The 72,089-nt window shown below is 37.8% G+C and overlaps 3 protein-coding genes and 1 non-coding gene across 4 annotated transcripts; 2 read left to right on the forward strand and 2 right to left on the reverse strand.

The window, feature by feature from the left end:
- Positions 1-6,102: 6,102 nt before the first annotated feature.
- LOC137729143 (thaumatin-like protein 1) lies at positions 6,103-8,590 on the forward strand. The gene is made up of 3 exons (XM_068467987.1): positions 6,103-6,380; positions 6,531-7,200; positions 7,598-8,590. The coding sequence occupies exons 1-3, from the start codon at positions 6,308-6,310 to the stop codon at positions 7,920-7,922; spliced, it is 1,068 nt and encodes a 355-aa protein (XP_068324088.1). The 5' UTR covers positions 6,103-6,307; the 3' UTR covers positions 7,923-8,590.
- Positions 8,591-15,682: 7,092 nt separating this feature from the next.
- Positions 15,683-19,507, reverse strand: LOC137727578 (endo-1,4-beta-xylanase 5-like). The gene is made up of 8 exons (XM_068466418.1): positions 19,426-19,507; positions 19,276-19,310; positions 19,054-19,192; positions 18,266-18,438; positions 18,069-18,170; positions 17,741-17,887; positions 16,368-17,006; positions 15,683-16,018 (listed from the first exon to the last, which is right to left on the reverse strand). Exons 1-8 carry the CDS (start codon positions 19,505-19,507, stop codon positions 15,683-15,685), a joined length of 1,653 nt encoding a protein of 550 aa, XP_068322519.1.
- Positions 18,846-18,918, forward strand: TRNAE-CUC (transfer RNA glutamic acid (anticodon CUC)). The gene has a single exon. It is a non-coding gene; the product is annotated as a tRNA-Glu (tRNA).
- Positions 19,508-37,461: 17,954 nt separating the features above from the next.
- Positions 37,462-43,003, reverse strand: LOC137729739 (protein NUCLEAR FUSION DEFECTIVE 4-like). The gene is made up of 3 exons (XM_068468758.1): positions 42,510-43,003; positions 41,576-42,426; positions 37,462-38,449 (listed from the first exon to the last, which is right to left on the reverse strand). The coding sequence occupies exons 1-3, from the start codon at positions 42,843-42,845 to the stop codon at positions 37,978-37,980; spliced, it is 1,659 nt and encodes a 552-aa protein (XP_068324859.1). The 5' UTR covers positions 42,846-43,003; the 3' UTR covers positions 37,462-37,977.
- Positions 43,004-72,089: the final 29,086 nt, after the last annotated feature.

The raw sequence follows: 72,089 nt of genomic DNA on the forward strand, positions 1-72,089 counted from the left end.
AACCCTCTGCCAACCCCTCAGCCTCTGTTTTTCACCCTTCATTCCTTCCCCCTTCCATGCCCCACCCTCACCCCCACATTTTCCCATTTCCCCTCATTTTCCTCTACCTTCTCTTAGTTTTGATTGCACCTCTTCTCCCTCATTTGTAGTTTTTTCCCACTATTTTGTGCCTCTACCGAAATCTACGGTTGTCTGTTTCAAGGTTCTTTCCTTGATTTGGGGCTTGATTGGTGGTTAGGGTAGACTTTATGGCTGTTGAAGGTTAGGTTCCACTTCCATCAGCTTGTTTCCATAGCTATGATGCTATCCTCTAAAATTTGGTGGTTGCATCATTACCCGCTCAGATCTTGCGGATTCGCCGCCTCGGGGTATTTAATGATGGCGCCCCTGTCTTGTGCAACCATAACAAATGACTCCGCCTTGTGCGACCTAATCTTCTCAGGGATGTTGTGGAGCTCACTAATATGCTAAGGGTGTGGTCCTAGTTTGGGTCTTGGTCGATGCGATGAACTGACCGGTGGTTCCTTTCTTTCTCAGAGTAGTTGTAGTTGGTTTTGTTGCCTTGCCTTGTAAATTGTGGTTGTGTGTTTTGTAGTGGCTGGATTTATCTTCGTTTTATGAGATTGGTATGTGGTTTCGTCTTTCAACAATGACTTATTGTGGTCCGCTTGCGATGACACTATGTGTCCTAGCACTTGTGTAATAACCTATGTGTTTACCAGTGTTAATTTGTTGTGTCTATCGTGTTTTTGTGACAAATTTGTATTGAAGACATCTTGTAGGGTAGGGCAGTGCTTGTGGTAGCAGTTTAGGGGTTTATCGTTGTTTGTTTACTTGTGCAAATTTACTCCAGATCAATTTCTTGATCGCTGGAGCTTATGTACCCGACTGGCAACCTTTGTAATTGTTTGTGAAGTTCAATGAAATACCACTATCATTTCTTGTCAAAAAAAGAAAAGAAAAAAAAAACTCGTGTGTGTAAATCATGCACTGTTTTACCCATCAAACTGTAAGGAGTTGCGTACCAGAATAGCGTAGCTGGCACACCCCAACCAGGAATGTCCACTTGGACTTCGAATCGAGTTGTGCTGGGCGACACCTGAATGGTGACAAAGCCATAAAGTATAGTGTAGTGGAAAAATACGAATAAATTTAAAATTTACAAGTGCTTAATTAAAAGAGTATGTGGGTGAGTGGGATTGAACCCATTTCATACGTGATGGCAGAGCATAAGAACAGTACAGTAATTAAGGTGAAGGTTATACCACTAAAGATAACCATCTATTGAGGCCTTGCCATAATCCTCGTTTACATGTAATCACAGCTACTAAACCTGGAGGGGCGAAAAACAAAGTTGAGTTGGTCAGAAAATAACGTCTATAAAAATCTTTTCAAAAACATTATAACCCATCGTCGTAAAATCAAGTATAGTTTCCAAAATATATACGTACTACATATAGTAAGAAAATACTTACCGTAGCTTGCAAAGTCTCAAGAAATCAATAAGGCACATCTATAACAAATAAGCACAAGGTGACCAATATCACATAACCTCATAATATCTAAACATAACATAACAAATGATCATTGACACATGTTGATACACAAGTCAGAGTTGCCTAATGCAACCTGTACGACAGGATTAGGTGTAATAAATGAGCTCTAGTACTACAATCACGTGAAGGCTAGCATTGAAGCGCGGTCACATACGAGTCAGAATTTCCTAATGCAATCTGTACAATAAGACTGGCACCTCACTTAGATCCACCGCGAGCGAACAGTGCGGATGTGAACATACACGTGCAAAACTGGCCCTAACCCTGGGCGGAGTACCAACACGAGGGTGCAGCAATGATGAGCAGATAACATAAATAAAATTGTGCCACAAAGATTTGATAACTCTAATCAACGTAGTAATAATCACAGCTGTAACTATAATATCATGGTATCTTGTGTATACTTGTGAACCTATAGGGCGCAGAATAATTCCCTAGGTTCAGTCATTTCACTACTTCATGTAATTTTAGACTAAGCAAGACATACGTAGTAAATTTTTTTCAAAGTATAACTGGAAACTAGCAAGTATGCGTATACTTATAAAAAGAAATGATCCACTCACCATTACGCAATCGAAATGAAGCCTCCAAGCCTTACTTGACCCTGTACGTCCTCAAGATATGTTTCCCCTATATGTGAAATTACTAATTAACTTAGTTTAATAACACATAAACAGAAACTTAAAAAAAACCTTCGTAGATTGCTCAAACATAGGGTTTGAATATACGAAATAGATCTACTCGACGTCAGGAATATTCCGTCAGTTTGATGGAATATTCCGTTAAATAATTCACAGAGTTTAACGGCATTACCTGATGACATTAGAATATTTCGTCAACTTTGAAGGAATATTCCGTTGTCTTCTCCGGGCGTCCTCGTCGGTCGCCGTCGTATGAATTCATCGGAATCTGGAAATTTTCGTCGATTTCTAGGTAAAATTTCAAACCTTCATATCTTCTTCATTTCTCAACCATTTTTCACAAAATTTATATGGAAATGAAGCTTATGAAGTGTAGAATCAATTTATACCTTTTGGAAGTCCAAAAATGGACGGGAAAAGGCTTGAAATTAGCTCGATAGTCTTGGCTTAAACTCGGCCCCTCAAAACTCGTCTGTTTCAATGTTAACTCTTCCTTAAACCTTCACTAAAGACCTCAAGGAGTAGAGTGGAGGCCTTTAGACTTCCTATAAACCTGTAACTCAGTCACAACTCATCGAGGAAAGGTTGAGCCGAGTCGGACCTTCTGAGTTCGACATCCAAAACTCAGTCAAACCACGATCCAAGGGCACGGTTGTGTTTGTGGTGGTGATACGAGTCCGATGGTGTGGTTTTCAAGCCATGTTTGAGTGTTGTAAGGATCGTTTGAAGGAGTTGCAGAGATAAGAAGAGTTCGGGGAGAGAGAGCTCTAGTGAGTTCTAATTGGGTGATAGGTTTGAGGGTGATAGCTGATTGGGTAGATGAAAAAGGAAGGAAAGGGGCTAGATTGGTGGAGAAGATTTTGTGGAAAGTTGATTGGTGGTTTGTGTGAAGAAAGGGGGATCGAATCCACCAATTAGGGAATGGATTGGTGGATTTTGTACAATTTTTAATGTACAAAATCTGCTTCCCTACACTAATAATTTGTATGTGCGTGTAAAAAAAAACCTGTGGTTAACGTACAGATCTAATTCGAGTCTAACATGCGCTCACGCGTTCATAGCGACGAGTACTAATTTAGTACGAAACCAGGAAAATGAAACTGAAAGTCGAAAACCACGTCCACGTTAGATTCCACTTTTGTCCAAAAAGGGCAAAATCGTTAACTCACACCAACAAAAAAGAAATTACAGTGAAAAGTAGGAACGGGTCGCCATAGTAGCTCCCGTGTTAATTTGGTGTGTGAATAAGAATGATTTTGCATAAACATGTTGAATTCTTTATCTGAGAAAAGACATGGGTTTGTTAATTGCAGGGATTTCATTTCATGTACAAATTTGGAGCACTAGTTCATAACGTATTTCTTATCCAACTTGTCTAAACGCTTATATTAGTTTATTTGTGATTGTTTTAGACCAAACCAATCTATTTAAGTGAAGCCAATCAAGCGATATGTTTGGTAATTTCGACTTAAACTCAATCAAATTATACATAGTTCATTATTATGTTACCAAATGAAGCGAGCGCTCTGGTAACATATGAGATCTTCACGATGAACTATACACTAATTTAATATATATGAATAACTAAATGACCTCCATTATACACAATCTTTGAATGATCATTATGAAAATGTGTAGATTATATTATGACATGTGTACAATAAAGTACGTTAATCATAATTAGGTGGACAATAGAGAATGAAATAAGTGAAACAAGTTCACCATTATTGTGGCATCCTGAATCACTAATATTTGCCCTTATGTAAAAGTTTTTTTCTCGATAGCCATATATTAATGGTTTGAAACGTCACAATGAAAATACACTTGTCACATGAAAGTCTCTCTTGCACCTCTGCAATGGACACATATTTTGTATAAGTTTATATTTTCTTCGGATAGACTTATGCGGTATAGTGTACAAATAACAAGATGTTCTGTACACATGATGCAAACATATGTATAAATTTATTTCTAATCGACATTGTATTTTGATACAAAGCCCGAGTACCGTATAGTGTATCTATAACATATAAGACCAACTCTAATGGTGGACTAAATGCCAAATTTTCCCCCAAATTTCCCCCCCAAACACTCTCCAACCCAAGCTAAAACATTGGGCTAAAAGCCAAATGCTAAAGTTGGGCCAAATACCCCCCAAATTCCCCCATGTGCGAGTGGACTTGCTGGCCATTAGGCCAGTCTCGGCCTATCCACGCTCCAACGCGCCTGACGCATGGTGCTGCAAGGGTTTCCCGACAGGGTGGGCCCCTTTGTCAGGCTGTGTGTCGGCCACCCACTTGGGCTCCCAACGACTATAATTACATCCAAGGGCTGTGATTTAAGGACCGTTGGTCAACGGTTGATCCAACGATCCAGATTCAAATTTCATTTTTTTATAATATGTTATTTTAAAATACATTGAATCCAACGGCTGAAATCGAATATAATCAAATCTAACGGTAAAAAAAAAAAAATCTAATGGCTAAAATAATTAAAAAAATTTATTTAACTCAAAATTCATCCAAAAACTCTATAAATACCTATGTGTTTGTTCAAACATCCACGCAAAACTCAATTTTCTCCTACAATTCTTCCAATTTATCTTTCTACCATTTCTTTCAATTTCGAAATTGTTCAACATGGCAAGATAGCATATTAGAGGTCGTAATTGGACCTGTGAGGAAGATGTTGCTTTATGCTTGGCGTGAGTTTCTGTTAGCGAAGATGGTGCAGTTGGCACAAATCAAAATAAAAAAATTTTGTGGGATAATATCATTGCAAAGTTTCAAGAAAACTGCAACAACGGCGAGCGTGACGGTGGTGGTGTTTATGATCAGTGGAAGACTATCAACAAAGCATGCACTTTATGGAAGGGAAGTTTGGAGAGAACCGTGATTGGCATGCCTAGTGGAAGAAGCGCCATAGAAATTATGAGTTTTGTTATTGATATTTTATTTGTCATGTACATAATATTAATTTGCAACTAATTATTTTTATGTATTTTTTGTATAGGGTGACAAAACAATGGAAATTTACAAGACAAGAGTAAAACCAAAAAATCAAGTTTTTAAGTTGCAACATGCTTGGGACATCCTCAAGGATTGTCCGAGGTGGGTAACCGATGTGGACCAACAATGGGAAAGATTATTTCAACGTGAAGCTGCACAGACAAATGCCAGAGATGATAGTGTCGATGAAATGACCCCGTCTCCTTCTTTTGCAAGGCCTCCAGGAAGAGAAAAATAAAAGGAAGTAAAGAGAAAAGGCAAGTCTAGATATTTATCGAAATTTAAATATTTTTAGATTAAAATGTTCATAAAATTAATTTACGATAGTTTACATATTTATTTATTCTTTTCAAATTTAATTTAAAAAAAAAATAGCCTAAGTTCATTCTTTAATAATCCCAGACTAAAATTTTAGGCCAGAAGGGTTAGAGTAGAAAAACTATTTCTGATTTAAAAATTGAATTTTTCAAATTAAAAAATTTAGCTTTTAACCCAAAAATTGGAGTTGGTTTAATTGGATTTGGATCCTCTCTGGATCCCCTCCCTGGGGATCCCGAGGATCAAGGCACAAAGACCTTTCATCAAAGATCGTGCGGCCACAACTAAATGTTTTTTTTTGTAAAACAAAAACAAGATTGCTTTACTTTTAAAAATATAAAAAATATTTAATTGTGACCGCACGATCTTTGATGAACGGTCCTTGTGACTTGATTCCCGAATCCCCACGAAGGGGATCCGGAGAGGATCCAAATCCGGTTTAATTAGTATAATATTGTTTTCATATTCTTGAGGAAAAAAACAGAGACTGACATAGCTACTATTTTCGATTTGTATCTCTCATGCTCAGTCTCCAAGTCCCCTCAGTCCCCACTCCCCATACCAAAATTGTCGTTTTTAGCTGTATTGGACCCCATTCGCCCTCCCTCTCAAGTGCTTCCCTCCCTCCCTCTCTCTGTCTCTCTCCCATAAACCCCCTGCATTGTCCTCACTTCCGAAGCCTCCAACATCACCGCCATCCTCCTCCCTCATAGGCCGCCGCCGGCCTCCAACTTTGTTTTAGAATAAAGTCCCAACACAGAGAAAAAATCATAACAAGCTCCACATGGATCCCTTCTTTACATCCTCCCCTTGTCTCACTGTCATCCTTCTTCTCTTACTAGCCATGGCTTCCACAGGTAAAGCTCCAAACTTTCACTCTCTCAGCCTCTCCGCTTTCATGGGTTTTCCGTAATTTCATCTGGGTCACTCTCCAAACTCACATTTTCACTAACACCTTCACAACTCTCTCTCTCTCTCTCTCTCTCTCTCTGTGTTTTGTTTTTCAGGTGTATTAGCGACGACATTCACATTCGTCAACAGATGCGACTACACAGTGTGGCCCGGCATTCTCGCTAACGCCAACAGTCCTAGTCTCGACTCCACCGGATTCGAGCTTCCCAAGCAAACCGCCCGCACTTTCCAAGCCCCAACCGGCTGGTCCGGTCGTTTCTGGGCCCGAACCGGCTGCAGTTTCGACGGATCCGGTTCCGGGTCCTGCACCACCGGCGACTGTGGCTCTGGCCAAGTCGAATGCAACGGCGCCGGAGCCTCCCCGCCTGCGACGCTTGCCGAGTTTACTCTCGGCACCGGGGGACAGGACTTCTATGACGTTAGCCTTGTAGACGGGTACAACTTGCCCGTTTTCGTCGAGGGGACCGGCGGGTCGGGTCAGTGCGCCTCGACCGGGTGCTCCTCCGACCTGAACAGGATGTGCCCGACCGAGTTGAGAGTCGGCGATGGCGACGCTTGTAAGAGCGCGTGCGAGGCGTTTGGGACTCCCGAGTACTGTTGCAGCGGCGCGTATGCTACACCCAACACTTGTAGCCCGTCGGTTTACTCGCAGATGTTTAAGGCGGCGTGCCCCAAGTCGTATAGCTACGCCTACGATGATGCTACGAGTACGTTTACGTGCACTGGCGCTGATTATACGGTGACGTTTTGTCCCTCTTCCCCAAGGTAAATAAATTAAAGCTATATGCTTTTGCTTTATTGTCTCACAAGCTTTTGTAGAACTCATCAGTCGGGGATTTTCATTTTAAAATTTTTTCGGGATTATTCTCTAAAAAATATAAATAAGATCTAATATTCTCTCATTTTGTGATTTTCACTTTGGTGTGGATGATTTAGCGGCTAATTTCCGATGATATGTTCTCTTTTTAATGTTTGATTATGTTTTGGAGTATTTTGTTTATAATATTTGGGTTTTTATTTAATTAATTTAGGTTGGTGGGGTTGCTTTTGCATGTGAATATGTATTATTTTCATCACTTTGGACTGTCACACTATTTGGTTTGTGATAAATTAGTTGTTTTACATGCTTTTTTTCCCAACATTTGATCATGTGGGCATGCAGTCAGAAATCTTCTAGAGATTCAACCACACCAATGACAGCAACACCATCACAAGGGGCTGCTACTGCCGGGTCGGATCCCGGGTTCACTTATTCAGATTCAGGTGCCGGCTCAGGCGTTGCAGTGTCAGGTTCTGGTACAGGTGTGGCTACGGGTACTGGGGCAGGTTCTGGCACCGGGGCTGGCGAAGCAATGCTGGCTGATGGATCATGGTTAGCTGGTTTGGCCATGGGAGACTCACCTAAGACAGTGCCTCTCCCCACTCTACACTCAACACTCACTATCTCAGCAGTTTTATGTATCGTCTTGTCCTATCTTTACTTGTAGGCCATAACTTTCTTGCACCCGTTGCATGTGACACAGTGTCGAACATTTGTTAGATCATGTGAGTAGCACATGACGATAAATGTTAAAACAACGGGCGCGGGTAAGTTTGCTTCCAACTCTATGATCCCTTGTCTTTTTGGTCTGCAATGTGAATTCTTCAGAGGTTTTGAGTGTTTTAGTGTCGCCGGGGTTTTGCCTTTGGTAGGAAAAGCTTACAGATTCATCAAGATGGTAAAATCCATTAAGATTCCCTCATCATTGTAACATACGCATAAGAAAGTTGTTCGTTTTCTCTCTTTGACCTTTTATTTTTTGGGTAGCGAGGGCTTCTGTCAAACAAAGATGCTAAGGTGACGGTTTTTCAAATTAATTATGCAACATTACATGGAAAACCTATCACACTAGTGTCGTGTAATTAGTCCGGGATTTCAAACAGGCATTCCGAGTTGTAGTCAAGCCCTTTATGTGGTACTAGATGCCCTTTTACTTCCCACTCAAGGCTCTTGTCTGAAAGTTCTGCCGGTATGTACTTATTAAAGCAACAAATGAGGATTGAGAACCGTTCTTTTAATCTTTAGATGGCTTTAGAACGGGGAATTAGCTTGAATGAATGGGTTTGGACATTTGTTGTGGATATACTCAGTGTTTAATAATGAAGATGTATTTGATTATATATCGACGACCCAACGATGACGTATTGATCAGTTTTTTTTTACTTCAACTGGATATTTGTTTTTGGGTTTTGTTTTCTGCTTCGATTTTTTATCAAAAGAAATAGAATTTATTCGTGGCTGCGAAGGTTTCTTGAAAAGGAAGTGTATACTATAATGTGAATGGGTGAGTACAATTGTAGGCTGATTTCCGTTTGACAGAGAGGCACCACCTTGCAGGCATTTCAAGTTTATGTTTACTATCTGTCTACCTTTTTTTCTTACGACTTGTGAGAGTTCAAACCTTCGAGGTTCATATCTTTTTGGGATAACTTCTTGGAGTAAATTCTGAATACGTGCAATCACAGATCAAAAAACATGTTGTGTTCATGAGAGTTGCGTTCTTTGCTCACCCATTCTTACCAAATATTGAGCTAAACTTATCTACAATAAAATCTCTATAAACGAATATTACTGGGACTAAGAAAAACTAGGCTTATTATATTAACACCCAACAAATTGTTGAATAAACCTCACATACTTAATACACCGAAAAATTAGCTTAATATACCCCTACATACTTCCTCATAATACCCTAACAACTCACATTTTCAATATACACCTTACATTTTCTACTTTCACCCCATATTTTCTATACACCCCACATTTCTCAAATGTTATAAAGCTTTTAATTTGGACAAAAATACTGATTGGAATTTTGACAAAAGATGATGTCTGGGATTTAAAGCATATGTGGGTTGTTTTCAATTCTACCATTAAAACCCATGTCGTTTGTTTTTAATATTTGGTGGTAATTTTAGGTGTTTAATTCTTCATGTAATCCATGTGATCCCTAAAAGATGAATACGAACATAGAAGCTTGAATAACGAAGCAAAAACAAGATTAAATAATTATCGGTGTCGTCAAAATCGCTAAAACAATAAAGAATATGAAGTCTTACCTCATGTGAAGCTTCTGAAACATCGATTTCGTGTTTCATTCGTCAAAAATATTTTTTCTCAATCAACATGTTTGTAGTTTCATTGGTTTGAGTTTTGTTCAACAATGAAGGGTCGGATGAATTTTGATAGTTGAAGAAGGAAAATAATACATTAAAAGTGATTTGAGGTGTATTTAGAATTTTTTTTTTTTGTTTTAAACCTAATAAGGCCAAAATTTTAATTGCATAGCAGGGTAAATAAATCATTTAATATTAAATTTTAACGTTGGTGCATTCAACATTTTGTGGGATGATGATATAAAAAGCCAAAAACTATTATTATTTTAGAGAGGTTATTATATCAATAAATGAACACTTATTAATATAAGAAGTTTCTTCTTTTTTTATTTTTTATTTTTTTATTATTATTTTTTATAACAATGGTGCATGATATCTTATAAAAGCAACAACTGTACATATATGACTTTAAATTTGTAAGATAATTTAAGAACTAAATCAAGTTTTTATTTTTTTATTTTTTTATTTTTTTTATTTTTTTTCCCCAAACTTAATGCCCTCAAAGATAAAATATACTTTGAAGGCATATTTTGAGAAGTTGAATTGAGAAAATGTAAGTTGTTTTTAATTTTTTAATTTTTTTTAATATATACGATATCTACACTATGAGAGTATAAGAGTGGACTCACAATGGGTTAGTCATAATATTTTGGTTCGAATTCTCCTTTAACGTGAAATGAACTTAAAGACTACCACTTACAAATAAGTTTTTTAAGTAAAAAAAAATCCTAAATATGTATTATGAATATTTACGTGTTTTTTCTTTTATCTCGTCATTTATTAATTTATATATTCGTTAGGCCTTAAATGATTTTAAGAAAAATTATTATCTTATGCGTTTAGCAAGGTTATAATTTTAGTACACCGGCTCGCGTGGAGACTAGAATATTTTATTATAAGTAATGCTAAAGAAACTAAATTTGTAAACAAAATTATGTAAATTAAATGACATAAAAATTGATGATTGGATTATGACTTAGTCGTTGATAAACATGCTCATTCCTATTGGTGACATATCATTTAGTTTGAAATTTTATCTAAATTTTGCCTCTCTAACATTATCTTCTTATTATTTAACTGATGTTATGATTTTATTGAATATTCATTTATCGAGATTTATTGCATGGATTGTTATACAACGTTGAATATACAATAAACATTGGGAATTATTATTGGAGGAGGATTCTCTACGCTCATATTCTCATCTTCTTTCATCCCCTTCTCTCACACATTGCTTTTTGTCTTATTATCTTTATAAAAAAAATCAATATAAGATGTTGACGTGGCTTAACCGTGACTGTTCAAATAGAAGAGCATGGAAGTGTAGAGAGATTAGGAGAGTAGAGAATCCTCCTCCATTATTATTGGCACTCTACAAATTTCATTTTGTACTCCAAACTTTCTATAATTAAAAAGAAAAATATGCTTGTGAGGAGTGTATAATGAGATTATTGGAGTGATAATAACAATTTCCTAAATATTATAGACACAAGATGGAGCGAAACCCCAAGTTATTTCCATGTTATAATTTGGGAGATTATATTCACACATCTCAAATTACTTCTTCTCCCACATCCTTTTTATTTTTTAATATTTTTCTATCAAATGATAGTGGTGTGTAAAAAATATTAACAAATTAAAAATGTATGAGATAAGTAATTTAGAATGTGTGAATATAGTCTCTCTATAATTTTGGTTTGATGAGATAGTGCATTGGGGTTGAAGTCGTTAGTTGAATTTTAAAGGGAAATAACTTAATCGTGAGTGGGTGTTAGGGACCCAAGAACAAATACAAATCAAATCTTTACAAATCCTTAAAATAAAGGGGGATTTGGACCAAAAGTGGCATATTTGTGCAAATAACGATATTATCTACATTAAAGAGGAGGCAGTACGCTTAATCTCACAATAAACTAGTAATAATATAATTTAAATTTGCATTTGACGAGAATTGAACCTAAGATATCTTACTTACAAGTGAAGAGGAGTATCACTAGACTTTGGATGGTACTAAGTGGATATGTAAGGATAATATTAGCGAGACTAAATTTTTTTAATTAAATTTGAGGATCAAATAATATAGTTGTTAATGATTAAATTATTAATTAAATGCTGATTAACTTGCTTATTTTTTATTGATAACAAATTATTTAGTTTGTAAATTTGATTTATTTAATATTACTAATCATAAGCCCTCAGCTTTTCTTCCCATGAAAGGAACATGATGTTGACACTGTTGAGATGAGAATTTAGGTTTTCCTTGGCCCACCTTTGAAAATTTTCGTATAACTTCAGACCCACTTTTTGGACCAATCATGCACAATTTGCGTTGTGATTATGTCGATGTGGGCGGATAGCTTATCGTTTGGCAGAAGTTTTTTAAACTTTTTGATAAAATATTTTTAAAAACAAATTTTAGTAAGAATACAAATTAATTTTTGAAAAGCATTTGATGTGTTCCTAACAAGAAGTATATAACTAATCATTTTAGTAAGAAATACTTCAAATACTTTTAAATTCAAAACCATTATATCTAAAAGTGATTTCAATTATTTTAAAACACTTGCCAAACCAGTCCTTAGTCCTAACAGAAGTTTTTCTTCTTCTCTTTTGCGAAAATTTAACGAGAAATTTTTCATTATGCCTGGAACACAAGTGGTATATTATGTGTTATTATATAAGTGGTAAAAAGTTTTATTTTTCAAAGATAATTTTTTAACACAAGTATCTTGCCACTTGTATAGTGACTCGTGAAGTACCATTCCGTGTTCTAGGCACATTGAAAATCTCTCAAATTCTATAATACACTGTTGTACAAGATATGCCGAACCTAGTATCATGGACTTACAACTAGGCATGACATTAGAGTGTTTGATCATACGATGAATGATTTGAGTGGTTGAGTGACTCATTGTTACCTCTGTGGAGATCAAATTAAGCATAATGCCCCAAGCCCTAGACTTAGTAGGATAGAGTCGATAGACCCCATCTTCAATAGGTGAGTAGCAAATCACCTTAACGTGAATGACACTGGTGTATGGGATATATGGTGTATTAAAAAAATTGGATTTCAACCGTTTCAATATAGCTATTTAAACACCGATGCAATTCCAGACACCAAACATCATGCAACTCCATACACCATTGATGCATTGTAAAATAAAACCATTTTGTGATAAGTGTGATATCAGGTAAAGAAAACTAAACGTATAATCTCAAATACAGAGAAATATTTTCAATCACTCAAAGTTACAGATTTGCGTTTTGAAGGGAGTTTTGTTTGGTTAATATTCTTCATTCACTCTGTGAATAATGATGATCGGTTTTGTTGATATGACGTAGTGATGCAGATTGCAGCCATCAGATTTCAATGAACATAGGGACTCATAATGTTATAGTATTAAGCGGTTACTCCATTAATTAAAACGTGGGTCCTTCCCTTCCCACCGAATCAAATCCTACCAATTTATTGCATTCTAATGACCCCTCTTGATGCCTGGACAAGTTTTCCTCAAAACAATCAAGACCCTTTCAATTATATCCTAACCATTGCTTGTGTAGGATGCACTAACATCATTATATTTTCTTTCCATGCGCGTAGATACAAGTTCAAATATAATTTTGGACAACTCGTTTGGGTGAAGTTCTAATTTGATACCTGTAGTTTCGACATCAACATTTTTTGTGATTTTTTCAAAGAAATAAATACGTTTGGGTCACAAGTAAGGTATTTCCACACTTACAAAAAGTTCATGTTCCTGTCACATTTGTTACTCGTGTGGTAATTTTGTCGAAAGGTTTGACCAACCTACCGAACAAAGAACCACCAAGTTAGCCTAATTGCAATTGTTAACTAGGTATTAAAAGTGTCTGCTGGGAATCATGGCATCTTAGAAAAGTACCATTGAAGTTGGTGCGGAGTAAATGTGAGATACAAGCAACGTAGGGGGACAAGATTCTGCATATGATTCTGCACAAGTAACCTCAGGAGTTAAGTGTCCTTTTACACACTTGAATCATAAGGCTATCTCTAACCGAGAGCTAGCTAGATGACTTGTTTTAGCTCTTTGACCCTTCAAGATTCTCTATGATATTAATATTTTAATTAACAGTACAAGGCCATATTTGTCTTCATCTCCAACCGAGGGCCAGAGAGCTCGTTTTAACTCTGTCACAAAAAACCGTCTCCAACTGAGGGCCAAACATAATTTATTATTTAAAAACTACAACTTAAATATTGTTTAAGTTTCATGTTGTTAAATGTTTTTTTTTTTTATGTTGTATAATTTTTATGTTGGTTAATGTTATTAATATTGTTTCATGTTACTTAATTTAATTTAATGTTGTATAATGGCTTAGGAGGTTATAGAAAAAAATAGAATTAAAAAAAATATGAAACAAATTTTGTGAAATAGAAGTTATAGGAAAAAAAAAATAGAATTTAAAATAAAATGAAACAAATTTTGTGAAATAGAAGTTATAGGAAAAAAATGAAATTTAAAAAAAATATATGAAACAAATTTGTAAAATAAAAGTTATAGGAAAAAAAAATATATATGAAAAATAAAAGTTATAGGAAAATTTTTGTAAATAAAAAAATAAATAAAATTGTTAAAAAAAAATAATGAAATAATATAACCGACAGGAAATCCAACATAAGCAAAACAAAAAAAAAGGCCAGCCCAGGCTGGTTGGTTGCATGTAGCCAGCCCTCTAGCATTCTTCGATTTCGTGGGGCCCTCTCAGATTCTAGAGCCCTCTGGCCTAGCCCTCGGTTGGAGACGGTTTTCGGGCTATTTTCGGCCCTCTGGCCCTATCTCCAACCGAGGGTTGGCCAGAGGGCTCGTTTTAGCTCTCTGGCCCTCCAAGATTTTCCAAGATATTGATATTTTAATGAACAGTACAATGCCATATTTGCCTTCGTCTCCAACCGAGGGCCAAAGGGCCAGAGGGCTCATTTTAGCCCTGCCACAAAAAACCGTCTCCAACTGAGGGCCAAAAGGCTAAACATAATTTATTATTTAAATTTAAAAACTACAACAACTTAAATTTAAAAACAACAACTTAAATTTAAAAACTACAACTTATATTTACAAATTACAACTAAAATTTAGAAACGACAAATTAAATTTAAAAACTACAAATTAAATTCGAAAACAACATTAACTTAAATTTAAAAACTAAAACGACTTAAATTTAATATCCATAATCAACATCATCTTCATCATCCGCCATCGTAGGAGTATAGTCAGAGGTAAACAACTGCCGTCGGCTCATAATTTCTTTTTTTTTTTCCTATCAAAATAGGCCTTACTCATTTGTTTGACAATTCCCCCTCATACTATCTTCCGACACCCATCTATAAGCCTTGCAAAGAGCTTCATCTTCTTTTCGGGTCCAAGCCCTATCTTTCATTGCAGAAGAGGCCATTTCAAAATTATTAAAAAAATTGAAGGATAGATTTTTGAAAGAGGAAGGAAAATATGAGAATTGAAATGGTAGGAATGGTTTAGGTATTTATAGGAAAAAAAAATAGAATTTTTTTTTTTTAAAAAAAAAAAGGCCCAAAAACCCTAATTTTTTTTTTTTGGAATCCAACGGTAACTAGCGCCAGCTAGCTTTTGGATGCAAAATTATTTTTAAAAATTCCTATCGGTTATAACCGACAGGAATACATTTGTATTAAATAATATAAACGTATTCCTGTCGATTATAACCGACAGGATTTCCAGTTTTTCAGGCCAGCCACGGGCTAGCTAGCTGGCTACTTGCAGCTAGCCCTCTAGCCCTCTAGCCCTCTCCGATTCCGTGGGGCCCTCTGAGATTCCACAACCCTTTGACCTAGCCCTCGGTTGGAGACGGTTTTCAGGCTATTTTCGGCCTTCTGGACCTTTCGGTTGGAGATGGCCTAAATCATTTGCATCCAAGCATAAATTTTCCCCATTAAGTCGTAAATTCTTTGTTGAAACAAAATCAAAATATAGATGGTTAGGACGTTACTAAATTCGTTAACATATGATGTTTCTCTCTTTGCACTCAAATTCGAATCTTGATCCCCTAATTTGGTTACACAAAACATGTCGAAATTGTGTTACATCTGAATGCTAACATGTCTAGTTTCTTTACCTTGACACAATGAGAATGTTGAACGTGAAGATCTATTGCCATATTTGACACTTACTCTATATTCACCCAAGAAACCATAGAAGCTGTAAGATCCATGCTCATCTGTCTGCCCCTCAATCTCCCCAGTTTGCCATTCTTTCAAGAGCTTGTCCACCACATCACCAGCAGGTAGGTTTTGGAGATTATTGTCTGTGAGGCACATTTGGTAGCACCCATTAGGATGCATTGCAGTCCAAAGCATTATCCCATTCACAGATGGATGCGAAAAGCCTTCTCTTAAAACTTGTTCAAGATAAATTGCCTATACATAACAACAAGTAATGTAGTAGGTTAGTCCGGGGTAAAAATTTACATGGGATTGTTCCTATCACATGGCAAGTGTTTCGCTTAAATCCCAAACATTAAAGTTGAACACATGTCATTTTGTAACTTAGACAGTGGTCGGAACAACTCCACATAAGGCTTTTGTGCCCTATATGTGGAGTCAAACTTGAGTAAGTGTGTCCAACCATGTAATCTGTAGAGCACTATTACAATTGTACTTTAGTCACACTCAACCCCACACAGATCTCGCATGGTATGAGAGTTGTCCTAAATCAGACAGTGTTACCCTAGTTTCCCTAGTTTCTATATGTAACATCTTATTTTACCTGTGTTTCTTTGTCTAGGGTGCTGCTGATATCAACCTCCGTGAGCCAAATGGGAAGGCCTAATGTGGCCAACTTGTCAAGGATTGCTCTCATTAGAGGGAGGTTTGGTACTGTAAAATGACCCTCCAGTCCAATCCCATCCATCAATGCTCCACCATGCCTAAGCTCTCTCAACCTTGAAATGTAGGAATCAACGGTCGAATTCACATCACTGCAAGTCTCCACCACATTAAAATCATTCATGAAAAGGGTTGCCAAGGGGTCAGATTTGTGTGCCGTCTCAAAGAAATGCAATGCGGCGTTGGGGCCAAGCTTCTGCTCGTAGAAATCAAAGTGAAGCATTTCGTTGCTGACGTCCCAATGGATGAACTCTTCTCTGTACTTGCTCATTAGGCTTTGGATTCTGGAGTTTACGGCAGATTGCAGGTCGCTGCCGGTGAGGTTTCGAACCCATTGCGGCGTGTATTTGGGGTCTTCCCAAAATATGTTGTGACCTCTAGCAATGACTTGGTTAGCACGCACAAATTGCAGCATTTGATCTGCAATGGTGTAGTTGGTTTTGCCCTGTTCGGGTTCCGTCGCGTACCACTTGAGTTCGTTCTCAAACACCGCTGCATTGAATCGTTTTGTGAACCAATCCTGGATTGAAAATTGTTCTCTTAGCTAGCATTTTCAATGTGAAGATGATGCATGTAAAATTTGTTATTGCATATAACGCACAATTTAAGTAGAAGATTCGATTTACGAGAAAAATTTATGTTCTTGTCATGTGATAATGTTGGGTGACAAAATAGTCTAGTTAAATGACTGACATTAGTTTTTGCATATACAAGGGACCATTCTTTCAAGTGTATAGGTCAATTGTAAGTTAAAAACTTATGTGGAGTTGTTCTTATCATGTGATAGTGTGTTGAGTGTCAGACTGATCCATTTAAAAGATAAAATTGTTTAAATTTGAAGATCTATATTATTTCTTAAACACTTATCATCTTTTAAGTGTTCAGTCGCTCAATAATATCACACAATAACATATCCACATCATGTGTCAATGTTGAGTGTAAGAACAATCCATTTAAAATATAAAAGTGTTTAAATTTTACAATCAATGTTATTTCTTAAACACATGTTATCTTTTAACTGAACTGTTCAGTCGCTCAATAATATCACACAATAACATGTCAACATCATTTGCCAGGTTGAGGGTAAGAACAATCCATTCAAAAGATAAAATTGTTTAAATTTGACAATCAATATTATTTCTTAAATACATGTCATCTTTTAAATAAATTGTTTAGTTACTCAATAGTATGACACAAGAACACGTCCACATAAGTTTTATACGAGTACATACGGTCTATGAACTGCGTGCTAACCTGATAGGGCAAATTACCTAGAATGGTCTTTGCAATTGCAGATCCAAATGGGAAATCCTTGGAGACTTGCTCTATGTCAATTTCCAATCCTTGCAGCCTCTTTCCTTGCTTATCTGAGACATGAACCGTCACGGAACGCTTCCGTTTCTATTGATAAACAAAGAAAATAATTACACAAAATGAAATTTCTGAGGAGTTATACATTTGTGCGTTGATAAGACCATTCACTATTTTTTGAAGCTTGATCTCTTCCCAGGTGAACCAAATTAACATCTTCCATAGTTAACTTAATGAAAGATCCTACTCAAATGAAAATATATATACTTACAGTGTTGATCATATATTGCTGATACGTGCTCCATTGTTGAACACTAAATGGCATCAAAGAAGAGCTGGTAATTTCAATATTAACATCTCTGTCATCTGCATTCTGTATACAAATATACAATCAAAACAAAAGTATGAAAAATTGAAATTTGAAACTTTTTGGGGGCAGTAAAAGATTAGTGAAAATATGAAAATTACCTGAAAGAATAAGGTGGATAATTGGGATGGTGAGTTTAGTACAAAGCCACCCTTGAGAAATGACCAGCATCCATGCTTAGCCAAAACAGTTCCTACACAGTTATGTGTTTCATTTTCTGTCTTTAGGCTTGCCCTTATGAGAGCTGAGCCTGCACCCTCTATCTTGACCCAACCTATTAGAGTAAGCCCAAATCTTATGAGTCTAATGTCGTATCCATAAGTGACTAAAGTTCTAAGTTTCTAATTATTGCAGTGCAGTCACGCGTGTGTAAGTGATTTTGTTTTCTTTATACAAGGAATATTAGGGAAAATGGTATTTAAATACAACTTTAGAGTGCAAAATTCTAACTAAGTGAGCTATAAGTGACCTCAGACTTTCAGCTCTAATTTATGCAAGTTCAAGAATTAGGGCTACTTAAGAAATGACGTTGATCATCAAATTTATGCAAGGTTATGTTTTAATGAATTGTTCTCATATTCAACGCTATCACCGGACAAGAACAACCCTGCATAAGTTTTTAACGTACGTGACCTAGCTAAGCTTATAGAATATTACTAAATATATTGGACAAGATAAGAATCCGTTGTAGTCTAGTTGGTCAGGATACTCGGCTCTCACCCGAGAGACCCGGGTTCAAGTCCCGGCAACGGAATTCTTTTTGGTTTTGCAACGCCAAATTTTTTTACCTTAAACACTATACCAAAATTACCACACCATAATTCCCAACCCAGCACCCAACAACAGAAAAATTAATTAACTAAAAGGGTAAAAAGTTGAGCAACCCAACTGGAGAAACAGTAAATGGTGCCCTGTGTGAGATTGTGCAGTATGAACGATGTTGAATGAACTCCACTACTTGCAGAGTTTCCCAACCGATCAACGATGATCCCACCGCCGTACAGAGGCTCCTCCGGCTGCAATTTACACTGCCAAAACAAACAAATTGGTCTCATCTGGGTGAAACAAAGAGAAAAACTCCCAATATATTTTGTTCACATTTAGTTTTTACCTCCGTGTAAGCAGTAGAATCATAAAGTGGGCCCTCTGCAATGTATGAAAACAGTAAAAAGGAAGGATTAGTAACGTAAAAATTAGACATGTCTGCATTGTAGAAAAAAACCAGAAGAAATGAGAGGAGAAATGGGGAAGAAGAGAGGACCAAATGAAACAAAAAAGGAGGAGGAGCCCATGAGGAGAAACAAGAACAATAGGAAGCTTGAAGTAATATTTGTGCCTTCCATTTTTTGCTCGGAGGTCGGGAGGCTTGGAGCTGTGTGATGCTCTACTACTTAAAATCTGAGAATGGTTTTTATAACGACACTGCTACACTCCTTTCCCAGCTTTTCTTGCTAATTACAGTTTGACGTTTATATGAAAAATAACTCACCAAAACAAAAAAGCTCATTTAAACACCAATTAAATTGTAATTAGTAGGAATGCAACAATGTCTACTTCCCAAAGAAGCAGCCAAATATATAAAATGCAATATATGAAAGTTGAGGTTATGGGTTATAAGTTATATGAAAGAAAGTGTATATATTGGACCATTACCTAAGAAATAGACCCAATATAATGGAAGGGGAGGAGGTAGAGATCACAAGGGTTACAGTGGAAGCAGGGATACCGAGTGGTCCGTGGCCTGGCTACATGTTTGTGTGAGCGTGGAGCTTCATGTCATGCCCATTCATTCATGGACACATCAAACACTCCAACTGTGAATTCATTCTTTTTTGTGTGGGGCTAAGAACATGGTTTTGTTGCCGTAACACTAACACGTAATGTTAGTGACCGATTCACGAGTTTTTCGGTACCAGAACCAAATATATAAAACCTTCGTGACACTTTGGCTACTCACTCTACATTAGTGTCCTTAAGGTATTTTTATTTCAAGCATCTCATTTGCATCCTCATTGAGAATTGGTATGGCTACAATTCTCTAAAGGTCTCATGAAATCAGGATATGTTCAGGACCAAAATGAACTCAACCGTATGAATTGACGTGTGTTCAGATGTGATATGTGTGATACTTATTGTTTCGATTTTACTACTAGAATGATCAGTTCAAGATAGTAAATTCACTGCTTCATTAGGTAAAACCGATAAGTACTCACTAGAGAAGGTTCAAGTCCAAAAGACACCTATCCCGATGCGTATCATATCTAAGTTCTCTGGAAGTACATTACTAATGTAGCTAGTATCTTATTTTCAATTCAAATGTGGGGTATTGCTAGAGTTTGAATAGAAAATGTGGGGTATTGTTGGAAACCTGTGTTACCTGTGTTATGTGGGACTGCCAGTCCCACATTGCCCATACACCATCTACAACAACTCTTTATAAGTGAGTGAACTCACTTATAGTTTGAATTGAATTAGGCCAAAGCCATGGACCTTGGGCCTTAGACTTGGAGAGTTTGGGTGTATATATTAAATGTCAAAGATGGGCCTTGGGCCTTGGGGCTCGGATGGACGAAAAACACAAGTTACGTTTTTGATTTTTTGGATTCAGTTTTCCCGAAACAGTTTCATTCAGTTTTTAAATTGAATGAACAGTTGCATTCGGTTTTCTTTTTAACAAAAACTGATAAGCATGAACGGTTGGGGGAAGTTCAAATGATGCCATTATATATATGGTTTGCATTACAGAAACAGATATCAATTCACATAATCATTCCTCAATTTTTTCGCTGAGAACAACACAACCAATTCGCCAAGAATCCGAGTTCTAGTGCAAGAACTTGGATTAGATAGTTGTATCCTGCAAGATAGACGTCCAAGGACTGCTGCACTGGTGTAGGGACGAATTTCTGTCTTAGGAGATTGCTTCTACAAGCCTCTATCTGCAAGAAACAAGTCAGTGATTTGTTTGTTTATATATAATCTCATTAAGTGTTTATGTTTTAATATATTATGTTTTTCGTTGAGCTTTTACATTTGAAATAAAACTGTGCAAATTGTTATATAATATACACTTGACGTTTGATTGGTTCTAACAATCTAAGACAGAAATTATGGATCAATCAAATGTTGGTGTCGTCAAGCAACACGTTGAGAAACCTGAGAAGTTCAAGGGAGTTGATTTCAAACGTTGGCAACAGAAGATGTTGTTTTACTTAACAACTCTGAACTTGAGTCATGTGATTACTTCTGATTCCCCCAAAGCACCAGAAGAGGGAGACATTCCTGCCGAAATTCTGCAGGCTATAGAAGCCTGGACTCATAGTGAATTTCTATGCAAGAACTACATTCTGAATGCGCTAGATGACTCTCTGTATGATGTTTATTCATCATATAAGACAGCGAAAGAACTGTGGGAGTCTCTGGATAAGAAGTACAAGTCTGAAGTGGCAAGTTCCAAGAAGTTTGTAATTGGAAAGTTTCTGAATTACAAGATGAGTGACTCCAAGTCTGTTGTCAAGCAAGTTGAAGAACTCCAAGTGATTGTTCATGAGTTAGATGAAGAAAACCTTGGTCTAAAAGAAGGTTTTGTGGTTGGCTCTATTGATGCGAGAATTATACGCGCACAAATTAAAGGGTGTTGAAAGGTTTTGCATGGCTTTGAAGTGATTGTGGATTGGGCTAGGGTTTAAGTACATGAAATGGACCCAAATTGCTCCCCTTTGCATGGCAAGGAATGGTGTTTGTGTTAAGCCCAAGGCAAGGTGAATGTAATTGGGTTAGGGCCATTATTTTGTGTCCTCAAGTGCTTACAAGGCCTTCAATTTCATCCAACACTTGGGCTCCAAGCATAAGCTATCCATCCCTAGCCCAATAGTGCTCCAAAACACTCCACAATGCATCCTTTCGTCAAACACGTCTATTATCCTGAAAACACACAAAAGAAGCATAAAGGACTAAACTAACTAAAGAAACATAACGTAAATGTACGAGAACAAGCCATTTAAGTCGCATGAATATGCTCCTATCAAATACCCCCACACTTAGCTTTTGCTAGTCCTCGAGCAAAACAGAAAAACAAAATAAAACGAAACGAAACAAACCAAACACAATCTTAAACCTTCCAACGTTGCCTCAGGGATTTCTAATGCACATGACATGTTAAAAATCATTATTCCCACAGATTTTGGTTATCTTTACACTTAAGTACATACTTAATCATAGTCACCACATACTAATTCACAATTAAGCATTTAAAACTATATTTTGAATGTAGTAACATGCCTTAGAGAATTCGCTCAATTCCTTACTAGATGTACTCTCGTTTTTCACACAGATTTTCTGACTACACTCCCTACACTAGGTATATGTGAGAAGATTGATGTAAACATGTAGACGAACACTCACATATGTTATAACAAGGAAAGCATTTTCTGGAATTATTGACATGTATATATATGATCTCATGAATGGAATGCCACTACTTAGACGCAAGAACCAGGGATACCATAAGCTCATACCAAGTTCAAACTCCACAAATTGAAACACATAACACTCAAGATTGAAGTCACGGGTTGTAATGGGGCTTGGGGTAATTGGCTAAAAATGAAAGGTAAGGATAACAAACGTTCTTTAAGCAATAGTGAGCAAAGTATTGAATTAGGCACTTAGAATTCCCTTTAGAATGCAGAAGTCAACTTTGATCACCCAAGGGGGAATTACACAAAACTTAGGGCCATATTCAACTTTTTTGGACCCTATCTTCAACCATCAACGCTCGTGAGTTCATTCTTACTTATTTTCACTCCTTTTTTTCTTTTTCTTTTCTTCTTCTTTTTCTTTTGAATCTCAAAACATACATATAAACGTAAGAACAAACTTTTACTCCCCCACACTCGTTTTCTTGCATAATGTAACTCAAAAGGAATTCATTTAAGTCATGCTCACTATACTTTAAGAACAAGGGTATAGGAAAGTCCTACTCTAGGCTAGGTAAGGGGTGATGTGGTTAGCAAAGAAAATAGGCTAAACGAGGCTCAACGGGGTTAAAACTAATATATACAAAATATGGGAAGTAAGGCTATTTGGCTATGGTGGCAACTACACAACTTCATCTTGATATATGTTATGCAATTCAATGTCATGCTTTGAATGAAACGGATATAAGTTCTAGCATTTAGTTCTATCATGATACAATTGCATTCTAAGTAGCAACCAAGCAAGGAATAATGAGATCATGCAACAACTTTAGAAAACAAAGAATCACAGAAAATAACTCTCCAAAGAAGGTAATGGCTCGAGTCTCACAGGGATGTAGCGTTATTATGAGTTCCTTCCTTCAAGCATGTTACAAAAACGAATTTTTCTTTTATGATTGCATGTGAAGTCATACATTATAACCATAACTAAGCATATACCAAGAGTAAATCAAACTTTCATCCATGTTTATAACTCTTTTTAACAGTCATGCAATTACAAACCAAATCCTCATCATAACGTTGGAAGGTTCCCTAAGACACAAAAACAACTCAAAACACTCTTTTTAGGCTTTTCAAAACATGTTTTTCAAATTTTTATGTGATTTTCGGAGTTATAAAACAAAACATACTAAAACACTCTAAAACAACTTAAAAACACCTTAAAACAGCAAGGAACAACATTTGAAGTTATGGGTGATAAAATCCCACGAATTTGCATCAAAATACTTAGTTACCCCCCCCACACTTAAATCAAACATTGTCCTCAATGTTTTAAGTATAGATTCACACAAAACATAAGTAAACACACAAAAAGCAACTAAACATACTAAACATGGCAGAATATAATTAACAAAGAGAAGAGTTTAGGGACGCAAATCTGGTTATGGAGTGTAAATTCCATCTTCTCTTTGTTCATTGCATTGAGGCTTGATCTTGATGATTCCACAAGCTTACTCTCGAACTGGTTGCCGCCCATCGTTGATTTTCCTTTGTGCTACTCTTGATCTGGGCAGCAGGATTCCCTTTAGGGTCTCCCCTGAAGGTCTAAGCTTCCTCCTGTTATCTGTTTCTTTGTTCAATCTTAGCAGGAGTGGTCCCTTCTCTGGAAGTGTATCAACCGTTGAAGATGACTACTCGAGAGCAACGCTAGGTAAGCAATCAGGAATAGATTCCAGGCAGTTGGCTCCAGATCGGAAGACTGACTCCAAGTGCCGGCTGATTGCTTCTTTCACTTTGCCATGCGAGTAAGAACAAGGACAAAGAAAAGGACAGGGAAAGAGCATGATATGAGATACTTTTGCTTTAGACCTTGATGATATGAGATACCTTTGCTTTTGAAGAAACGGCGAATGAAGCAGCACATGTATTTGTTGTGGTTGTCTCCACATGCTTCGATCGACCGTTTCCTTCTGCCTCATTTGTACTCCAGGTTTCTGGTATCTTCTTTGGGGGAGAAAAAATTGAGTATTTCAAGAGGCTTTGCTAGGAGTGCGCCCTCAGAGGTGAGAAAGAGTTGGGCATTTTTCTTCAGGTTTGCCTTGCCATAAAAGACGAAGGTCGACATATATAGAGATAATATCAAGTGATGGTATTGTTCTTTTACCCTTGTCGACAAACGTCTCTTCGATATCAGAACGACGCTTCTTCGATTTCTGAACGGACGCCCCTTCGATTTCTGCACAGGCGCCCCTTCGCTTTCTGAACGACACGTGGTAGTGCGGATGCGGCTCTTTTGACAAAGTCGCACGCGTTTTCTGAAAAGCAGAGAAAGCGTCGCCGAAATTTACGCTTGTCGGCAAAAGTGTAGCTGCGATGATGACCTCCACGTGAACTTTTGACAAAGTTGAACGCGTTTTCTGAAAAGCAGAGAAAGCGTCGCCGAACTTCCGCCGGAAATTCCAGCGTTTTGAATCGGTGGACGCGTCGCCTTGGCTTCTTATAGAGCTATCGATCACCACAACAAACACACTCTGAAGAATTCCCATTCTTGAACATCGTCTCCGGCCCTTTGAAATTTAACTCCATCCACCCCTTCTCTTTGAACACTTTTGAAAAATGGCAAACCCATCGAACCTTAGCTTGGAATTGAGCCTTAGCAGTGATACGGGCGCGCCGCGTCAAGGTAACGTATGGCGCCCTTCTTTCTTATCTTCTAACGGTCCTCTTACAGGTGAAGACTCTGTGATGCAGGACGCCACAACAGCTACAATAGTAGCTAGGAACCTCCTCACTCCAAAAGATAGTAGGCTGCTGTCAGGACGGTCCGATGAGTTGGCCGTTCAAGAGTCCCTCGCACTTAGTGTTCAGTGTGCGAGTTCTGTTTCCAACATGGGCCAACGCCTGCTTGCCCGCTCCCGTCAGGTGGAATCATTGATGGCGGAGGTGGAAAGTCTTAAGCAAGAGATCAAACTGCTTAAGTACGAGAATAGAAGTTTGCATGTGCTTGCAAACAACTATTCGACGGGCATGAAGAGGAAGCTTGATGAGCTGCAAGAATCCAATGGTCGGATGCAAAGTGACCGTCAAAGGCTTGCGGCTTACTTCCAGAGGCACATTTTTCCTGGCTCGTCCAGCGTTTGGCCAAGTATTGAGGCCTGGAATGCTCTAGCTCCGATGCCTCCTGCTCCGATGCCTTCCGCTCCGATGCCTCCCGCTTCTATGCCTCCCGCATCTATGCCTTCCGCTTCTAGAGTTTTGCCCAGTAGTGGGGCTTCAAGCAAACAACCTCTGTGAAGGCTCCATCTTTCTCCATGTTTAGTACCTATTTTTTTTTTTTTTTTTTTTTTAATGAACAAGCTTTGTTTTATTCAGTGCATTGGGTTGCCTCCCAAGTAGCGCTTTCTTTTACGTCTTGCAGCCGGACGAAGAACCCAATCACTCCAGGATGTGTTCACGAATCGGATGAGAACTCCGAGTCATAAACTAGTACCTAGAACAACAAACAAAACAAGATTAAGAAACTGGAATAAAATAAAAACAAACGAAAATAAAACAATCCAAGGAATTAGCAAATTTTCTAATCCCCGGCAACGGCGCCAAAATTTGATGTGAGAATTATACGCGCACAACTTAAACCCTCTTTTCGTCAATTGTAGTATATGTATAAGTAGGGATCGTTCTGGACCGGGGATTAGGAGGGATTGTTAATCACTTGGATTTGACTCAAAAACGTAAAATAACAATATGAATGTATTTCTAACTAATCTAACACTTTAAAATAAATGGGGGATTGGTTTTGGATGAATTTAAACTAAAACAGAAACTTGGAATTAAAACAGATTCTAAAAACGAAATTAATGAAATAGAATGATGAACAACTAGTTAGAGGGTTCCTTATCCACACATGAACATAAGCATATAAATTGACTCCCAGTTATGACTTCAACAAACGATGAATGACAATGCTCTAAGTTAATTAGGTTCGCCTAAACTAACTTTCAGATTTCCCTAGATTCACTGGATTGAATGGGATACGCATTACAACCAAATTATTCCTGATCAAAGTCCCTAACCATGGAATACGCATGATAGAGACATTCAACAAAGATCATTAAGTTCAACGGAAATCATAAACATCGACTAGGCATTCATAACTATGGAATACGCATGTTAATCCAGCCTAGGGTTTACTAAACACAATCGTGACTAGCGATCTTTACTACTCATGAATATAAGTTCATAACGATTAGGTGAAATTCCCTTATATCCTAGCATCAAGTTTAGGCATGCAAATTAAGTGTCGACCCTCAACCCACATACATAAACAAGTTCTTAATCAAAACAGAAAAGTAACCCACATCTAAAGTTCATGAGTTCATAACTGGAGTAAATCAAATCATAACCAACATTTGTCCATGGCTTCAAATTCGCCTCTAACTAAAAAGAAATTAGTTTCACATGTTTAACATAATTGAATAACAAGTTAAATTAAACATGAAAACAGAAACAAGAAAAGAAAGAACAAATGGATGGAAAGTTAGCTACGGGGTTCATCTCCACATATGTTATACTTGCATAATAAAACGATTTCCAATTGCATTTCAATAAATCATTAATTCTCAACGCCCCGGGTCAATTAGGTCCGCTTAAATTAACCGTCAAGTTTTCCTTAAGTTAATGAATTGGATGGGTTAGCGCAACGCAATTCACAACATTCTCCAAAAGTCCTTTACATGAAAAGCACAATAAAGATACAATCGAAGATCATTAAGCATCATGAAAACTATAAGTGTTGACGAGGCATTCGTTACTATGGAATACGCATGAAACTTATGCCAAGAATTCGTTTAACGCGACTGTTTATAAGCAACCTCCAGTACTTGTGAATATAAGTTCGTAACTATTAGGTGAAACTCACTTATATTCTAGCGTCATATTCATGCATGAAAATTAAGCGCGCATTCTCAATAAACATACATAAATAAGTTATCAATCAAACGGTTAAACAAATTGAATCCACAACTTATGAAACGCAATTAGAAGTAATCAAATCAAAATGCAAGCATAAACATATATTTCGAATCCCCCCCTAGCCAAGGGGGGGGGTTTAGTTCCTCATACAAAACAAAGAGAATTAAAATTAAACATTGAAATCAAAGAAACACCTAAACATTCCAACAACTCAAACTTGAATTGTATGAACGTTTAGGCCATCTTCTCTTCCTCTTTATTGTAGCATAAGGTCTAAGGGATGTTGTTGGTGTGTTGAATGGATTGGGGAATGATTGAAATGGAAGAGGAATGGTGCTTGGATTATAAGGGGAGAGATGGGAAGCTCACGGCTAGGGAAGGGAGAATGTATTTGTAATGTGTTGTGTATGAAATGAGATGATCTTGAATGAATGAATGCAAGGGTTTTTATAGGGAGAGAAAGGGGTGAATGTGCATGTGAGTGAGATGTGTAGGTGCTGAAAATGCATGTGAATGCATGCTGGAAATGGGAATGAAGGCCACGGCAAAGGAGGAATGTTGTGGTGCAATGATGATGTTTTGTGGCTGAATTGGTGGTGGAATTATGATGGGAATGCTAGATTGGAAAGCATGTGTTTGCTGAAATTGGATTAAAGAATGGGAATGCTAGGTTGGAGAAATGATTATGGATGCATTTGTTGAATGATTTGTGGTGCAATGATGAAGAGAAGTTGCTGAAAATCTAAGGGGAAGGCACTGCAAAAAGGATTTCAGGATGCATGTGTGTGTAGGCCACGGCATGGTTGAATGATTATATGTGTTAAATGAATTAAAGGGTGCATGTGTTGATTTGTGGTGCAATGATGAAGTGGGAAGGTGGAAATGCAAAGGGGAAATGCTGAAATGAAAGGGAAGTGCTCGGCAAAGGAAAGTGAATGTAGATGGGTGCATGTGTTGGTGGTTTTTGCATGTGAATTAGAGGGGGAAGGTATGTGCAATGAGTGGTGTTTTGTGATGCATGGTTGAATGATTAAATGGCTGAATTGGATTAAAGAATAAAGGGTGCATGAGTGAATGATTGAATGTGCATGTGGGTGAATGTGAAGGGAATGCATGTGTTGAATGAGATTGTGGAAATGCACAGTATTGAATTGTTTGTTTGTGTGAAGTGTGTGTGAATGCATGTGAAGATGCTAATAAATAATACATGTAGGGTTAGGAAATAAAATCATAACTTAAAGGGGAATGATTAAAGGGTGTTGAAAGGTTTTGCATGGCTTTGAAGTGATTGTGGATTGGGCTAGGGTTTAAGTACATGAAATGGACCCAAATTGCTCCCCCTTGCATAGCAAGGAATGGTGTTTGTGTTAAGCCCAAGGCAAGGTGAATGTAATTGGGTTAGGGCCATTGTTTTGTGTCCTCAAGTGCTTACAAGGCCTTCAATTTCATCCAACACTTGGGCTCCAAGCATAAGCTATCCATCCCTAGCCCAATAGTGCTCCAAAACACTCCACAATGCATCCTTTCGTCAAACACGTCTATTATCCTGAAAACACACAAAAGAAGCATAAAGGACTAAACTAACTAAAGAAACATAACGTAAATGTACGAGAACAAGCCATTTAAGTCGCATGAATATGCTCCTATCATCTATCATAGAGAAACTGCCTTCGAATTGGAAGGACTTCAAGATTTATCTGAAGCATCTAACTGAAGACATGAGCATGGATCAGTTGATTCTCAAACTGCGTGTGGAGGAGGATCATCGCAAGAATGAGAAGTATGATATCTCATCGCTGGAGGCAAATGCCAATGTTGTGGAAGGAGGTGACTCACACAAGGCAAGGCACCATCAGAAAAACAAAGGCAAGGATGCTGCAAAGAAAGCAATGACTGCTGTGAAAGGGAAAACCTTCAATAAAATCAAAGGAGGTTGCTGGGTTTGTGGAAAGACAGGTCATAGGGCAAAGGACTGCCGCCATAAAAAGGATCAGAATTCTGGAAGTTCCAATCAAGCACATGTTGCAGAAGACACGTTTGTTGCTGTTGTCTCTGAAGTCAATTTACTGACTAATTCCAATGACTGGTTTGTTGATACAGGAGCAACAAGGCATGTGTGTGCTGATCAAAATTTATTTGTTACTTACCAATCTGTTGATGGTGGAGAAAATCTGTACATGGGAAATGCAACTGCGTCTGCTGTTGCAGGGAAGGGAAAAGTGACGCTCAAACTCACTTCCGGAAAAGAGCTTTCACTTACCAATGTTCTGCATGTTCCAGATATTCGTAAGAACCTGATTTCTGGATCACTTCTGAGTAACAAGGGTTTCAAAATTGTGTTTGAATCTGACAAGTTTGTAATCACCAAAGGTGGGATGTATGTGGGAAAGGGCTACCTGGCTGAGGGGCTCTTCAAAATGAATGTACTTTCTGTTAATGCTATGAATAATAACAAGCCGAGTGCTTCTTCTGCTTACTTGATTGAGTCCTCTACATTATGGCATGCAAGATTAGGTCATGTTAATTTTCGTTCTCTTCAAAGAATGGTTAACTTAGGCCTATTGCCAAAATGTTCCATGAACAAAGTATCTAAATGTGAGATATGCACAGAATCTAAATATGCAAGACACTCATATAAATCAGTGGAAAAATCCAACGAAATACTTGGTTTAATCCATAGTGATCTTTGTGATTTCAAATCCACACCAACTCGTGGAGGAAAGAACTATTATATTTCCTTCATTGATGATTGCAGCAAGTATTGTTATGTCTATTTGATTCATAGTAAAGATGAAGCTTTAAACATGTTTAAGACATTTAAAGCCGAAGTCGAAAATCAACTAGACAAAAGAATAAAAGTCTTAAGATCGGATAGAGGTGGTGAATACGAATCTAATGACTTTGCAGAATTTTGTTCAACACATGGAATAATACATCAAACAACAGCACCATATACTCCTCAACAAAATGGAGTGGCTAAACGGAAAAATCGTACATTGAAGGATATGATTAATTCTATGTTGAACAGTTCTGGTGCACCACATAATTTATGGGGTGAGGCACTCCTTGCTGCAAACACGATTTTGAACCGAATTCCACATAAGAAGACTAATCAATCTCCTTATGAAATCTGGAAAGGGAGGTTACCTACATATAAAACCTTGAAAGTGTGGGGTTGTCTTGCAAAAGTTCAAGTGCCTCTTCCGAAGAGACAAAAACTTGGACCAAAAACAGTGGATTGTATATTTATTGGTCATGCCAATAATAGTTCGGCATATAGATTTTTGGTTCATAAATCTGAAATTGCAGACATTCATATAAACACTATACTTGAATCTGCAGAAGTTGAGTTCTTTGAGGAAATTTTTCCTTATAAAGATAGGTCATATGTTTTGAACAAAAGAGTACATGAGGTTACTACAAGAAATGATGACGATAATCATGCTTTAACTTCGAGAGTTCAAAGCCAAGATTTGGAACCACGAAAGAGTAAAAGAGCAAAAATTGCAAAGGATTTTGGTCCTGATTTCCTCACTTTTGTAACCGAAGATGAGCCTCAAACTTATAAGGCTGCATTAGAATCGTCTGAAGCACCTTATTGGAAAGAAGCTATTCAAAGTGAAATAGAATCCATCATGCAAAATAATACATGGGAATTGGTTAATTTGCCTCCTGGAAATAAACCAATAGGACACAAATGGATTTTCAAGAGGAAATTGAGACCGGATGGTACCATAGACAAGTACAAGGCTCGTTTAGTTGCCAAAGGGTATCGTCAAAAAGAAGGACTTGACTACTTTGACACTTATTCACCAGTAGCTAGAATAACATCTATAAGGTTATTAATAGCTATAGCGTCTGTGTACAATCTTGAAATACATCAAATGGATGTCAAGACTGCATTTCTAAATGGTGAATTAGACGAAGAAATATATACGGATCAACCTGAAGGTTTCATTATCAAAGGTCAAGAAAAGAAAGTTTGCAAGTTGATTAAGTCATTATATGGACTCAAACAAGCGCCTAAGCAATGGCATGAAAAATTCGATCATAATATGATTACGAATGGATTTGTAATCAATGAAAGTGATAAATGCATTTATGTTAAGAAAACGAAAAATGCTTGTGTTATTGTATGTCTATATGTTGATGACATGCTTATAATGGGAACAAACAAAGATGTTATTAACTCCACAAAGAAAATGCTAAATTCTAGTTTTGACATGAAAGATATGGGATTAGCTGATGTGATTCTTGGAGTTCGAATTCTAAGGAATTCAGATGGATATGTCCTAACTCAATCACATTATGTGGAGAAGGTTCTAAAAAGATTTGGACATTATGATTGTAAACCTGCAGTAACTCCTTTTGATCCCATTCATAAACTTACTAAAAACGAAGAAGAGAGCGTATCTCAATTGGAGTATACCCAAGTTATAGGTTGCTTGATGTACATTATGAATTGTACAAGACCTGATCTTGCTTATTCAATAAGCCGACTAAGTCGGTATTCAAGTAATCCTGGAAGAGATCATTGGAATGCTTTAATAAGGGTATTAAGATACTTAAAGCATACAATAAACTATGGTTTGCATTACACTCAATATCCCCCCGTATTAGAAGGATATAGTGATGCAAATTGGATTTCAGGGAGCACAGACAGTAAATCCACAAGTGGATATGTATTTACACTTGGTGGAGCAGCTGTGTCGTGGAAATCATCCAAGCAAACATGTATAGCACGTTCGACAATGGAATCAGAGTTTATAGCCTTAGATACAGCTGTTGATGAAGCTGAATGACTTAAACATTTTCTGGAAGATATTCCATTCTGGCCCAAGCCTGTGACTGCAATCTGTATACATTGTGACAGCATGGCTGCACAAGGTCGAGCCAAAAACGCTGAATATAATGGGAAGTCGAGACATATAAGGCGACGACATAAAACCATTAGACAACTACTCAAGAATGGAACTATTTCCATTGATTATATTAAATCTAAGGAGAATATTGCCGATCCTTTGACAAAAGGCCTATCCAAGGATCAAGTGGCATTTACATCGAGGGGAATGGGTTTAAAGCCAACTCAATGAGTTATAACTTGACGGAAACCTAACCTAGCTAATTGGAGATCCCATGGTCTAGGTTCAATAGGCAAACTAGTTGAGGGAAACTCAAAGTAAGATACACACAATCTTTACTCATTCTTATGATGGAAAACAGTGTGTTGCCTGTTAGACGAAAAGGGTGAATAACTATTCTTAATAATGCTAATATCTTATGATTAAGATGAATAGAACAGGATATTCTTTATTAGCATTACCTATATGAGATTGATGTGGGGTCGCATCTTTGAGAATTGGTATGACTACAATTCTCTAAAGGTCTCATGAAATCAGGATATGTTCAGGACCAAAATGAACTCAACCGTATGAATTGACGTGTGTTCAGATGTGATATGTGTGATACTTATTGTTTCGATTTTACTACTAGAATGATCAGTTCAAGATAGTAAATTCACTACTTCATTAGGTAAAACCGATAAGTACTCACTAGAGAAGGTTCAAGTCCAAAAGACACCTATCCCGATGCGTATCATATCTAAGTTCTCTGGAAGTACATTACTAATGTAGCTAGTATCTTATTTTCAATTCAAATGTGGGGTATTGCTAGAGTTTGAATAGAAAATGTGGGGTATTGTTGGAAACCTGTGTTACCTGTGTTATGTGGGACTGCCAGTCCCACATTGCCCATACACCATCTACAACAACTCTTTATAAATGAGTGAACTCACTTATAGTTTGAATTGAATTAGGCCAAAGCCATGGACCTTGGGCCTTAGACTTGGAGAGTTTGGGTGTATATATTAAATGTCAAAGATGGGCCTTGGGCCTTGGGGCTCTTGGGCTCGGATGGACGAAAAACACAAGTTACGTTTTTGATTTTTTGGATTCAGTTTTCCCGAAACAGTTTCATTCAGTTTTTAAATTGAATGAACAGTTGCATTCGGTTTTCTTTTTAACAAAAACTGATAAGCATGAACGGTTGGGGGAAGTTCAAATGATGCCATTATATATATGGTTTGCATTACAGAAACAGATATCAATTCACATAATCATTCCTCAATTTTTTCGCTGAGAACAACACAACCAATTCGCCAAGAATCCGAGTTCTAGTGCAAGAACTTGGATTAGATAGTTGTATCCTGCAAGATAGACGTCCAAGGACTGCTGCACTGGTGTAGGGACGAATTTCTGTCTTAGGAGATTGCTTCTGCAAGCCTCTATCTGCAAGAAACAAGTCAGTGATTTGTTTGTTTATATATAATCTCATTAAGTGTTTATGTTTTAATATATTGTGTTTTTCGTTGAGCTTTTACATTTGAAATAAAACTGTGCAAATTGTTATATAATATACACTTGACGTTTGATTGGTTCTAACATCCTCGTCATGCTGAAGAAGTAATTTTATACAGTAATTCGTTTGTAGGCTTTCTAGTGTGTAATGTTATCAATTTACTCAAGATATATTATGTTTTCATGTATGAATGTAACAAATATATTATGTTTTCATGTATTAATGTAACAACCTAAAATATAAACTCATCGTCCAATCCTTATTACAACATGGAGATGAGTAATATCATATCACGTTACAGATGACACTAAGTTTTTTTCCATGTTTAGTCTGTATAAGTTCATATTTAATATAACATTAATATTAACCCAACACAAAGTAATCAAAAGGATTACCAATGTAATTCTTGAAGAACTGGTCTGGAATCTACCAGAAAATTGAGAGAAATCCTAAAGGGGTGTTATTTAATTGATAATCTTGAATGATTACAAATGTTACTTCCAAAGATGTAAATAATGATCACAAATGTTTGGAACAACTTAAAGGACTTCTAGGAGTTAAAACAACGTTAATCGGACGGTAAATGAAGAGTCTGATTTTTATTACATAACTTTAAACGCTGTTTTGTAGGCTAAAATGATCCTGGATGATCAAAATCCATCGTACATCACAAAGAAGCCATGAGTTGGACTCGTGGCATCATTCCCTTTCCGAAAAGGTATAAGGGGCCCAAATTGGAGCTTAGACGTGAAATATGCAAATTTCCAACGCGTCCTTTCGTCTTTTTACGGTCCATTTCTTCTTCAGTCAATTCTGCCATTTGCACTACATCAGAATATTGACCCGTATGGGAAAATGTACACCAAATCCAAAATTATTATATAGAAAGGAGGCACCCTCATTAAATCAGGTGAGATTCTCTCATATAACTAAGTTTTAGTTTTATTGGCATCGTCATTCAATAAACAATTGTTATATGTTTGAAAGTGCGTTATTCATCCTATAAAAGATTGTTACTGTCATGTGGTGAAATTGTGACATGAGAGAATCTCTCGATTAAAAGGAGGGATTTTGACTCTTGAGGGACCAAAAGAAAGAACTAGTGGCGATCAAAGTTCCATTTATGGCGGGATGCATGCTTTGGCTGCAAGTCTTGTAATATGCCTGTTTTTGTGTGTTTATGCAGAAAGCCTTCATGGGTTGATGGCTTTGTAGTGTCACGCGTGCGGAACATATATGAGGAAACCATGGACATAAATGCTATTTTACTCATGTTAAATAATTACATCTTTCTACTTGCTGTCTGACCAAGTCACTTAGGTGGTCCTCTTCGTATCGTGGGTGTGCTCTTCTGGAAGAAGAATGTATGTGAGTGTCTTTCCACATTTCAATTCTTATCACGTATAGAGCAGTTAAATTTAGTAATGTATGTTGTTGTAAACCAAAATAAAAAGGAACGAAGTTATCCGGAAAATGTAAAGCATTGAGTGATGAATAATTCTGGGGATGAGTCGCCGATTAAGTTCCTCTCTTTAAGACGTTTTGTGACTCTACCCAAAGTGTGCAAACAATTCACAAACACCACGTCGTCCCCATGATAAAACAGCACAAAACCTTCTTTTGATAAGGTTAACCTTCAAACTTGCACCCTTTCGATATGTTGCTATCAAAACTTAATTTCAAAAAAATATGTATAAACTTGTAGTATTATGTATTCTTCAACATTGATACTCAGGACTTATATATATATATATATATGGGGACACCCTCTTGACCGTTAGATTTGGCTTTAATGAAATTCTATGGTTGAGATTGTGTGGCTTGTGATTTAATCTCAACCATAGAATTTCATTAAAGCCAAATCTAACGGTCAAGAGGGTGTCCCCAATTTTTTTTTTTTTTAATGGGAATCCCTCTTGTTAAAGGGCTTGTGTGTGTGTGTGTGTGTGTGTGTGTGTGTATGTATGTATGTATGTATGTATGTATGTATACGTATGGTGTATGTATGTATGTATGTATATGTATGTATGTATATGTATGTATGTATGTATATGTATGTATATATGTATGTATAAAGTAAAAGAAATAGACGTTGAAGGATTAAGATATTAGGGGCTAGAAATCCTGAATAAACCAAAACGTAAAAATAAAAACGGATAGATTATCTATGGAGGTGGACGTGATCTTTTTCTCTATACAGACAAGGCATCTCAAATTTGTTGAAGTAAGAAACTTCCTCACATCTCCTATATAATTAAGAATGGAAATTACTCCTAATTGACAATGTCTCCAATATATTTACGAATGGAAATTACTCCTAATGACAGTTATATATATTTTATGTTTCTAATAAAAAAATCATAAATAAATATTTATATGTAATTTAAATAAAAACATAACTGCTCCAACATATGTTATAACAAATGTAATTAAAAATGACATGGGTTCAAATTTCACGTTTTGTTTCGTGGGTTTGGATAATTCGACTAGATGTGTACCACAAGGAGCGGACCAAGTGATTGTTGATCAAGTCACACAATATGTAAATGATAGTTTGGTATAGAACATGATATTTATGAAAGTTGAAAGTAAAATTAATGATAGCGTTTGTGGCAAGTCATCGTCTACTTTAACTAATTTCAATTGAGGGGAAAACCTTTTCAATTAATACTAAAAATTATCATTTAGTATTACAGTCTAATAATATTTCTCTTCACTTGTAAGTAGGAGATTTTAAGTTTGATTCTTACCAAGGACGAATTTGAACCATATTATTAAGATGAAAATAGCATTTTTCGTTTGGTATTTAATGTAAATAAAATTAGACTATTGGTCTTTAAATTTTGTTTTAATTGGATCTTTAGTTTATGGATAAATTTTTTTTTTATGAGTATGGGTTTCCTAAACATATCAAAATGTGATGCAATGATTTTTTTGGATAACTCTGGTTTCAAAGTTCTTGGAGCTGAAGGTCCTTTGATTTAAATTTATTTAGAACTTTTGTCCTTTTTGAACAAAATTTTTAAAAGAGTGGGCCAAAAGATTTCAAAGTTCTTGGAGCTGAAGGTCCTTTGATTTAAATTTATTTAGAACTTTTGTCCTTTTTGAACAAAATTTTTAAAAGAGTGGGCCAAAAGAATCATTACTCTAGACAATGCCATGGATCACTACTATTAAAGCTCCAATTCAAAGTTGAGCAATTTTCTCATATACCAAAGCCCATTATGAACGGAAACGCCAAGTTCTCCTTGTGAGCAATGTGAATTTAAGACCAATGAATCCAATGTGACATCGAGGCCGAAGAAAATTAAACAAAGAATGTTTTGAAACACATAGAGAGAGATGCTAAAATAGACTAAAAAATAGAACCCTTCATAGATTCTTTGCCACCTGATGTTTTTGGCACATATTTTATAATGTTAACATGAAAATTAACGTTATAATTTTGAAACAAAAATTTCATAGAGAGTTCAATTTTAGAAGTCTCCTTAGCATTTCTCGTTCATAAAACCTACCCATTGGTAGGAAAGTAATTACACACACTAATGGTAGGAAAGTAATTACACACACTAATCCGATTCAAAAAAAATTACAAACTATATCCAACAAGAACTACTCAATACAAATTTCGTAGTGGGAGAAATTAAGGAAGCCCATCAAACAATTTAACCACATAATTTTCGTGGCAATTTGTATCTTTCTTTTCATGCTTGATTCTAACTCTAAATGGAGGATATCACTGAGCGAAATTTAAGCCCATCAATCCTCATATTCTTGGAGAAATTTTTAGTTGTAACGGGAACACGGATGGTACACCACGTGTTTTTATGCAAGTGGTGGAAAATTTTAATTTTTAAGTTATTAACCTTTTAACACACATAACCTATCATTTATATAGGACACGTGGTGTACTACCTCCTGTGACGATTACACTGAAAAATCTCTCATATTCTTGGCCTCCCAAGTCCATCATTTTCTTTGACCAATGGGAATGGGAAGGAGATTCGAACTCGGCAACAGATACCAGTAGACTAAGAGTTAATTAGTCCCAGGTCGTACATTTGTTCACCCTATTGTGTGCCATTAACCACTTTCTTTGTTTTCTTGCCAGCTTGAATCTTGGTGTAGAGATTCTTGGTTCTAATGGACAGCAAAATGTCCAAACCAAACCCGATAACACAGGCAATGGCCATGATAACAAACACAAGCCGGTAGCAATGTGCGCCAACGCAGGTGTTGCCACCTCCTTCCGTGGTGGTAGCCTCCATGTCGTATAATAGTCCAGCAAGCAGGCCGGAGAAGAGGAAGGAGCCGAGTGGAAGGTTGAGGATTAGAACGTTGTAAATAAGTCCGTAGTATTTGAGACCAAATAATTCAGATGCAGTGGGTACTGTGATGGCAAGACGAACTCCGTAGCATATGCCAACGACGATTGAACCGATGTATAGCGAACCAGGCATGGCGATGGCCATGAGGATGTAGCCAACAGCCATTAGAATCTGAGAAGCAGCATTCCACAGAGGTCTTGGTGTTGCAGCTTTCCTGTCATTACAAATTCGGGACCAGAGAGTGTTAAATGTGGGTTGAATTTTTTAGGCCAAAGCAGTGCCACCAAGAAATTTAGTTAAATTTTTTTTTCAGACATTGAAAGCTTCTATATTTTCCAGGGATAGATATTATACAAACAATCCAGAGATTTAAAGACACTCTGAAAATTACATAAACTTGTACAAAAACATAATTAGAACTACAAATATATTTTATAGTAAACTAGAAAAAGAACCCTAATAACTATAATGAGAAAACACTTAACGTAAAAAAAAAGAGAAGAAAAGGATTAAAAAAAAAATTTTTTAAAAAAAAAAAACCGTCAGCCATATTGTCAATTGTCATGTTATAATTGATTCTTAGTTTGAAAATTCCTATGGCGGTCATGTCTACTCCAAAGTAGGCATTTCCTCCTTCTACAGTATTGGTTTGACATGTTTTATTTTTTTCAAAAAGTGTAATGTTATTAATGACTTATGTATAAATAAAGAGAAGGGAGTTTTAATGAAACACTTCCGGTATTGTTCATTTTAACAAAAAACCACATTTTTACCTTTTCCTGGTAATATTTACTACATCTTTATTTGTCATTTTTTATTAAAACTATAATTTTTTTGGACTTTTCATTAGTTTTCCTTAAAAAAATGACTTAGATACTGTTATTTATGTATGCAATCTGAAAGAGAAAAATAAGAGCGACTTTGTGGGAAAAAACACAAACAAGATGCTTAAAATTTGGACCAGACTTGCGTTGCTTATTTCTAAGCAACTTGCCGTAAAATGTTGCATCCAGCAGATGGACATTGAGCAAATAACTTAAATGTGAAGGAAACGGAAGACATTATAAATCTAGGTCTTCACCCAAAGGCATGTTACCTTCCATATTTCCCGAAATCTATGTTTCTTTAATATTTGAAAAGCACCTCATATGTTGATTGTATTAAGTACAATATTCACATAAATTATATCTAACTGTCAAATATATGTACGTATTATAGTCGGTCTCCAAAATTAGAAACAAAAAAAAAATCTCAAATAAAGCACATTTTTGCTCTTAGTGCGACTTAGAAGGGCTAGTTTGGAATTGTGGTACTTTTAAGAAAAATAGCTTATTTAAAAATCTAGAACATCAAATGTGTTTGGTTAAAAGAAAAAAAAAAAATACTTCTGTTAATGACGGTAGAAAAGCAAAAACAGTCCATCATGCTTCTAAATGAAATTTTCAAATAGCAAGTAAACTTCCACATATTTTACAAAATTATAATCATTGCCCCTACATATTCTCTTTGACAATTATTATCACATTAAACATCGCAGAAATTTATATAAAAGTTTACCAAATACTTGAACATTAATTTTTTTTGTTAAAATAACTTTTACAAAGAAAAGTTTACTAGACATTTAATAACTTTATTTTACAGTTCTTTATTCTCACACAATATAGTAGAAACCATTTAATTAAAAAGCACAACAATATCTAACTAATCCGAAATTTCGGAAACTGGCATGGAACCGCTCGAGACAAATTATACTAGAAAAAGAGGAGTGAGTGGGGAGGATGGAGAAGGAGACAAATATTTTCAACAATTATTTACTTAAAAAAATACACGAAACAGTTTTTTAAGGGAAAGTCAAAAGAACCCCAAAAGCAAATAAAAAATAAAAAAATCAATCTCTCTGTTTCGAACCTAACATTTGTATTATTAAAGTATTGTCATAATAAAAATCGTCAAATATTTTATTTAAAAAAATCTGATCCTTTTATGCAAATATAGAAATAAGATAGTACGATTTACACATTTATTTTTACTTTATTATTAATTTTTTGTCATTGATTTTCTTGAATCCGAAAATTCGAGATATGCAACAAGTAAAAATGAATGTGTGGATAACTCTATCTCAAAGATCCTACTTATAATTTCTCAACAAAAGGCCTATCAATAGCAATATAGCATACTACAAACACTTCTACAAAATGGATAACATTTATGGATCTTCTTATTATGTCTCTCCAATTTTAAATAAATAAAAAACTAATGTTCACACAAAATATAATACTCCACTTTTTCTTTGAGAATACAAGACATTATAAACGTCAAACGACTTTTTAGAGCGCCAATAGTAACGTGATTATTTACCTACTCAAAAAAACCCATAAATTAAAATGAAATGTAAAATTACCCTATGGAATTAAAAAATTATGGTCTTACTTGACAATTTCAAAAATAATTTAAAAAAAAAGTAATACTTAGAGGTGCAACTCGAACAGATTTGACATGTTAGATGGTCAACCCAACCCCAATGTAGCATTCCTAATTGGATTTGAGTTGGGTTCGGATTCATGCCGGTTTATTTGAATTCGAGTTTACTCGCATTGGGTTTGGGTTCGCCTAACTTTATAAATTCAATCCTATAACACGTTATTTTATAAAATAAATCTCAAATTTTAAACCAAATAATACAACACTATTTAAAATTCAACTTTACACATCAACATCCATACAAAAAATAAATGAAAAAGCGTGGGATAAATTTCTAAAATTTCAACATGAAAAGTTGAAATTAAATATTGATAAAAGGAAAAGTTGAAATTAAATGACAAGACTAGACTATCACTTAACAAAAAGAAATGTAAAAACAGCATTATCATTTATTGTTCAAAAGAAAGCCAAATAACGAACTTCAATTATAACCCTCCCAAGCTTGTACCTAGCTTATATAATATGAAATGAGATGTGTAATATATGCAGGAACAACATGAACAACTCGGGCTGACTTTGGATTGACATGAACAAGCAAAAGCACCAACCCAACTTAACCTGATAAATAATTGAGTTGATGATTTGGATGGGTTTTTACTTCACTCTAACCCGCTCGATCGATTTTGAAATCAAGCTAGAAAGAGACGAATTTGAGTTGATCCAACTCAAGTTGTGCCCCAGTAATACTACATTTTATCACATATAGTCCTATTTCTAATAGCATTTTTTTTTTTAAATTTAGGTCAAAAAGAAAAGCAAAACAAATAAGAATAAACCATAAATTTTATAATTCTATTGGAGATTAATTAATTCGATGAAATATATGTAAAGAGGAAGAGTGGGTGTTAGGTAAACCAACCTGATGAAGTTCTCCGAAACCATACCCGAACCGATCCGCCCGAAAAACCCCCAAATGCTGGTGAGCGCAACGAAGATCGAAACGTCGACGTATCCCATCGCCAAGCCAATCTGCCCCATATTGTTCATAACCGCCAAACCCGTCCCCACCCCGCACAAAAACGACACGAACAAAATCCAGAAATCCAACTTCCTCATCGCCTCGAAAATCGTGTGGTCTTCCCCGAGAACCGGCCTCCTCTTTGCCTCCACTGCCTCCGACGCCGCAGCCGCCTCCGGCATCTGATGCGTGTTGTCCGCCGCCGTCTGCCTCAGAAGCGGCTCGTCTGCACGGGTATACGGATCCAGACCCGACTCATACGCGACCCGATCCGGCTTTGAGGCCCACGCTGTGAAAAATGCGTACGCCGGAATCACGAGCGGCGACGCCAGGAGGATAAGGAGAATGATGGAGAATATTAGAGAGAAGAGGTTCGAAGGGTCTGGGATGAAGTCGTAGGCGAGGAGGTAGACGGCGACGCAGACTGCGACGGCGTTGACGATCCAGAAATATCTGGAGTCGCGGTGGTCTTCGACGGAGGAGGAAGAAGGGGTGACCTCGCGGAGGAAGAGCATGGCGGTTAAGCAGACGGCGAAGGGGGTTATGGACAGCATGAGGAGGAAGCTAGAGGGGTCGTTGTTGAACAGAGCGGCGCAGAGGTCGGTGAAGATGGCGGTGCTGAGGCCCACGTAGCCCTTCAGAATCCCCGAAACGGGTCCCCTATTTCGCCGGAAGTTTCGGATGCAGGTGACAAGTATCGCCGTGTTCATCCACGTCGTGCTGTTGCCGCCCATGCAGAGAAATATACACATCTGAGAAAGAAATTGAAGTAATTGTTAGTTGGGTTACACCCTAAGTGTTCGACGAAAGTGCCGACTGAGGTGTTTTTTTTTACCTGCCAGTAGGAGAGGGGTTTGATTCTTTCACTGACGACGAGCCACTGGGCGCCGTAGCCGACCAGGCCCTCGACGGAGCCGATGAGGAGGATAACCCAGGTGGGTAGTTTGTCAGAGGCGAGGCCGGCGAGGAGGCCGAAGGCTTTGCCGACGTCTTTGGCGACAGAGAGGTTGTTGAGTTCGAGCTGGGTGAGGCTCATGAGGGTTTTGAGGGCATCGGAGTAGTTGGAGAAGGTGTAATTGTTGCCGGAAATAGCTTGAACCCAGACGGCGGTGACGAATCCCAGCCATTTGGTGGCGGAGGAAACGGACGAGCGGTCGGAAGCGAACCCCATGTTTGTGTCGGTCTGAAAAAAACGTACTGGTGAGGGTTGAAGATTAGCTGCTCAAGTGCTTCTGTTAAAAGCTGAAAGTAACGGTCCATTTAAAGAGAGAGTTTCTGAATTAAAAAACATTAAAAATTGTTTTTTTAAGGGGAATGAAAAAACATTTGGTTGAATAAAGAAGAAAAGTTGTATATGCGGTGGACACTGTCGATCTTAAAGCGGCAAGTGGGTTGGTGCATTTGGTGTCGGTCTTCCCAGCCGCGCTACTGTTCTCCCAATTTCTGCTAATTGTTTTGTTAATGAACTGGTGTAAATTCTTATGACATTTTATACGGTCAGCTATAATGGTATCAAATTCGGAATCTACTAAGGTTTGTAGTTTTACTCGTTTTGTATGTATTCTCGTTCTTTCAATGGATATCGTACTTGAATTTTAAAAATAGCATTTTAACTTTAATGTGTAATTAAAATTGATAATAACTCTATGAGAGGGTAATGTCAAAGAGACTAAGTTTATAGATAAAATTTTATAAAATAAATAACATGGAAGTTAATGATTGAATTATTACATAAACGTTGATAAAGATGCTCATTTTTTGTTGATGATGTATCATTTAGTTTGCAATTTTTATTTATAACTTTAGTCTCCCTGATATTACCGCTCCACGAAATATAACCAAATTAACATCCAAATATCTACATGTCATTTGGCAAGGATGCTAGGGCGACAAACTCATCGGGTGGTAAGAATATCCTCAATGAGATGGTCTATATAGGGCTGAAAAAATAGTGATACAGTCTATTTTAGAGGTCTGAGGAATCTTTGAAGCTCTTAAAAAATAATCTCTCTCAACGAGGAGCTATATACCATTCGTGCTCTATATAGAGTTAAGATTTATTTATGTAGAAATTTGATTACACAGTAACTTTTTTTTTTTAAATGATTCTTAAGACAATTTTCAAATGTGTTATCTTAACAAAAAAAATTATGAACTTTTTAACCTTAAAAGTTCAAATTCGGACAAAGTTAGATTTCATCACTTATCAAAGTCAAATTTCATCACTTAACAACGTTGAATTATGTCTTAAGCATTAAACATACAAACTACACAATTTTATTTATTACTTGTTAAATTCAAACTACAAGATTTTATTTCATAACCATTAAACACAAAGCGCAACATTTTACTTCTTAAGCAATAGCACAAAATACAACATTTTTAATAAGCATAAACATAAACTACAACATTAAGAAAGACAACAAACTACATTAGAACAAATACATCATAATCATATCTCTAGATTACTCCTCCGCGGTGGGGTGATAGTGCCCTCAAAGTTTAAACGGCATGCGGTTCTTTTTGCTAACACCTCATTTTGTTGTTCTCATATCCACTTCCTTAAGTTTTTGTCATCATAAGTTTAAACTCTTGTTTGTTGTTGTTGTTGTGGCAAAAAAATGTTACATGTACACCCAACCAAGTCACAAGCCCCAATTGTTATACAAGCCTCAAGCCGAGCCCAAATACATGCAGAGGTGCGGGATCGAGAAGAGATTATATTCGTAATCATACCATATTACATCAATTAAGCCGTGCACTTGTGTCAATTATCCCACGCTCATGCAAACCCACGCATATCCATCATGCCTAGCTTTATCACGCTTACCACTATCCACGCTAAAATAAGCCCAAGTCATATGCTCGGGGTTTGCCAAGTGAATTTGAAGTATACTCAGGGGGAGCATTGAAAACTCAGGAGGAGTATCCTAAAGTATACTCGTTTGACCTTAATATACTTTTTTTCCTTAGATCATGAGCATTTTTTCCACTGGAATTTTGCTAATCTAACGAGGCACCCACGTCGAGATGGTCATACCCTTGTGTGCGTTTTCTTACTACTTACGTCCTAAAGAGGTTAAGTATCGTCATATTGCATTAACTCACCTTCTCTCCTTATATTATGGATTTTGTCCCATTTAAGTTTACTATAACCAAGTTTGGGTGAGACTTAATTCTATATGCAATCCTTATTTGAGACTCGCATTTGCTAATTGTGTTAATTAGACGAGACAACTTCATTAACTGCTTTTGCATTTGCTTGAAGATCTAATGCGTCAACTACTTTAGTATTTACTCACTCATAGAGAAGTATGGTAGTTAGAATTATAGCACATTTGTGCTACCCTTATGTGTGTTTTCTTACTACTTACGTCCTAAACCCTGACGAGATTTTGACGAGGCACCCACTTCAGGATGGTCATACCTTTATGTGCGTTTTCTTACTATTTACGTCCTGAAGAGGTTAAGTATCAACATGTTGCATTAACTCACCTTCTCTCTTTAGGCTCTAAGTTTTGTCCCATTAAAGTTTACCATAACTGGGTTTGGGTGACCGTACTTCTCTATGCAATCCTTATCTAATACTCGTATTTGCTACTTATGTTGATTAGACGAGACAACTTCATCAACTACTTGTATATTTGCTTGAAGATATGATACGTCAACTACTTTAGTATTTACTTACTCATAGAAAAGTGTGCTAATTAGAATTATAGCACATGTGTGCTACTCTTGTGTGCATTTTCTTACTACTTACGTCATGAAGAGGTTAAGTGTCGACATGTTGCATTAATTCACCTTTTTTCCTTAGGCTATGGGTTTTGTCCAATTTAAGTTTGCTCTTTCTTAGACTTCATAAACCTACGAGGAAAAGGAATAAGGAGACATGAGTTAAATGAATTTTGAACTTCTTTACTTAGCTTATCAGAATCTTTTTTGTTCAATTCTGTATCTTTAGGAGACTTTTAGTTTCTGTTGAAGTCTCATCTTGCTCAAGATTTTTGGTTTGTTGTTCCCCTTGCTCATTTGTGTCTTTTCTAGTCCTCTTTTGCATCCTTGGTTGCTCAAAAACTTCTTTTCCATTCCTTAAAGTCACAACATTCATCTGCTCCGCATTTGGATTCACCACGGTTTAGCTAGGCAACCTTCCTGGTTGGTGTTGTTGCGCCATCAAACTTGCTAACTGACTCATTTGGCGCTCAAGGTTTTCAATTGCTTTGTCTGTTTTCTGTTGATGAGATTGAGTATCTAAAGAAGCCATTAAATCCTCAAGAGACTTACTTGGAGTTTGTTGTTGTTGAGGCGGAAATGGTGCCTATGGTCTTGCTTGAAAGAAGCCAGGTGGACGATTATAGTTGTTGGGAACAGATTGTTGTCCGTTGTCTTGATTGTTCCACTTTAAGTGTGGATGATCGCACCACCCCACGTTATAGTTGTTGGAGTATGGATCATACTTTGGCCTTTGTTGCCCCTGAAACCCTCCTAACACATTAGCTTGCTTTATACCACCTTGATCCATCAACGAAGGGCACATGTCCGTGGCATGTCCCATCATTGAACATACACCGCACACCTGTTTTGGAGCCACCATAACTTGTTGCACAAGATTAGTCAAGTTAGCTAATTGTAATTTAATACTAGAGTTAGCACTTACCTAGTTAACGGTCTTAAGAGCTAGCTCATCTCTCCTTCCAAATTGTCATGTGTTGCCAACAATGTTCGTTAATAATGCCTTAGCATTTGTTGGTGTCTTGTCCATGAATGCTCCTTCACTTGCTGCATCAAGCATTACACGATCAGTACCACATAATCCTTCATAAAAATATTGTATTAAAAGATGCTCTGAAATCTGATGATTAGGACAAGATGCAACCAAATGCATGAACCACTCATAGTAATCTCCAAAGGGCTCTCCATGTTGTTGTTGGATTGCACATATGTTTTTCCTTACGCTTGCAGCTTTTGTGGCCGGAAAATATTGCTCCAAGAATACTTGCTTCACCTGGTTCCATGTGTTCATTGATCCCGGAGGTAAATTGTAAAGCCACTCATTTGCCTTAGCTTCTAATGTAGATGGGAATGCCCTCAACTTGACTTGCTCATCATCCACATTGGCTGGTCTTATTCCCGAGCATACCACGTGAAACTCCATGAGATGCTTGTTGGCATCCTCTGTGGAGAAGCCATGGAACTTAGGCAAGTAGTGAATCATGCCAGACTTAAGCTCAAATCCTCATTTTGGATTTGGATATGTGATGCACAATGGTTGTTGATCCGTATTTGGCATTGCCAACTCCCTCAAAGTACGGTTATCAGCCATGCCTTCTTGTGGTTCTTCCTCCTTTTCCGAACTCAAATATGGTGGAGAAGATGGTGGTAAAGACACCGATGCACGCTTCTGCTTGATTGTTCCTCGAAGCTTTCAAAGTGTTCGTTTAAGCTCATGATCGTAGGAAGCTAGATCAATGCTCTTGGCCCTTCGAGTATGCATATACTACGAGGAGTACCTGAAATAAAAACAAAAACAAAAACACTAATTAGACAAGAAAAGAAAACAATAGAAAAATAAGTAATTAGAAATAACAATTCCCGACGACATGGCGCCAAAAATTTGATAGGATTAAAAGCACACCACAAAGTAGCACACAAGTGTCTATTGATTTTCCTTATTAACACTAAGATTTGTCAATTGTAGCATATGAAAATAAGGGTCTTTCCCACAGAAGATTTTTTTATCTAACTATTTAAAATGTCACAAAAACTAGGCTGCTGTCCCTACTGGCCAGCCACCGAAAAATAATTATTAGACCGACTTACACTTATCTAAAGTCTACGAAATTTTATACGCAAACACTAGACACAAATAGCTACACTCACACAAATATTTGGGATTTTTGGAGTTGATTTGTTATTTAAATTAAATCGAACAAAAACAGGACAAAAACATATTTTAAGTAGTTCGCAAATTAAGAAAAACGAGTTAGGGGAATTGCTATCCACCACCAAATAATCATGCAAACATATTATGTTTCATTCAAATTCCTTCTATTTCCGGATGAAGATGCTCAAGTTGGCTCAATGTTAGAACTCAACCTATTACTCTTTCTTATGTAGTATGTTAAGAGAATGGCGATTTCAACTTAACTTAGTCCCTAACATGCAATCTAGAATGGCGTGTTCATAGATTTAACAAGTAGAAATCATTAAGAACGAAAAGAAGTACTAGTGTTGTCTTACTTATCCTAGAAATTGGCTCACATGTTAATTGCAATTAACAAGTACTACTCTAGAACATATGTAGGTCCTCATTTGACAAGGGTAGGCACACACATATTCATAGCATTAGAATCCTAGATATGCTTACTAAGTATGCATCCGTAGAAAACACATAAAGAATTCATCAATGAGACAAGTAGTGAACCAATTTTCATCTATTCATAAAAGTAATTCAAACGAAATGTCATAACAAACTTGCAATCATATTTGGGGCTTCAAAACAGCCCTTAACTACTAAAAATTTAGTTACACATTATGCTCAAATAAAACCAAAAGAAAGACATGGGTTTGAGAAGATAAAACCGAAAGAAGAGAATGCCAAGATTTCCTCATTCCTTTCCTTCCTTCCTTTCCTTCCTTCCCCAACATAGCAGCCTTGCCTTTTTTCCTTCCTTTTTTTATTTTTTTTCCCTATCTTTTTCTTCTCTCTTTGCCGTTGTAACCTGCATCCTTTTTCTTCCTACTTGCTGCCACAATTTTTTCTCCATAACTCACCCCACTAACAGCCATTTAGTGATGACAATAAGTGAGAGGAAATGGCAAAACAATTGTAACTCTTTAGGTAGCCTTTATGCCCATTACTCCCACTTAATTTTCCATTTCCTCTGATATTTGAATAGGTGTGAGCTGGCTTGTTCTTGACTGCATCAATTTTGGCTGCTAGCTTTATTGGTTTTATTGGATTTATTGCTTTCAATGCTTTCTTGTCAGTTACAAACTGCTCAGCCTCTTGGGAACCTTTTAGTGTTAAAACGGCCATAACTTCTTCTAGAAAAATGATATTAGCGATCCGTGAAATGCTCTAGAAAATAGACATCCATAGCTTTGCAAGAATATAAGGCTCATTCTCTAATTCATTTGGAGCTATTTGCAACTTGCTTCCAAAGTCAGCTGACCTGCACAAACAATTTTGACGAATTTGTTACTAAAAATCCCACTTGTGCTATTTTTCTTTTCTTTGCTTGACAAATCCTACAAAACTCAAAAACAAAGTAAATAGCTCAAAAATATTAGGAACTAACTAAGAAAAGACGAGTAAATTTGATGTAAGATTTATATAAATATGAGCTTATCACTACCAAAGATCCCGTGCAACAGGCGCCATTAGAACAGGATAGACGTTACAATCAATTGATCGCTGAGCGGTACACTTCATTGCAAGAGTCATACTGGCACTGCCCCATCAAAGTGACTTGATTGAGCACTAGTGGGGATTGCAACAAGGTCAAGATAATTAAAAGGAGCTTGTGGTGGAACAATAAAGTTCTTAGTTTATTTAGTGTGTTTTTTTTTAAGTTTATTTGATGAGTTTATGTAATTTTATTTAGTGTGTTTTTTCAAGTTTATTTGACACGTGGTGTGACGAGATTGGTTAAAAATCCAATCCGAACTTAAAACTATTTATTTATTTAGGTAATTGTTATTAGCACTCCAAAAATCTCATTTGGCACTCCAAACTTTCTATAATTAGAAAGAAAAATACACTTGTGAGGAGTGTAGAATGATATTTTTGGAGTGCTAATAACAATTTCCATTTATTTATTATTTTATAAAAAAATTAATAATATTTTAAATGGGCTGGGTGTCAGCGTATTTTGTAGGGGTGAAGATCGTTTGTGCCATCGCATTTTTTAGCGGTGGAGATGCATTTGGTCTATTACTGTTTATTGAGATCTATCACTGTTCACTAAATGTATTAAATAGGCTAGGTGCTGAAGCATTTTTTTAGTGGTGAACTTGCTCTTAGGCAATGTCTGCACGCGGTAAGGACTACTCTGTGTGGGTTTGCATATCACTCATTTTTTTTTTATTTTATTCTTCTTATAAAAACATAAAAAGAAAGCCCGTGTATCATACGATTATTTGGTACCTGTAATAAGTTAAGAAAATGACTTGCGAAGACTTTGTCTAATTACTTTATATTTCCTTGTTTTTTTATACATAAACATAGAGTTTGGGATTGCACAACTCGTCAAGTTGTATGGTTTGTAAAATGTTAGCATGACAGTTGCGCTTCAATATCGTTCAATTCATGAACATGACTTCTTAATTCCAACTTACACTGTTGCCAAATACAAGATTTACATATTTTTATGTAGATTCCAAATAATTGTGCTCCATAAGCAAGAGCGGAGCTAGAAATTTTCATGTTTGTGAACTACAATTTTTATTTTAGGAGTTGTCAAGGTGGGATGGTGTAGACTTTAAGTTAAGTGAGGTGGGCTAATTTTTACTAAATGGATGAACTTAAAAGAAATGAAAACTAATGAAAAAGACTTGAAAACTTTGAGTTTTAATGATAATGACAAAATAAAGGGCAAAGTGAATAGTACCATAATTGATTTTTTAGTGTAAAAATGTGATTTTTCGTTAAAGTGAATAGTACTGCGGGCTTTTCGTTAAAACTCCCTTAAAAGAATTAGTAACACTGTGTTCTTTGTTCGAATTGGTCTCTTTCTCTCTATACTTTAGATAAATTTAATATAGATTATCATGTCGTTTATAAAAGAAAAATAATTAAATGAGCACCAAAAAATCAGTTACCCAAGTTGCACCAAAAAGAAAAATAAATATTTTCGAATACTCAATTATAATTATGCAAATTTATAATAAAAATGTAGTGTAACTACTTAAAAAACCTAGGACTTTTATTTTTTTTCTTTTTTCAAAGGAAAGAATTTTATTAGATTTGAATTGAAATGTTTACATCAGAAGCTAAAGTGTTAAACAACCACTTTGGCTTGAAATAGTCCCATCCATAAGAGCCTCCCTCCCGTAAGGCGAAAGCTGCCACTAGATGTTATATTGTATTATAAATACAAGGAACAAAAATGACATTCACTTACCTCAGCCGCTGCTTCAAATATTGAATATAAAAAAGGAGTGCTTCGATTGCAACATTTGGTTGAGCCTTGCCGTTAACCATATCCACAAGTCCTTTATTTACATCACCTATGATTTCTTTATTTACTGAGAATTAATTTTGAATTGGATATTCACAGTTTAAAGTAACTATTGTCTTTGTAGATTTTGTCAAATCACATAGAGTTGTTACTTGTAATTGTAAGTTCATACCTCTAGTTTTATCTTGATATGCCTGAGATTTTATTTTTTTATTTTTTTTATTTTTTTGTGGTTGAAGTTTATGCTTGATAAACATATTGAAATTGGACCAATTATAATTTATATCACCTAAGTTATCTAATTCGGTTTATCGATCATATTTAATATATTTGCTTTTTTTTTTTTTTTTTTTTTTTTTCATAATAGAAGCAGAGTTGAGACGTGTTGAAGACAAAGAAAGATGGTCTTATCGCTTTTTTGGGTACATATAGCAATTTTAGCATTGAGTTCATAAACCCCACCATTCAACATGCAATGCAGGTTTTTAAAAACCAAATTTAGAAATTAGATCATGATATTATTTTTCAGCAGCTTTATAGCTAGCCAAAAATATATCAGTCGAGTCTTGACTGTGATATATATATCAGCTTTTATAGCTAGTGGTCCATGCAATATTACTAGCTCCATTTGACATGTTTCATTATTCCATATTGCCATGTTGAATGCGGACTGAAACCGTTCAATTTCAAAGTCATTCTATAAGGATTTTTCTTGTAATAAAGCCGTTGAATCGTTTGTTTAACATTGTTTTTCATGTTTAACTGATTATCGACACATTATATATTATGAGTGAAGCGAAATATTATATCTTTATTTTGATTATGGTTTTTTTTTTTACTCTCTTTCCAAAACTGTTATTTTTATGTTGAATATATATGCACAGATTGAACGGTATAAAATCACAAATTGTACAGATTCTGATAGTAGTAAGATACGGAGGCAGAGGCATTACTTGCAGCCTTAATTAGTGCTGTGGAGAGAGGCTTTGATGTTATACAAGTGGAAACGGATTCAAGGGTTCTTGTGGATATGCTCCAAGGCAAAAATCAAACGTATGTTGTTATTGAAGGTCTTCTTTATGATATCAAATGTTTGCAAATGCATTTGAGGTCAATAGAGTTTATTTTTGTTCTTTGGAATTGTAATAGAGCAACACATCTAGTGGCTTTGTTTGTATCTCGTATCGGGGACTCCCATACCCGAGACTCTCTCGAGCCAGAGTGACTGTTTAACACTTTGGCATCATATATTAATGTTTCTAAGCCAGAGTAGCTGTTTAACACTTTGGCAATGGATGTTAATGTTTTTATTTGAATTTAATAATATCTATCCTTCAACAAAAAAAAAAAAAAAAGAAAAAAAAAAAAGAAAAAAAAGAAAAAAGGATAGTAGTAAGATAATATGCATGATTTATTACACACATTAAATCAACTGTAAAATAGAATATGCGAAACGAATTTTACACGAATATTATGCAACTTAATCACAAGCATGCTGCATGCTGCATATATATGTATAGAAGGGCCTGAACCATGCATGTCCGACTATATTAATTAGTCACTCCATTTAGATAGGACAAAAGTCTTGTATTTATTTAAGCGTATTCACGGGCCAAAACTAGATTTAACGTTTTTTTATTTTTTTTAATTTTGGTCAAGATTTAACGTATTTTTTTAGAATTCATTTAAACTTGTAGAAATGCAGCAACAAATAAGAAATAACGATAATGCTAGGGATATCAAATTTATAAATTTAATTTGCAAATCAAATGATGTGTCACAAATAAAAAATAAGCACGTTAATCTACACTTAATTAATAATTCAATCATCTACAACCACATTATTTGGTTTGCAAATTTGGTTTAAAAAGTTTGATTTTCTTAACATTACCTTAGAAATAAAGGAAAACTAATGAAAAAAGTTTGAAAACTTTGAGTTTTAACGATAAAGACAAAAGGGTAAAGTGCATTACTAGGATTGACTTTTTAGTGTAAAAATGTGATTTTTCGTTAAAATGAACAGTACCGAAAGTTTTTCATTAAACTTCCCTAGAAATAATGAGTAGCAGCAAAGCAAGTATAATATTTGTAAACAGGAAACAAGAGTCCTGAACATATCTCAACACATTTGAATTTACAAATGACTAGTATATCTCTTAAATTTGAAAGTAAGGATAATAAACTAGAGTTAGATGTTGACTGAAACCCCTGTTCAACAAAAACTAGCTAATTGCAACTTATATTGGGATGAACTTAACTAGGGCTATTGAAGATGTTCGTGAAGATGGCTGGACGAGTGGAATGTGGTAAAGCGGCTCGATCGACCAAAAACCGGATTAAGTCAGTTACTAGAATAATGTGTCCACTAAAGTTCAAATTAATTTTCTCATCAATTGTAGTAGTTTATGATATCGTCTTATTAAGGAAAAGCAATAAGAGAAATAAACTTACTCAATTTTCTTTTCATACACACCATGTTTACAGCAGTTAATATTTTTGTTTGATAATTTAATTGATGACCCGATATAAAGATGAGTGCCCGGGAGGCTAAAAGGACAATAAAAGTAGGAAGGTACGTACATTTATAAAAGACGATAATAAAGAAACTCAAAAGGTTAAGATGATATTTCGCAGAATCCCACTTAGATTTCCAGACGTTGAAAATAATATGAATAAAATCCAAATCAGCCTGTAGGGTCTACGAAATTTTCAACTGATTAATGATGGCATGTGAAAGCTACGAGAATCGTCAAATTCCCAGATTCCGGTCAGTGGGTAATATCGGTCGGAGTAGGATTTTCTCTTTTTTTTTTTTATTTTTTTTTTTTCTTCTCATTCTATACAAACGATTACGGTTAAATAACGTTAATATTTTGTATTAATTTTTTAAAGAAAGAGACAAATAAAATATAAAAGGTAAGAGGAGGAGATATAAAAAGATGGAAAGAGAAAAGAAAAGAACCATAGTCTATATAAGTCGGCAGGCCTGCGGATGCCGTACAGAGCTTCAGTGATTGCGATTTCAAGTTGCTGACGTAAATATATTTGACAAGTTGCTCAACTCCTCTCCTAATTAAATAATTAGTGGTGATAATGACAATTAAAGAATGGTAGAAAAAGGTTGGCTTCTGCTTAAGTAGGAAAGTAATGTGTTATTATATGCCACTAAATTTGTTTGAAAACTTCATGAGTTTATAAAAAAGAAATGCATATTTAAAAATTGAAAGCTTATCGTTTCTCGCTGTAAATCTCATTTCTTACCCTAAACACATAGTATTTCTTTTTTGGGGTTTTTTAACTTTAGTCCTTAAATGTCACATCTTGGCCCATGCCCCCACTACATTCCGGGTTCGACTTCACCGTAGCACAATATTGTCCGTTTTAGACCCCTACCACACCTTCACGGTCTTGTTTCTGGGAACTCACACGAGAACTTCCTAGTGGGTCACCCATCCTAGGATTGCTCTCGCGCGAACTCGCTTAACTTTTGAGTTCCGATGAATTCCAAAGTCAGTGAGCTCCCAAAATACCTTGTGCTAGGTAGAGATGAGAATATACATATAAGGCTTACAGGATCCACCCCACCACATCTCGTGCTAGGTAGAGATGAGAATATACATATAAGGATCACTCCCCTGGGCGATGTGGGATGTCACAATATTGAATTAATGTACCTAATTTGTATTGAAATGTATGTACCGAAATGTGTGTACCTAAATATGTGCACCTTAATGTTTGCATCAAAATATATTATTATGAATTTAATGTACCTAAATGAAGAAGACAAAGTACATCAAAATATATTGTATAACAAAAATTAGTTTATCTAATGTTTACATTAAAATATATTACGATGAATGAAAAAAAAAATTTAAAATTATAATGAAATATAATTAATACATTAAAACTAGGAAGAAAAAGAGAAATAATTAGAACATTAAAATATAATTAATAAATAAGGTGATTAATGTGTCAATGCACTAAAATAAGATTTTGATCTTACTCATGGTTTTAATCTAAAAGTCATCTTTGCCAAAGATTAAAATGAAGTTTCCTATTCTTTTTTTTTGGTTCAATGTCTTGCGTGTTTTAATCATAGTTATTTTTTGTTGAAACAAGTTTCAAGTTCGATTCATACAAATACAAGAAAAATATATATTTGATCATGAGTTCCACACACACACACACACATATATATATCATGTCATAATTGTTTTGTAACAAAAAAATTTCAATTATACTAAACATGTTTTCTATTTTTTTAACGATGCTATCACAAGCATTTCATAAAAGTTATGTTATACAACAAATGTAACCTTTTACTTATATTTTTTATTTGTCTAAGTTTAGAGTAAATGTCACCCAGTATTACGGTTTGATGATATTCATTTTTACTTATAAGTGAGAGGTCTTAAGTTCGAATATCGTGGATGACGAATTCGATATTAAATTAGATTGTTTATTGTATGACTCAATTCTCTTAATATAAAATATATTGTTGTACTCAAAAGAGAAACAAGAAAAAATTCAGACTAAAAATTGCTTTTTTTGGAGTGGGCCTTTTAACATCTCTCTTTCCTTGATTATTTAGTTTACCAAGTTGATTATGTGGTTGGAAAGAGAATATATAATTGAATTAGTATCCCCTCTAAACCAACAAAATAAAAAAACCTTTATGTCATACTCATATGCATCATGTTGATTGATTGTATGCTATCTATCTTGACTATGAAGCTTCAGCCGTCCCAAGTTGCAAAACAAAGGACGGTTTCAAAACGAGCAACAATCAGACTCATGCTTTCCTGTTCTTTGCCTGATATTTACATTAAAATTTATTCAACTTCTTCCCCATAAGTATCTGTTCTTGTTGATCAACTCCACTTGGAAGCTATGAGTTTATAACCATATATGCTTGTCAATATTGTCAAACAAAATTTTTTGAGAGTCACTATCATATTTTAATGGATTAAATACGAATGTCATTCTAGACTTAGTAATTACTTACTAATTTACTGAGTGTAGAGTTTTATTACAGACGTTTTAAAACAATTAAAAATGAAATAACTCAATATAAATTATATTTTATGCTATCGAATTTTTATTATGGGACTTTTTACATTTGACTGATTTGGGTCTTCTTAAGTTAATTAATGTATATATTGATTCGCTGAATCATAATATATGTAGGAGGAGAAATTCTGTGTTTGTCATGCATCTCCATGATGAACTCGCTTGGCAGGGAATAAAACACATATAGCTAGGGATCCAAGAAAATTAAACACTTTTTCTATAATTTAGATAGATATTATGTCAATTCATATTTTCTGTCAATTTTTTCTTTTGCTTTACATATGGACCCGAGCGATCGACATAAAATGGTGTTATTCAACTTATATTAATGCACATACAATCAGGGTCGACCCTGAGGGTAGCTGAAAGAGATGGCCGGTTAGGGGGCCCTGAGGGTAGCCAAAAGTGATGCCCGTTCAGGGTCTCCCATTTTGGGGGTTAAATTTTTGTTCTTTACTTAATAGGCATCTCTATTAATTAATGAAACTTTCTCTGTCAACCAAAAAATGATAAAAATATTACTTAGTCATCTATCACACACAAAAAAAAATGATGGGCAATAATGTAATTTCACAGGTCCAAATTTTACTGTTTTTTATTGAAGCCTCATTTACAGGTGATGTTAAAATACCTCCAATATTAAAAAAAAAAAAACAAAAAACCAAAAACAAAAACCTCCCACTCCCCCCCCCTCACGTTCTCTCTCTTTCTCCCTTTCTCCCTCTCTTCTTCTCATTTTCTAAAAAAATGTGTTTATACACACAAAGTATGTAGGCAAATACTAGTATGTTATAAAGTAAATGTAGAAAGAATATCATGAATTGACAAGTAGCGTAGTGGAAAGCACACAAGACAAAACAAAAACTAACCCCCTAACAACAAAAAGGAATGTATTTCCTGTGTAATTATTTTTTGCTTAGCTTCTTCTCCAAAGCAAGTATGAACACTAGCCTTCACCATCATTTCTTTGCAATTCTCTTTTTCTCATTTCCTTTCCATCTCCTCCTTTTTCAAATTCTAAGTCTTTCTATACAAGTGAAGGGACGAATCAATATACATCATTAGGTTAGGTAAACTTAAAGAAACTATGAGTTTAATTTGGTGAACTTGAATTATGTTTTACTGTTGTAGATATATTTTTGTTTGGTGTGTTGTTTTTATTTTTTATTTTTTTTAAAATATGATAATATTTCTAAGAATTAATTATAAAAAAAAATGACAAATTGTATGATCATTATGCATTGAAAAATCTATGAAATCTCAAGGCCAACCCTGCACATTGCCAATCAATATTCGTGTGGAGTCTAAAATAATCCCAAAAAGTCTAGAGGCGACACGTGAACTTTTATTCAAGAAAGACAAGATTGCCCTCAATAAATGGGCAAGCTTCCCAGATACTCCCACACGTAGCTCACATCCCTGGAGGTTTCAGCAACTGAATACGACTGCCCATAGCTCACCTGCCCTTAGCAAGGAATTAAAGATAATGATTAATTACCCAAATCCTATCTTTAATACATTCCCAATTGAAGATTGACTCCAATCAAGTAAGTCATCATAATTTAAATTAATTAGGGATAATTACTCTATTATCTCAAGATATTATTTCCTATTAAATATCTTGGGAATATTGAGATAATATCTCTCCATTAAGCACTATATGGCCGGCCTTATCCCTATAAATACCTCATATGCTACCAAATTTTCAGAGCTTTTGCAACCTTAAAAAAGCCCTAAACACTTTACTTTCTCAGAGAAACTAACTTAGGCATTGGAGATCTGTTGACCTAACCCTCTCACCACCTCATGGGCGCGTGAGGCTTAGGTCTTTGATCAAAGGTGTTGATTGTTTTGCAGGTGTATTTTAGTCAAGACTGAAGACGACAGAAATTTGCATCGACAAATTGGTGCTTTCATTGATAGCTAATTCAAAATACTCGAAAAAGCCTCTCGCATTTGTTTCTTGAATTTTCTATTACGTTGAATTTCTCACACGTCGTATCAATTAATTTTTCCTAGAAAAGTTTCTTGATCAATCCTTGGAGAAAGGATACAATGGTAGGAAATTCAGAAACTACGACGAACAGAACCCTGTACGTGCGAGGATTTGGATCGGAGAGTGGAAACGAGGACAGCTCCATCGCGACGGTAGGAGGAGCCTCATCGCCGTGGAGTCGGGCCACAACCATCACCACCGTGACCCAGCAGCCACGACAAGGCCATCAGGCCACATCACAAATTCCACTGCCGTTGCCTTTGCAGCGCCACATCCTCAAAACCCTAGGCAAGAGGTCCAGGTCCATTTCCAAGCTCATAGGCAGGAGGCCTAAAACTTGGTAGCTGCCACAGCAGGCCCAACCTACTACGACAGTAGGCCTTGCTACACAATATGCCCAAACTCGAGCCTAGAACGTAGCAGTTGCTGTTAGCCAGGCAGCTCAGCAGGCCCAAGCCCAAGCCACCTAACCAGCAGGCCAAGATGTGGCAGCCCAACGGCCATGCAAGCCTAAGGCTAGCAGGTGCCGGTCCAACACGCCCCGCGACCCACTTCGACAACCTGGCCCACGACCCAATCCTTTCTAAGGCTACCTCCAGCAATCCAGATTCTGACCATAGGTCCCCCGATCGATTTAGGGTTACATACAACCCACTTTTCAGCAGGATTGCCCGCTTTGGGCTCAAGTTTTGTACCTGCAGTCTACTATACTTCCACCACCCATGGAGACGCCTATTTTCTAGACTCTTCCAATCTAAATGGCGAGCATCATCTGCCCTAGCAGATCACCAATTTGATGAACGCCCTCACGTAGCAGACCATCTTGGTGAACCAACTCCTTGAGAGCATCGAGATGCAGTGTTCCCCAGAATATGTATCCCAAAGCATGACAATAATGGAAGAAAGTGACTTATTCCAATGACGTCTTGGCAAAAAGCCGCTCAGCCCGCCATAAACCGTGCATTCGGGCAGTGTGCACTCTCGTTTGGGCCCTCGGGGAAACTTCTTCTTCTGCTTAAATGCATATAAAATCGTTCATCCCTGACTCGGCTTGCGAGTCAGGACATTCCAGGCTAAGGGTCCATATGAGGCTCAGAGAAAAGCAAGAGGGTAGCTGCATGATGCTCAGAGAAGAGCAAGAGGATAGTCCAGCTCGAGTTCCACTGGCAGCCCCCGCTAAGTGCGATGACAAGTAACATAGCATGAACCACATGCACAGCAACCGCGACACAGATGAGCAGAACATGCCGAATAGCGACAGGAACCGGCAGGTCAGCATCGGGGGCAGTTGGAGGCTCTACTGCCCCACCAGGCGCAAGTCTAGGAGGAAGTACAAAGGCTCGTAGTAGAGCAGTTGCGCGAATTCCAGCGCATTGACACTACTGACGATGCCCTTCAAAGAGACGTTGCCAACTTGAGCAAATCACCATTTACAGATGAAATCGAGCAGACGGAGCTACCGTGGAAGTTTAACCCGCTATATTTCACCTCGTTCAGGGAGATGAAGATCCAGATAGGCACTTGAAGCATTATCAAAGTGCCATGACCCTTTTACGCCAACAATAACGCTATCATGTGCAAGATCTTTGCGATGACGCTCCAAGGCGAGGTGCAAGACTGGTTCCACACTATGCCGCCATGTTCAATCTAGAACTTCAGCGAACTTTCCATGGTTTTCACTAAGGAATATTTGTCCTACCTCTTGATAAAAAAAAAGTTTGACAACCTCTTCAACATGAAGAATGACTCGAAGGAGTCACTTCGCACTTACATCAAAAAATTCAAGGCAGAGAAGGCAAAAATTTTCGGATGTGATGACAGCATCGCATGTTCAGTTTTTCGAATGGGGCTTTCAACATATCACCCATTTTTCAGGGAATTGATTATAGGCGAGAACCTGTCCCTGGCAAACTTTTATGCTTTGGCAGAAAAGCACTCCCTCTGGGATGAGGAAAAGCGCTCCCAGAAGCCGCCTGAGCAACCTCTCAGAATTGTGGAACCGACTCAGAAGAAGGCGAGCGATAAACCGCTCAACAACAAAAGTAAGCTAGGAGACAGACGCAAGGACCGATCCTCAACAAAGAAAGGCATAACGCCTAAGACGTACACCAAGTTCTCAGTCCCGATCAACCAAATCCTTCACGACCTCAAGGACAAGCCATAGTTCAAGCCGCAACCACTCATAAGGGGTGACACCTCTAAGATGAACTAGACCAAGTACTTTGCATTCCACAAAGGCCCTGGGCACACCACCAACGACCGCACTACATGGAGGAGGTACCTTGAGCAACTTGTGAAGGAAAGCAAGTGCGACCAGTATGTCGACAGACCAGCTGCCTAGCCAAGGCTAGAAATAGATGCCGATGTTGAACCCCTAACCAAGACAATCCAAATCAACTGAATCTTTGCCGAATCCGAGCATCTGAGGGCTATGAATAACTTCAAAAAAGGGAACATCCAGCAGGCGAGATCAGTTAATCAGATTCAAGCCATAGATGTTGTACCTGAACCAATCGTTGACTTCACCAAGCAGGACGCTAAGGGAGTAGACTTCCCCACAACGACGCTTTAGTGATTTCTGTACAATTGGCCCATGTCATCGTTGACAGAATTATGGTGGACAACGGCAACTCAGTCAACATCTTACAACTGTCAGTCATCTAGAGGATGGGCCTGGAAAGCACGATCCAACACAAAGCACAAGTCTTGACCAAATTCAACAGACTTACCTCAACTGCCATTGGCATTATCACACTCGACTTAACCAGCCCACCGATTGTCTTATTGCAGACCTTCATGATCGTCAGCGACCCATCTCCCCATAACGAGATATTGGACCAACCCTGGCTAGTGAAGATTGGAGCTGTAACCTCGATCAAGTACCAAAAAGTCTGATTTTGCATCCCGAGATGAGCAATAGGAGAGATCAAAGGTGACCAGGCTATGTCTAGAAGATGCACTGTATAAATTATGAAGGAATTAAAGAAGAAGTCTTTCGCCCCAACAGTAGCAGCTGAAGTACAGAAAGATGATTCTACATCCATCGAAAAGCAATCACAGTAGGTAGGTCAGGAAGATGGTGTCAAGGTCGACAATGCCCTGACAGATGAATCAGGATGAAAACCTGAAGAGGACGCCGAGCACATCTTCCTTGACCTCAAGCAACAGTCAAACCACGCCGAATGCACATCCAAAGAAGATTTAAACAATCCTAGATATGAAGTCCTCCACCACTCTAAAAGAGATCCAAGGTCTAACCTGAAGAGTAGTTGCACTCAACCGATTCCTCTTGCGACCTAGTAACCAATGCAAGCTTTTTTCAAGACAATAAAGATGCATAGCGAGACAAAGGGAACGACGAAGTGCGAAAAAATGTTATAAAACTTGAAGAAGTACCTGACATCACCTTCCCTACTATCCAAGCTGGAGGTAGCGGAGGATCTATGGATCCATATGACGTTATCTGAAGAAACAATGAACTCTACCCTCATACGAGAAGAGTTGGGGGCCCAATCACCTGTATTCCACAGTTCAAAAGCTCTCATCGATAAGGAAACCAGATACTTGAAAATCAAAATTTTGACTTTGGCACTAGTTATTGCGACCCGGAAGCTCAAGTCGTACCTTCAAACATACGCAATCATCGCCATGACATGATATTTCGCACAGCCTAGACGCACGACGTTAGATGCATAAAAACTGGCGGACATTCTGATGAGCACAACAACTCAGCCCAGAAATGCTCAGAGGCAGCTGAGCACACCGTAGCCGCACCAGCCTCACCTACAGGAGATTTTCGACACTTACAAGTCAACGTATTATCCAACTATCAGGGATTAAGGGCAGACCTAGTTCTCACTATTACAGACGGCTTAATGCTCGAGCAGGCAATCACTCTAAGTTTCAAGGTGTCAAACAATGAAGCAGAGTATAAAGCCTTACTAGCAGGTCTTCGATTGGCGAAAGACCTAGGAGTGAAGAAGCTCACGATCTATTTCGATTCCCAGCTAATCACCAATCAAACCTCATGGGAGTACGCAGCAAAGCATATAAGGATGGCTCAATACCTTGAGAAGGTATGATAGTAGCTAGCGACATTCTAGGCGTACACACTCACTCAGGTTCCACGAGCAGAAAATGCCTATGTAGGCACACTAGCAAGCCTAGGCTCCACACTTGCCCATCAGCTTAAGTGCTTCAGCCCAGTCGAGTACTTGGAAAAGCCAAGCATAGATGAAGAACCACCAGTTGAGGTGGCGCAGATCAACATAACCCTAAGTTGGCAAGATCCCATCATTGAATACATAGTCAATAGAACACTCCCTGCAGGCAGGTTGGAGTCCAGGAAGCTCCAGATAAAGGCAGCACGCTACTACATGTGGAACGACATCCTCGTTTGAAGATCTTTCTCAGGACCACATCTCCGCTGCCTATCGCTTCTCGACGACCTGAAGATTCTTAGCTTAATCCACAAAGGCGTATGTGGAAACCACTCTGGATGCTACTCCCTAGCGCAAAAAGCTCTTAACACTGGCTATTATTGGCTAACCAGGCATCAAGGTGCTAAGGAGTATGTGCAAAGGTACGACAACTGCCAGCGCTTCAAGCCCGTGCTCGTACTACTTGCCAGCAAACTTCCCCCGCATATGAGCCATTGGCCATTCATGCAGTGGGTGATTGACCTAGTAGGACCAATGTCCCATGTTACTAGGGGCAGAGACATGATGATCGTAGCGACCGATTACTTCACAAAATGGGTCGAAGCCGAACCCATGACTATAACTACCCAGATGGACATAGAGCGCTTCATATGGAAGAACATCATCTGCCGTTTCGACATCCCACATTCTATCGTCACCGACAATGACCCGCAGTTTGTGGGCAAAAACTTAGCCAAGTTCTTTGAAAAATATGGCATCAAGCAGCACATGTCCATGCCTCGGTATCCGTAAGGCAACGGGCAGGTCGAGGTGTCTAACATGACCATCCTTAATTACCTTAAAAAGACAACCACAAACAAGAAGGGCAAATGGCCAGACGAGCTTGCTGGTGTTTTATGGGCATATCGCACCACCAAAAAATGAGCAACCAGTGAAACTTCATTCTTCCTGGCGTATGGTTCTGAGGTGATCATTCTTTCCAACGTCGTCGTGCCAAACATTAACACTGTATTGCCGAACTTCAAGTAGAACTAAAAGGAGATGGCCACCAACTTCGACCTAACAGAGGAAGAGCGCGAGAAGGTTATCACCTGCATTGTGGCCTATTAGCAGCAACTCCTCTTCAATTACAGCAAGAAGGCAAAGATTCGGCAGTTCCAGCCAATAAACTTAGTCCTCAGAAAAGCCTTCATCACTGCCCAACGCGAAGGCTCCAAAAAGATGGCTCATATCTGGGAATCTCTATACAAAATTAGCCGAGTAGGCAGAAGGGGTAGCTACACCCTCACCACTATGAGCAATATAGAAATCGATAAACAATAGAATGCCTACAACTTGAGAAAGTACTACGTGTGACCTCCCACCATTTCTTGGACCTCATTCAAGATGAAAAAGTTCGAAGACTCAAGCAGCTCGAAGAATAAGACCTTGCATGCCGAGAATTATCAGTTGTTATGACATTACTGCCTACGAGCAAAGTTGATAAAGGTCTTTATTTTCAATGAAGATTGAAGGAATTATTCACAAGCTTGGATTAAATGCATAAAAAAACTGACCAACATTGTGACAAGCAGAAGACGTTCGCTAGCCCGCAGACATGGCGTAAGCTCGCTAGCGTGAGAGGGTAAACCAATTCCTCGACACCAATATCGGTATTTCATTCCTATGACAAGCAGAAGACATTTGCCGCCCTGCACACATTACGTAAGCTCTCCAGCGCTAGAGGGTAAACCAATTCCTCGACACCCACTTGGGTATTCTACTCCTGTGATAAGCAGAAAACGCCCGTTGCCTTGCAGACATAGCGTAAGCTCTCCAGCGCCAAAGGATAAACTAATCACCCCTTGTGACAAGCAGAAGACACCCTCTGCCCATTTAAACATGTCGTGTGCTCTCAAATACGAATGGGTAAATTAATCCAGAATATCCAAACATAGATGGGTGGTACGGCTGCTCAGTGTCCCTTGAATATAGCGACTACCTGAGCCAGACGACTCTCAGGATTGGCCACGATAGTTCTTCCCCTGGAATAGGCTTAGCCAATTGAATGATTTAATTCTGCAGGATCTCGGGTCTCTAACCGAAAAAGACACTAAGTGCAGGACCCCTGCCTATGAAAGAATTCGTGTGACAAGATAGTTCGTCCTCGACGTGCAAATCTTCATGAAGTGACTTGGTTTTAAAGTGTTACAACTAGTTAAGTAACATATGGAATCAAAGTTACGTCTTGGAAGGATATAGCCTCTGAGGCGCGATTTCGCCTACACCTTACACCTAAAACGCCTCCGAGAGCAAGGGATGATGCCTGAAGTGGTTACGTGGGTCGTCTGCTTCTGTAAGTAAGATGTCTGACCGATGACCTAACAACTAAAAACCTAAGGTAATCTGTAAGCGGAGACTTACCCTTGCTATGACTATGCAGACTCGCCTGTTTACTTACAAGCAGTGCTTCCGGCCGATGGTCTATGATTTAAGTTTTACTGGGACAAAGTTGAGTGTCACAACTATAGCAGCTATGCAGACCTCATCTGCTTTCTACAAGAAGCACGAGTCCAGCCGATTGCTCTATAAGTAAAAAATCTCGCAACGTGCCCCGGGAGGGCCAAAGGTTAAGAAGCTAACAAAGTCGAGTGTGATAATTATAGCAGCAATGCGAACCTCCTCTGCTTCTTACGAGAAACATGAGTCCGGCTGACAGCTTTATAAGTAAAAAATCATGCATTTTTCCTTTTGCAGGTAAAACTCTATAAGCATCAAAGCCAAAACTGAAGCCTAAAGTGACCATGCGAATCAACTGCTTCATCGAAGTAACCAAGTCAACCGCCCGTCCTACGGCAAAGTTTTGCAAGTCGCTTGCAACAGGCAAGGCTCCAGAAGCCTAAAAGGCCGAAGCTAAAACCTAAGTGGCGATAGAGGATCGACTATTTCACTGAAGCAGCCCACCAGGTCGTTCGTCCTACTATGAAAAGCTTTGCAAATAGCATGGCGAAAAGGAAGGATGAAGTAAAAACAAGGAAAGCTGTTTGTTAAATTTCTAGCAAATTGATAAACTGGCTCGAATGCCAACAAAGCTCAAATAAAGCAGAACAAAAAGGAAAAGAAGAAAATTCCTAAGTCTAAGAAAAAAGACTACTCCTTGGCAACCTGCACAACCACTGGTTCCTCGATTACTACGCCTTTAGAAGCTGTATCGCTCCCAGCAGCCAAAGCTTCCATCAGCTCATCCTCAGCCACTCTTGCCTAGACTACCTGACTTTCAGCTGCTCTACCAAAGGCAGCCTTAAACGAGAAATTAAGCAGATCAACTGGAAAAATGGAAAAAGTCTCGAAGTTCTTCTCGGAAAACTCATAATTTGATGGCTTACCCTGAAGATGATCTACATAGCCAAGCTTGTAGAAATCGGCATGACAAGAAGCAAGCGCCACTTCGTGACCAACTTTCTCATTCTTTAACTGTACATTCTCCTTAACAAGCCTATCGTGAGTACCTTGCAGCTCATCCAGTTCTTTTTTTAGGTTCTCATTAGTAGACAGTGCACCTTGCAGATCCATCTTCTTGGATTCAAGCTTACTGGTAACCTTCTTGAGACGAAACACTTCAGCATGCATGAAAATAAGCTTCTCGTCCTTGGCAAAGCAAGCAGATCGTAGCTCCGAATTGACACGCTCAAGGTATTTGACCACTGGAGAAACACGATTGACTTCCTTCTTTGCAGCTTTCAACATCGCTTGAGTCGCACTAAGCCTAGCATCCAAATGGGTGACCTCCTGTTGAGCAATGTCTAGCTGTAAACAAGTGGGTGCATAAACATCAGACCCCTTCAAAACGACGAGTTCAGATTCGAGCTTTTCGATATTTTCAGTAGTTGAGCGAAGCTGAGCCACCAATGCCACTTCGACCTCATTGGCACACTTGACAACATCCTGATTAACACACATACACTCAGCTGTCAGGATCAAAGTCTTATGCATTGTAGCAATCAGGAATGACCTCCTTGAGTAAGTAGGACGTTTTGTAAAGGAGTCTGAGCGGATAACAGCTTTCCCAACACTATCAACAAACTTGGTGCATGGATCGACGTCTTCAAGCAGGTGGCCTTCAGCAGTGCACAAACCTCAGGAAACTCTTCAGCCTTAGACTCGGTGGATTTCTAACAACTCTATGTGCGAGCAGATTTCCCTTTCTTAGTAGACGAGTTAGTCACGGCAGAAGAAGGAACAGGCCTAGGCGCCACCTTAGTAGCAGAATCCTCATTTCCGCTTTTCATAGCGGCGAGCCTCTTAAAAGCGGATCCAGACTTAGCTCCCGACAAACGCTTCAATACAAACCCAAACACCGAAGGCGTCACCGAAGCCTTCAGCTGGGCAAGTCTCTCAGTTAAGGATGTGGTCATCTTCGGAGTAGTAGGTTTCACAAGCTTAGGCTCAATGGTCTTCTTTGCCCCTTAAGGAAAGTTAGATCAATGACAAGCTTCTCGACAGCAAACGAGCTCCCACGAGCAGCAAAAGAAGTCATTGGCTTCTTCTCAGCCGAAGGCTCACAAGCAGGTGAGGAATACCTCTTCTTTCCACCATCATTGGCAGCAGGCTTTACAACAGTGATCAGGCGAGCCAACGCGTCATCCTTTATCTGCTTTATCTCTTCCTTCGGAGGTAGGCCATATTTATCCCAATGAAGAGGGCTGAGCAGCCGAGGCCCTTGGAGTTAAGCCAAATTTTGAATCTACGCAAAGTAAGAAAGACAATCAATAAATTAAAGTCATGGAGTAGCTCAACAAAAATTCAAGCAAGATAAGAATGAAGCAATTCACTTACCATTGATAAAGGTGGTCGGGACACACAACTCAGAAAAAAGAGTCAGACTCTCACTCTCTGCTCACCTCCAAGGTATTTTTCGCCCACTCATGATCACCTTTGCTAGAAGCATCGAACAACCTATGGCGAGATCTCAGCTACCCCACACTTTCCTTATGGTCAATCTCAAAGAAGTACTAAAACTTATTTATGGTTAAGCCAAGATCAAAGAACCTACTCAAGTTTGAGAATCCCATCATCGCATGAATCGCATTTGGGGAACACTGAGCAGGTGTGCATTTCATGGAGCAGATCACCTCCTGGAAAAGATGCAACATGGCAAAAGTAAATCCTAACACAAGTAGTACGGATGGAATTTGATAGCTCTCTTCCTAGCAGGGGCACCCTCGCCGTATAGTTCATGGCCACTATCATATTTCACCCGCTTGACGCAAACACCAGACGGAATCGCATGCTTGTACACCTTAAGAAAATTCCGAAATAGCTCGTCAGAATTGATCTTGACATAGGCAGCCTTAAAGTAACCCACCTTGCTGGAAGAACCACATTGACGGTACAAAGCTGAAGGATATTCATCACTTTTGCAGTTAGAGGAAGACATCTCAAAGTCTCTACAAAAAGTGTGACGAAAAATATTTAAAAGGCAGCTCACAAAAAAAAAAAAAAAAAAAAAAAAAACAAACAAAAAGGATCGCAAGCCCAGAGTCCTCGTGCAAGGCCTCACGTCCTTTATGCTCTTCCTCGCACGCAAAGTAGCCTAGCGAGGCCCAAGGTCCCACAGCTCTCTCTTTTTTGCATGCAGGCCGACCCAATATAGGGGAAGGCCCACGCCTCATCTCCCTTTTTTGCTTGCGCGCTAGGCACTTCAAGAGACAAGGCTAGGCCACATAAGCCCGAGAGCTGGCCCAAGCCCGACTCTCCCTTTCTCTCATCGATCTACTGCACAGGCTTGTGCCCAGAAACCCCAAGGGCTTGGCTCAAGCCAGCCCTTTCACGCCCCAACACCGGTCCACTTGGCCCAGGCACAGCTTACCCCCGCGCCGCACCACTGTGCTGCCCATTCGTGCACAGTAGTCCACAGCTTCCATGCCTTGTGTCACTAACCTTCTTGGCACCCACAGAGCCAATTTCTCAAGTCCTAAGGCTTCCAAATAATTCAAGAAAATTCAAAATTTTCTTACCTTGGTGTGGCACAAAGAAGAAGAAAAAACAACGAGAAATGACTCTTTGCAGGGGTAAGAAAAGAAGAATACTAGGGAAGAGGGAATAAAAATTTCCTCTGGCTTCTCTTTCTTGTTGGGATATTAATTGTTCTCCAAATTTATCTAATCCCTTGCTAAATAGGTATTGGGAATAATTATTTTCCTTTTCCTACAAGAAGTCTATCTCCAAATCAAGAAAGAAGATCAAGTTCAAATTGGGATACAATTCTACAAGCCTAAGCAGCTTAGGATTCCTACACCTTCTATCATTTTCTTGTGTGCAGCATAGTAGGTGTGGGGGCATTTGTGGAGCCTAAAATAATCCCAAAAATTCTAGAGGCAACACGTGGACTTTTATTCAAGAAAGATAAGATTGCCCTAAAAACATGGGCAGGCTTCCCAGCTGCTCATACGCGCAGCTTACATCCCTGGATGTCTTAGCAGCTGAATACAACTGCCCATAGCTCACCTACCCTTGGTAAGGAATTAAAGATAAAGAATAATTACCCAAATTTTTTCTTGAATACATTCCCAATTGAAGATTGACTCCAATCAAGTAAGTTATCCTAATTTAAATCAATTAGGGATAATTACTCCATTATCTCAGGATATTATTTCCTATTAAATATCTTGGGAATATTTAGAGAATATCTATGATAGCCCATCCTGGATTATTCGTACCGTTGGTGTGAAATGATGATTTTGCCCTTGGTGGTTATTTGTCATTTTGGTGTGGTTATTTTATTGTTTGGCTAGTTGCATATGGACTACACACATACCCTCATCCCCATCATCCTCTTTCGTGTACCACCCTTTGTCTCGAACACACTCTCTCTCTCCTCTCTTTTTTGATTTTCTGCAACGTCCGTACAAGTCGTACGGACAACACCAAACCAACCCATTTCTATGCAGATCGAGCTCGTGTTTAGTATCATCACCTTCATCTTGTCATCACAAACTTATCTATACCAGTTTTTAGACGTGAAACCCTCGAAAACCTAAGAACTAGGGAACCCCGATTTTGTGAACTGTTCATGCACACGTGATCGTGGGGGTTTTAGAAGTTTTTAAGGTCATAGGAAGCTTTAGAATACTCTTATAAAGCTCGGAGAAGCATTTTGGAAGAAATTGGACGTTGGGAACGCCAAGAGTGGCGAGTTGCAGGTTTGGCCGGAATTTTATGGTTTCTCCGGCGAGATTCCATGAATTTATGGGCATCAAAGTGGTAAGGTTTTGTTCTACTCGTTGTAAGCTTCATTTTGGTACCAATTTCATGGAATTTGGTTGAGAAATGAAGAAGATATGAAGTTTTGAAAATTTTCAAGTTTTCGATGAAAATTCGAGTTGTAGATGGCTGCGGCCGGCGAGACTCACCGGAGAAGACAAGGGAATATTTCGTTAAGTTAACGGAATATTCTTAATCACGTCAGGTTAGTTTTAACAGAATCTGTTAGGGTTTAGCGGAATCGGGTCCCTAATGGCGGTTAGGGAATCCGTCAGTTTTGGCCGCGCGTGGAGGCGCGTAGGGCCATGCCCTCACCGGCCCGTGGAGCCTCGAAAAATTATTTTTAAAACATGGGGATGTTCGTGAGGTTGAGTAGATCACGTTGGTATATCCAAACACCCCATTTGAGCATTGTATGAGAAGTTATTACCTAGTTTTGGTTATGTGCTTTAAATTGACGTTTTTATAGTTGTTTCGCATATAGGTGTGACCCATCCTGAGGACGAGTGCAGTCACTCGAGGCAAGGGGGTTATGACCCTTCCATATATCAGTGAGTGGGCTTTTGGTTTTCCATAAATACCTATATACTTGTGGTTTTTCCCAGAAAATGAAATAGAATGTTTATATGTTTTAAATGTCATGCTTAGCATTTGCCTATTTAATTATGCATTAGTAGTTGCATATATTTATCATTGGTGTTGCGGACGCACAGGTAAGTTTATAGTTTATGATTATGAATTAGTGGTTATGTGAGATGCTTAGAGAGCTCATAACCTGCACCCTTGGTGCTAGTGCTCCCGCCTAGAGTAAGGCATAGTCCTTCACGTGATGTTCACCTCCCGCACCACACGCTCATCTTGAATCCAAGTTAGGTGCACAGTCTTGTCGTACAGACCACTATAGGTGGTTCCGACTCATAGGTGACCCGCGATTATTCACCCAGTCTTCACGTGATCGTAGCACTTGAACGTATTTATTTACAGCTAGTCCTGTCGTATAGACCACTTTAGGTGGTTCCGACTCGTGTGCAGGTATAGTTAATGAGTTGGGGATTTAAGCTCTAGATTCAGCTGTACAGGTCACGTTAGGTGACTCCGGCTGACATGTTACTTGCATTGATTGACATTACCTGGGTTACTTACAGTTTATGCGGAGGCATTCGACATTGCATACTTTTGAACATGTTTTCGATATATGTGTATATTCTATTTTCTAGGAAACTATATAGGTTTTACGGCGAAGGGTTAGAACTTTTGATAATGAAATGATTCTGAAAAGCATTGGTTTTGCCCACTCACACTTTTTGTTTTGCGCCCCTCCAGGTTCTAGTTAGAAGCAGCTTGGTGGTTCACGAGGACTTGACGATGGTTCTGACAGAACATCACAAATGTAGGATCACTTTTGGGTGTTGTGTAATTAGTATTCTTCTTATGGACTGCATTTAGGTTTTCTGTGCTCTGATTATGTTTATCACACTTAGTCTCGCATTAGTGTGTTACCTTAACTAGATTTTTAGTAGTTTGGTTTTTATTTATTTCCTACTTTTATTATTATCTTTTGCTTCCGCACTGTGCACATGGCTACGTCATCCTCACGTGATGACCAGCACGCCTTGATTTCGGTCAGGGTGTGTCAGTTTGGTATCAGAGCATAGGTTTGGCAGACCTGCATATTTTGTTAGTGTTCTAATTGTTTTGGTGTCTTATGTCAGAACTATGCCCCTTCGTAAGGAACCACGTCGCTCTGTTGAGCCTAGTTTCCCCGATGTAGCTCAATTGGGGGAAGCTATTGCTACCACTATTCAGTCGGCACTCCGCCCTCCCCAGAAGACTCCTCTGGAGACCATGTATAATTTAAAGCTGGATAAGTTTGAGGGCCACAAGGGTTTTGAGGGAGCTGAGCGGTGGCTTGACCATATTGAAAAGACTTTTCAATTGTTGCATAATCAGGGGGAATCTTCCTGTTGAAAAGTGGGTAGAGGCTACTTCATGGTTCTTGGCTAAGGAATCGTCATCCTAGTGGGAACATGAGGTCCGTCATTTGACCCTAGAGGAAAAGGCTGATTGGGAAGTGTTTAAGCATTTGTTTCGGAAAAAGTTTGTGCCTCCTGAGTACATTGATCGTAAGGAGCAAGAATTTACCAAGTTAAGGCAAGGGAAGTTGACGGTGAATGAATATTATAAGAGGTTCACTGATTTATCTCGTTATTATCTGGAGGTTGCTGCCAATCCGGGTGAGATGTTTCGTCATTTTCGATTGGGTACTAAGAAGAAGTGGCGTTCTATGGCGACCACTACTTCTTGCGACTCTTATAAGGAATTTTATGAGATTCTGTTGAGGATTGAGGATTCTGAGAATATGCTTAGCGAGAGTGAGGAAGAAGAAAAAGATGGTAATCAAAGGAAAGACGATAAAGGCAAAGGTCAAACATCTCTAGGACCTTGCAAGACCCAGAGTTTTAAGCTAGGTGGGACTGGTTCCAATTCTTCCAGTGGAGGTTTTAGTGCAACTGGTCAGGGAAGAGGTGGTAGATTTTCTCGGGGTCCTAGAGGCCAGAGACAGAGCGATATTGGTAGAGGAAAAGCTCCGTTGTGCCGTAGGTGTAATAATCGGCATTTTGGAGAGTGCAGGAAAATAAGCAGTGGTTGTTTCACTTATGGGCAGATGGGACATAGAGCTACAAATTGTCCCTAGGGTCGGCAGAGGCCCCAGCAGTCTTTCTCACCACCACCTGCGCCGATCCAATAAGTCTTAGGGCCTGGTA

The sequence above is a fragment of the Pyrus communis genome, chromosome 3 (genome assembly GCF_963583255.1).
Source record: "Pyrus communis chromosome 3, drPyrComm1.1, whole genome shotgun sequence".
Classification (NCBI taxonomy): domain Eukaryota; kingdom Viridiplantae; phylum Streptophyta; class Magnoliopsida; order Rosales; family Rosaceae; genus Pyrus; species Pyrus communis.

Bases quoted from the DNA above. Each gene is read 5' to 3' on its own strand.
- LOC137729739 (XM_068468758.1), bottom strand. From the start codon at position 42,845: ATGGGGTTCGCTTCCGACCGCTCGTCCGTTTCCTCCGCCACCAAATGG. The intron at 42,427-42,509 runs GTAAAAAAAAAC...TTTCTTTCTCAG, and splicing joins AACCCCTCTCCTACTGGCAG to ATGTGTATATTTCTCTGCAT. The intron at 38,450-41,575 runs GTTGGTTTACCT...TTGTAATGACAG, and splicing joins GTTTCGGAGAACTTCATCAG to GAAAGCTGCAACACCAAGAC.
- LOC137729143 (XM_068467987.1), top strand. From the start codon at position 6,308: ATGGATCCCTTCTTTACATCCTCCCCTTGTCTCACTGTCATCCTTCTT. The intron at 6,381-6,530 runs GTAAAGCTCCAA...TTTGTTTTTCAG, and splicing joins ACTAGCCATGGCTTCCACAG to GTGTATTAGCGACGACATTC. The intron at 7,201-7,597 runs GTAAATAAATTA...GTGGGCATGCAG, and splicing joins TTTTGTCCCTCTTCCCCAAG to TCAGAAATCTTCTAGAGATT.
- LOC137727578 (XM_068466418.1), bottom strand. From the start codon at position 19,507: ATGGAAGGCACAAATATTACTTCAAGCTTCCTATTGTTCTTGTTTCTC. The intron at 17,007-17,740 runs GTTAGCACGCAG...TTTTCAATCCAG, and splicing joins TAGGTAATTTGCCCTATCAG to GATTGGTTCACAAAACGATT. The intron at 16,019-16,367 runs GTAAAATAAGAT...TGTTATGTATAG, and splicing joins CCCTAGACAAAGAAACACAG to GCAATTTATCTTGAACAAGT.